This window comes from Trachurus japonicus, chromosome 16 (assembly GCF_045865225.1).
Source record: "Trachurus japonicus isolate A0001 chromosome 16, Traja_1.0".
NCBI lineage: Eukaryota > Metazoa > Chordata > Actinopteri > Carangiformes > Carangidae > Trachurus > Trachurus japonicus.
Window position 1 is genome coordinate 2,846,472 of NC_140922.1, and position 72,089 is coordinate 2,918,560.

General features: G+C 42.3%; 3 protein-coding genes across 4 annotated transcripts; 1 reads left to right on the forward strand and 2 right to left on the reverse strand.

Annotated features, from left to right (window-relative positions):
• Positions 1–6,623: 6,623 nt before the first annotated feature.
• LOC146971434 (lysM and putative peptidoglycan-binding domain-containing protein 1-like) lies at positions 6,624–13,069 on the forward strand. Its single transcript, XM_085803432.1, has 3 exons — positions 6,624–7,155; positions 10,891–11,210; positions 11,736–13,069. Exons 1-3 carry the CDS (start codon positions 6,988–6,990, stop codon positions 11,908–11,910), a joined length of 663 nt encoding a protein of 220 aa, XP_085659558.1. The 5' UTR covers positions 6,624–6,987; the 3' UTR covers positions 11,911–13,069.
• Positions 12,527–20,662, reverse strand: tnfaip8l2b (tumor necrosis factor, alpha-induced protein 8-like 2b). Of its 2 annotated transcripts, none has more exons than XM_085803433.1 (3): positions 20,450–20,662; positions 14,420–14,740; positions 12,527–13,805 (listed from the first exon to the last, which is right to left on the reverse strand). In XM_085803433.1, exons 2-3 carry the CDS (start codon positions 14,732–14,734, stop codon positions 13,563–13,565), a joined length of 558 nt encoding a protein of 185 aa, XP_085659559.1. In that variant the 5' UTR covers positions 14,735–14,740; positions 20,450–20,662; the 3' UTR covers positions 12,527–13,562. The 2 variants fall into 2 exon arrangements, with proteins under 2 accessions (XP_085659559.1, XP_085659560.1); XM_085803434.1 differs by having other exon boundaries at positions 14,420–14,745.
• A 3,753-nt stretch (positions 20,663–24,415) lies between these two features.
• Positions 24,416–53,407, reverse strand: LOC146971436 (soluble guanylate cyclase 88E-like). The gene is made up of 17 exons (XM_085803231.1): positions 53,323–53,407; positions 52,904–53,080; positions 52,289–52,421; positions 51,641–51,815; positions 48,463–48,554; positions 44,261–44,518; positions 44,016–44,160; positions 43,293–43,418; positions 42,399–42,519; positions 41,175–41,304; positions 40,640–40,786; positions 29,329–29,475; positions 28,155–28,311; positions 26,424–26,533; positions 25,837–25,926; positions 25,459–25,577; positions 24,416–24,833 (listed from the first exon to the last, which is right to left on the reverse strand). The coding sequence occupies exons 2-17, from the start codon at positions 53,029–53,031 to the stop codon at positions 24,464–24,466; spliced, it is 2,448 nt and encodes an 815-aa protein (XP_085659357.1). The 5' UTR covers positions 53,032–53,080; positions 53,323–53,407; the 3' UTR covers positions 24,416–24,463.
• Between the last annotated feature and the right edge of the window lie 18,682 nt (positions 53,408–72,089).

The window sequence follows — 72,089 nt, forward strand, 5'->3', positions numbered from 1 at the left end:
AGCATGCTGGCATTCAGCATGCTTCCTCCTGTTATGTGATTGAAGTCATTGATGTTTGAAATCAGTGTCACCTGTTGAGTGATTGACACTGAGTGACTCTTCATGTTCAGAGCAGGTTTGTGCAGTTGTTTTAAATTGTCACCTGTTCCAGATAATCTGTAAAAAAAAAAAAAAAAAAAAAAAGAAAAAAGCGTGAGATTGATGCTGAATGTAGAACTTCCAGTAGCTAAATCCTGGACCAGAGGTCGGAGGGGCTGTGTCTGTGGTAGCAGATGATCACCGGAACCGCCACTGTCAGGACAAAATGAGGAGAAATCCAGAGATTTATGTGAAGATTAGAAGGTGAGGAACACAGAGGTGCTGTTATAAGATACAAAAGCATGCAAAAAAACAAACAAACAGCTAGTAGCTACTGGCTCACAAAGTTTCCAAACCGAGGAGGCCATTTTTTGATGACCCGTTTACCTGTCCAGAAGGTAAAAGTGAATCTGTGTATCACACAATGAACTGTGTGTGGGGAAAATGGAAGATCAGGAGAAGTGGTGCTAGTTCAGGATTATTTGTAAAGTTACAGCTAAAAATTGATACGGGATGGGCTGTACCTAACATCTCTGAAGTTGAGCTGCTTCATGTACAGACTCCTGCATAGTTAAAGCAGAAGTAAGCGATATTTTTGTGTTAATATAAGTCTTAAATAGTTATATCTTCCCACAGCAATCACTTACATAGAGTGTTTGGACCGAAACACGGGTCTGTCAGTCACTCTGCTCTGCTCTGAGCCGAGGAGAAAACTTTTCTCGTATCCTACAAGTTTTATCCAATGAGGAGAGAGAACGGCATGAAGGGCTGTGTGTGCAGCCAAGGGATGCGCCTGAATGTGGTGACGTAGGGACGAGGACGGGGGCTGCTAACTCCATCGGCTGACAAGACATTATGGTGCGTTCAAGGCAACCCGTAACTGGTGTATTTCCGACCTGTGAAGTCGTACCAGTTCGATCTGGTACGAGTTCACGGGTCGGAAGTTACGAGTGGCCGTTATAGTGCACTTTCACAGGTAAAACAGGTCGAAGTGGGTTGCCTGGAACGCTAAGTCGTATGGAGGTTATTTTCTATCATAAATCAAGAGCATATTATGTTGATTTGAGAGCATTACTTTTTGATTTGACGTTCAGAAAACTCTGCTCTCATATTCAAATTTACTCTGCTCGCGCTCAAACTATGTGCTCGATGTTTAAACCTGTGCTCTCGGATTCAAAGTTGCCCTGCTCGTGCTCAAACTTTGCTTTCGCATTCAAGTTTGCCCTGCTCGTGCTCAAACTGTGTGCTCGCACTTGGTCACAGCTGCCTGCGCAGAGTGTTTCCTCTTGCGCGGAGGAAAGTCCTGCTCTCGGATCTCTGCTCTGCTCACGGATTTTCTGTCAACTGTCAACCAATAGAAGACCGGCTACTGTTGACCAATCAGATCATCCCTACTTCTATGCTTCTTTGTGGGTGCGTTCACTGTAATTCAAGGAGCGTCACATACGGGCGGGCACTCTTTCTACCGGGTTTATCTATTTCCGCCCCACAGGCTGTTAAATGTGGCGGCTCCCTTTATGTTTTGACAACTTTTGGAATAAAATATCAGTTAATTAATACACGAGCGCCCGTGCTTTTCATTACAATAGGTAGCTATATAAACATAAACTAGCAGTAGTAGCGGATGGGTGCCTTATGTAGCCTATGTTTTTTTTTTTTATCCACGTTCATCGGTATATATGTTTTATAGTCTAAATGCCAAGAGTCACTTGTAAGTGCTGTGATGGAACAGTGGTTAAGGCAGATGACAGTAGCTCTTTTTGTTGATCATGGGACCGCTGGTTCGAATCCCGGCCCTGCCGGCACCCTCATGTTATGCTATTTGATTTTTATGATTTTTTTTTTTCATTGAAACGCTTAACAAGAGATGGTGGGTATGCCAAATATGCCATGATGATAATAGTAATAATCAGTGCTTTCCCAAGAAGAAAGAGACTGAGTGAGCGGGGAGACAGTCACCATGGCCGACCGAAGTACTCAAGTAAGTTTATTGTTTCATGTTGCCAGATACCTACTATATTGTACCTCTTTCATCTTTTTACAGTCTATGCTTCCATATCGTTTCAATATAGGCTACAATTTGTAGTGTCAGGGAAGCTAATGCTAAGCCTAATGTGGCCATGCATAAATCAGCCTCGCTTTCAAAACACACACTTGCGTTGCACTGATCCAAAGTAGTGCGCCCCCTGGCTTTGACCCCCGGGTGTCACGCACCAAAATTATTATCATCATGGCATATTTTTTTAATTTTCATTTCACCATGTTTTTAATCACGCATGGTAACCCACCATCTCTTGTTAAGCGTTTCAATGAAAAAAAAAAAATCATAAAAATCAAATTGCATAACATGAGGGTGCCGGCAGGGCCGGGATTCGAACCAGCGGTCCCATGATCAACAAAAAGAGCTGCTGTCATCTGCCTTAACCACTGTACCATCACAGCACTTACAAGTAACTCTTGGCATTTAGACTATAAAACATATATACCGATGAACGTGGATAAAAAAAAAAAAACATACATAAGGCACCCATCCGCTACTACTGCTAGTTTATGTTTATATAGCTACCTATTGTAATGAAAAGCACGGGCGCTCGTGTATTAATTAACTGATATTTTATTCCAAAAGTTGTCAAAACATAAAGGGAGCCGCCACATTTAACAGCCTGTGGGGCGGAAATAGATAAACCCGGTAGAAAGAGTGCCCGCCCGTATGTGACGCTCCTTGAATTACAGTGAACGCACCCACAAAGAAGCATAGAAGTAGGGATGATCTGATTGGTCAACAGTAGCCGGTCTTCTATTGGTTGACAGTTGACAGAAACTCCGTGAGCAGAGCAGAGATCCGAGAGCAGGACTTTCCTCCGCGCAAGAGGAAACACTCTGCGCAGGCAGCTGTGACCAAGTGCGAGCACACAGTTTGAGCACGAGCAGGGCAAACTTGAATTCGAAAGCAAAGTTTGAGCACGAGCAGGGCAACTTTGAATCCGAGAGCACAGGTTTAAACATCGAGCACATAGTTTGAGCGCGAGCAGAGTAAATTTGAATATGAGAGCAGAGTTTTCTGAACGTCAAATCAAAAAAGTAATGCTCTCAAATCAACATAATATGCTCTTGATTTATGATAGAAAATAACCTCCATAAAGTCGTAAGTCGTGACTTGAAGCTGTAATTTACGGTTTCAAAAGCCTGCCTGGAACGCAGCATTAGCCAAAACGACCGGATCGCTTTCTTCTGCTTTAACTATTCCTAATAAAATGCTGTTTGGACTAATTTTTGAAATAATATAGTAAATGCTGAAGAAGAATGGGTGCACTGTCTGTTCTGTACTTTTAATCTTACTGGTAACTTTGACTTGACAAAAAATTATGTGGACCCCTGCAATGATTTACTGTACAAATAATTGCAAATACAATTAATTAATTAATCTTTGTGTCAGTTTATGTAACTGCTTTTATTTCATTTTACACACAAAGGTTAAAGTAGTCTAGTGCAAATTCCAATTCTTTGTTTGGCCACTAGATGGGGCCGGTGGTGCAGCGTATACTGTACATCCTGGTCCTCTTTACATAGCATGCCGTTCAGGAGGTGGTCTAACGAAAAGGAATTGCTCCACAAGCACTGCACCATTGGCTTTATTTTGTGTACAGATAGTTATGGCTCCCCTGGACCTATTTATTGCATATTTCAGTTTTTCTTTTTATTGCTATTACTGCTGTATTTGCAATAGTGCTACTTTAAAGTCAATCTAATGCAATCCATTGAATAAACAAGAGGGCATGACCAAAATGATATGACTCTTGTTACTGTGATCAGGGCTGTCAGCATCATCAGCTCCTTTGGTGCATAGAAAAACCATTTTCCTTTCAAGTGTCACATATACAAGTTCATCAGCTAGGCTTGACCAGCTCTCTCTCTCTCTCTCTCTCTCTCTCTCTCTCTCTCATAGACACAGGGTGACTGCAGGGTGGAGCTGGGTAAAGGTGAAGCACGGAGCTCCCCATCACTAACGGCCTGCTGCTTCAGCAACCTGAGAGGTGAACCAAAAGAACAGGAGGCCAGTCCACTTACACACACACATTGACAATAATGTCCAGTAAGTGCAAAATATTAATCAATTAGGAGGGCAATTAATAAAGTAATAAGAACAATTTTTAAAGTGGTACCAATAGAAATTGAAAGGTAAAATAAAATGACTCAGAGGGACCATCAAATTAATTTTCATCGTCAACACGGCGTATCAGCCAAGTGAACCAAACTTTCACAATAATGTATGTTGTTAATTATAAAGGCAGTTTTCCAATAAGGGCCTGGTCAACAAACAAACTCTCTCTAAATGTCTGGTGAAATGAGCCTCTAGAGAATAGAAACAGGATGATGGAATATCACAGACCGAAACACGGGTCTCTCAGTCACTCTGCTCTGCTCTGAGCCGAGGAGAAAACTTTTCTCGTATCCTAAGTTTTATCCAATGAGGAGAGAGAACGGCATGAAGGGCTGTGTGTGCAGCCAGAGCCAGTCTGGTGCAGCCAAGGGATGCGCGTGAATGTGGTGACATAGGGATGAGGACCAATAGATCCATGACGAGGGCGAGGGCTGCTAACTCCATCGGCTGACAAGACGTTATGGTGCGTTCAAGGCAACTCGTAACACGTGTTTTTCCGACCTGTGAAGTCGTACCAGTTTGATCTGGTACGAGTTCACGGGTCGGAAGTTATGAGTGGCCGTTATAGTGCACTTTCACAGGTAAAACAGGTCGGAAAAACACGAGTGGGTTGCCTGGAACGCTACTAAGTCGTGACTTGAAGCTGTAATTTACGGTTTCAAAAGCCTTCCTGGAACGCAGCATTAGCCAAAACGACCGGATCGCTTACTTCTGCTTTAAGTTGTAGTGGTTGGAGTGAACATATGAAGTTGTTAATGTTGAAAGCTTCATCGTTATCGCACATTTAACATACAACGAAATTGGGAGCGCTGTGGTGCATACAATAAATATAATACATGAAAAAGCTAAATTTAAACAAGAACAATAAAAGAGCAGTGTAAAATAAAGTGCAGGTGTCGACGTGCAAGAGGGCATGGGGTAGACTGAGTTTTTTATGTTTGTTGATTGAGATTATGACATTAGGGAAGAAGGCATGTGAATGCGGTGGTTCTGGATATGATGAACCAATATCGTTTACCGGAGAGTAACAGTTGAACCGATGACTTTTTCTGCTGTCTTGACTCTTTGTAGATGAGATAAGATAAGAGGCCTTTATTGTCACTGCATTAAAATACAATGAAATTGTAACTCCCCATCACAGTGGTATTCTGGCATACGTACAATCATCGCACAATCATCGCACATCATAAAAGCAGGAAACAGCCACTCTTGAAAAACCCAAATCCAGTCCATTACACTGTGACCAGGCTTGAAGCCACTTTAGACAGACAAGGGCAGAGTGCAAAGAATAAGCAAAAAAAGTTTTCCTCTTTTGCCATATGAAAGAGATGTTGAGAGTAAGTTTAAGCCCCAGCAATATCATCATTAAGACTGCAGAAGCTGCAAGATATGGACCACAGGACACTGCTAATGTTCCAATCATTTATGTGGAAAAGAGGAAGAAGGGGGGGGGGGGGGTGGAGAAGAGGGACAAGGAAGAAGAGGGAATAGGTGGAGAAGGAGGAAAAATTCTCAACCCACTCACGTAGGTTAGGCACAGGGAAACAATGGGTAGACTAGACTGTTAGTATGTCAACTGTATAAAACACAGGAGCAGGTGTATCTGTGGAAATCAAAAGTCACTATGTGTTTACCATCTTTTAAGTCTGAAGACCCCCATGTAGAAACATCACTATACCACCCATACAGTAGCCTAACTACTCTGAAATAAAATTGGACAAAATAGCCTATCTTCTTCTATCTTCTACCCTGTTGAATCAGGAAAAAAGAAAATAGCCTACTTATTCAATGAATATTTTGTAAAGTTTACATAGATCATACATTTTTACAGCTTATTTATTTTCACACGCACATATGGAGGAGATTTGTTTGCAGTCTATCAGACAGTTCCACTAGGAACTTCTCAACAACAGGAACCTAATCCTGAAAGTGATGTGGCGTTCATGTGAATCGAGGAAATTGGACAATGGCCATTTCTAAAACGCCAGTAGTTTAATGAAGTGTGTTGCCTCCACCTCAACGTTTGGTTATTATTACCATTGATGTTTTTTTGTTTCTTGGTTTTGGGTTAGTGCGCACAATAATTACAATATAAGCTCAATTGCGTACTGTTTTTGTCCATTTGATCTGAATACGAAGTTCAGAGTACCTTTAAACATTGGCTGTGATAAACATTACTGCTAACTTTGTTAATATACGCATATAACGTGCAGAAAACCATAGAATTAGCGGGAACCTCTGTGTGTCACTGAGTTTTAAACCACTGATTGTGAAGGCTTCGGTTGCGTGTTGCTTCTTCCAATAACATTGAACGCATCGCCAGCGACTCGGCACTCCCACACGGCAGCCATGGCAACACATGGTAGCAGGCAGGTGATCGCAGCAGCTATGAAAACAATGTTTACAACTTTCTGAGCAACTTTTTGCAAATTTGTTTGGGAAATGGCGCAGATTAAGTTTTAAGTTTGGGGAGTTACTGTGATGAGTAGTGACAGGAACCCGACACACATGTCGGAAACAGTCTAGCTCAGCTTGAAAGCCGAAAAGGAACGTATTTGCGTCAACGTTAATTAAGTTGATGACTAGCTAGCTAGTAGGCTAACTAAGCTGCTAGTGTGTCACTGTAACACATCGTTAGGTTCAGTAACGTGTGCTCTCAGGATGTGAACAACCATTGAAGATTTCTGGTAAACCTATATATGCTCGGCTGGTTGCGGAGTCGATGCTAGCCTGACTGCTGGGTGACCATGTCCGGGAAACGAGCGCCGACCGACGGCCTGCTCCGCGGGAGCCGCACCAGATCTTACGGCAGCTTGGTCCGGTCTCCGCTGTCTCCGGTTCACCAGAGACGCATTGAACACACAATTCAGCCAGGGGAGACACTACAAGGCCTGGCCCTGAAATATGGAGTGTCTGTAAGTATGCACTAGTTAGCTTTTAATAGTTGCTCCTACAGCTTTAGTTCCTTATCTTATCTTTTATCAGTGATTTTTTTTAAAACCCTTCATATTAATGCACAGTGTTGTAGAGCTAATCTGTTTTGCAATATAGGGGTGTTTAAAAATAATTATATGAACCTGATGACAATTAGTTGATAAATTGATCCGTCGACAATTGATTGTTGATCTGTTTTTTTGATTGTCAAATGCTTGATGCTTTCAGCTCCTTATTTGTACAGTTTTTTCCCATTAACCATGAGGCAGTTAGTCTGCATCATTGGTTTTAATAGATTCATTCATTCAAATACTACAACTATTCCCATTAATAATAATAATAATAACTAGAAAATTTTGAAAGGCCCACGGGGCTACTGCCGGTTTTGCCATCTCTGTCAACATGGGAATCAAACCCACAATCTTAAGGTCAAGACAGAGCTGATCAGACAGACACATGATCATCTTTCTATAAGCACTGATATGGAGGAGCTGTAACCACATTAGGTTAACTGTGTGTGTGTGTGTGTGTGTGTGTGTGTGTGTGTGTAATCACATGAAGTTACCTGTGTGTGTTACGCCTGATTTCCACCGAGGCCGTCAGCGCCGCGGAACGTCAGCGTCGCGGTCACCGCTGCCGATAGCTGCCACTCTAATCAATATTAATATGTCCACCGGAAGCGCCGCGACACGTCTCAGCAGCGTCCCAGCCGCGGCTCTCCGCCCGCGCCGCAGCGCTATCAATCCGTAGCACTTCTATTTTTGACGCTCCCGTTGCTAAATCGCGTCAAGCTCAACAGAGCCGATCGCACCAGACAGGAAGTCAGACACTGTATCAAAGTAAAACACTTCCGCTCCCTTTCAAAATAAAACACAACATGCACGTCATCTAACTTCACAACAACATTACGTCGGAGAATAAAAGTCAGCTGTGTTGGACTAGGTGCAGAAGCGGTCGTCATGGAAAACTGTACTGCGAAGGAGGCTCAACATGGCCAGGCTTTGTGTTCATCTTCCAGCTCAACAAAACCTCAAGTCGGTTTGTTAAGTCCGGCTCTCATCTTTATGGTCTGTGCGTGTTCATATCAAAGGGGGCATTTGGCGTCATATGATTCAACTTCTGCACGAAATTGATCCACAACGGGCTGATTTCAGCCAAGAGGAGTGCAATTGTTTTAATGGAGAGAGTATGAGCGATATATATATAAAAAAAAAAGCACGATCGCAGTCTGAAGCAACAGTGTTGCTGCAAATACGACGAGAGGAGGCTGCTTTTAATTTTTCTGACAGATCTTGCGCTATTATATGAAGCTTTATCCATTTAAACTAAATAAACTAGAGCAACATCAACTGTCATTTTAAATTGTGTTTTATATTGTTATATATTCCACTGATCGCAATTATAACGCGAGTGTGTGTTTTATTGGAAGCGAGGCTGAATAGGTTACAGTGAGGTTTTTTTAGGTGCTGCACTAGGCTACAAGCAAATCTCATATTGCCTCTGTACAAAGACAACAAAGACCTTTTTAAATGTGAAAACAGCGGAGACTTATTCAAGATTTGCGTTTGGGCAACACTGATATATAGCAGGCAAAACACTGGAATTAATTTATTCATGGCCACATTAAGTTAAGTTATTAACTTTACTGATTATCCATCTGATTGTCTGTCCTGCTGCGAGCGGACAACTTCTTTCAGTGGTGACCATATACTGTATAAAGGTGGTAACTGACTGTAGGCTTTATAAAATAATATATATATAGCCTAATATATAATGAGCTCCTGACGCTCAGCTCAACGGGGAGGAGGCGGAGACAACTCTCAGCGGAGACGCTCAGAGAGAAAGTCAACAGCAGCGATCAGCTGATCTCTCCCTCCGTACAAACGCTCCGTTCTGATCCAGCTCCACTGGACTTTCAAAGTAAAGGTGATGCAGCTGTAAATAAATTAAAATAGTGAAACATCAAAAGCTGTCGCCACTTTGTTAATATCAACCGCTCTACACTGTATCAAGAGCAACGATCTCGCGTACGTTCCGTATTCTCGCGTGAATACGGCTGGCTCGCAAGGCAGCGCTGCGCTGCCGTAACACGTCCGGTGGGGATTGACGCCGGGCAGAGGACGGAGCAAAACCGCGACGCTGACGTTCCGCGGCGCTGACGGCCCCAGTGGAAATCAGGCGTTAGAGTGTGGGAGAGGAGTGCACGCTTCCGCGCGCATTTGTATGTTACCTGTGTGTTTTGATGTGTTTGTGTGTCTGTAACTGTAATCACATGAAGCTGGTTCTAGAGTCTGTGTGTGTGTGTGACTGACTTGATACATGTTATGAGCTGCATCCTGTGTCAGTCTGATTTAGCTGTGTCTGTATAAACATTTAAACGAGCGCCAGGTGGATTGTTTATGAAGTTAACGAGCTCTGGCCTGAGGATCAGAGGTTACCACGGCGATAGAGGCCCCCCAGGCTGAGACAGACAGAAACGTGGAGAAAAAGAGCGATTTTATGCCTCTGTACCGGTCTCACATTTAGGCTTACTGTGACAAAACGGTAACTCCTATCAGAACAAAACACAGATCACATTGCTCTAAGGACTTCCTGAAAAATTTGGTACGATTTGGTGTTTCTACAGTAAATATTTTGGAGACGCTGGCAGTTTTAAAACATCAGTCCGTTTTGCTTCTCTCAGAAAATATTTGTATTGGAGTCAATGAGGAGTAGAGACAGACGTGGCCGCACTCAGAGGCTTATTCTGTAAATTCTTCGAGTTGCAGGACTAGTAGCGAATCGAAAATAGTCCGGAAGAGGACGAATAATAAGAAAAAATCCACACAGTAACAGTAGTGGTCCCTGCAGCTATTTCATAGCTGTAGGGATCAGTGCCCGATGCGATTTCCCGTGGCCCTAATAATACTAGTTTTTGGGTTGGGCACCCCAAATTTCGTTCCACATGTGTAATGACAATAAAATCTATCTATCTATCTATCTATCTATCTATCTATCTATCTATCTATCTATCTATCTATCTATCTATCTATCTATCTATCTATCTATCTATCTATCTTTTACTTTACTTTATTTTTAATTTTTTTTATATTTTTATACATATACCCTCATATTTTACCCTGCTAGCACAATGCACTTACACTTATCACTTTATCCATACGCGTACTCATATTGTTGATTGCTGTACAACTGGATGTCGTCACTGATGCGTTGCGGTACTGTTATTGTCTGTCTTGTTTCTATCTGTGATGCACTTTAAGGTTTAGCTTTTAATCTTGTTGTGCTGTTGTACAGTGACAAATAAACACTGATTCTGATCCGTCTATCTATCTATCTAAAAATGCCAATGCCAGTAATTTAATTTTTTATTGTTTTTCATAATTGTTAGCATTGTATTCTTTCTTCCATCAGTATGGTGGAGTCAAGGTGACAACACAGGGTCACCACTCACCACATTAAATATCAGTAGGCCATGTTAAAGATCGACAAATGCTCAGGGGTAAAGATCAAAGATCTAATGCAGGATAGCCCTTCAGTTTTAGTGGTTATTCAGTTGTTGCTGAGTTAAGGGCATCTGAGGAAAACATCAATGGTTAAAAAGATGGTTTGAATGCTGTGCGTGATTTTTGTAAAATCAAGCAAAACGTATCAAGTGTTTTAGAAAGAGGTCAGGTCAAAGAAGTTAACAAAAGGCTGATGATTTCTTTCTCTTACAGATGGAGCAAATCAAAAGGGCAAACAGACTGTACACCAATGATTCCATATTCCTGAAGAAATCTCTATCTATCCCTGTGCTGTCGGACTTGGATGACCGCAGTAACGGGCTGGATTTGGCAGGACAGGATGATGAAAAAGACAATGCTGGCTGCGCGCCGCCACAGAATGGGCACACAGGGAGCTCATCTGAGAATAAACAAGACAGCGGTGGAGAAAGGGCATCGGACCTGACTCCTGTGGATTTTTTGAAAAGGTTGGATGACTTGATAAACCAGTCCAAGCAGGCTGCTGTCAAAGGGTGCGAGGAAGCAGAGAAACGGTATGCTTGCATGGCCTCCACTGTTTGCTTGTTTACACTGTGTTGTTCAGACACAGTCATTCCCTGAGTTTATTGTCTGACAGAATCCCAAAGGCTTGTTATTTGGCTGCCATGTAAAAAAGTACTGGCTAACTGAATATATGCAAGTCTGGCTTACAAGATAACATTGTGCAGTTTCCACCAGGCATGAATCCACTCAACATTTGTGATGTATGTGATATCTCACTGTGTTTGTTGTGGCCAGAATAGACTTGGCAAATATTTTCAAGTGTACCTGCTAGAAATTACATCTGTAGCAGTTTGCATTACAAATGCACATATTGAGGGAAACGTATAGCCAGATTCTGACTGCTGTTCATACGAACCACATCCTGCATTGGTTTTTGAGTTGTAGGCAAATGAGGCTTCCTTGTTTTTGAGGAGACTCCCGCTCTAAAAGTCGAGGCTGCCAAAGGCGTGGCTAATTTTGTGTATCATATCAGTCTTTAGACTAACTGCATCCTCTCATCCGTTTCCTCTTCACAGGGTTGCCGCCCTAGAAACAGTGTGCACCAGCAGGGTATTGGACCGGCGGCCTCTCACACGGTCCCAGAGTGTCATTTCATCTTCCAGGATGCAGCAGCAGCAGGCAGTACCCCTCACTGTCACCAAACTCACCAAGAAACTGAGAGACAGAGAAGATGAGATCTTCGAGCTGTGACATGTAATTTCTCCTCTCTTACGTTGGAAAATTACGGTAAAAAAACTTTCCCAGAAAGCCATGTGACTGGGTTGGACCTCCTGGAAAAGGGCATTACAGATAATGGAAAGGAATAGGTTTGTTGTGATCCCCGTGCTGCTCTATGGTCTAGTACCATTTAATATAGATGTTGTAATGGGAAGTTATGTCTTTTAACAAGTCTTTTTAATTTAATGTTCCACTGTTTTTTAGCCTTGTTGTGTATTTATTGAGATATACTACAGTATAGGTTCCTCATGCAGCCCATAACTGTGTTTTTAAGAGCTTTATGTACGAAATAGCCTGAAATGCTAAAAATTAGAATTTGCAGTCACATGTTGTTAGTCATATGACTGTCCAGTCGGTCATATGGGCAACATGTGGTTTGTGTGATGCTACCTCACAGCCTGCTAACACAAAGATGGTCAAGTTTTCCAACTGAAACCCCTTATCCATGTTACCTAAAATACATAATTCATGTTCACTCTAATATTGAGAGCACAAAATGGCTCATAAATGGGTCCCTGTCTGTCTGCTGAGGAATTAAAATTTCCATGTAGCCAAAGTTTTTTAAAAAAGAGACGTATTTCATAGAATATATTTTGACAGCAATATTTTTTATTTGTTGAATTGGGAATGTTGATTCATTTAAGTTGTTTATAGTTCATTTGAAAATAAAAAAAAGTTTTGATCCCATGTTAAGGTTCAGGTCTAAATATTTTTGTCCACACTTCTTATTGGGCTGAGACCTCGTGGCCCTCAAACAGGTAACTCTCATCAGTACTTGAACTTTAAAAACAGCAACTGTAATATACTTTTGCACAACATAACATCACTTTGTAGATATTACAGTATTTGACTGTAATGAGTCGACTGGACTTTCTCTTGTTTGCTGAAATTCAATGGCTTTATCACAGAAAACCAAAGAATAACATAGTGACTGTGAGCCATTTCTCAGAAAAACATGAATTATAGGATTAACGTTGAAGTTTGCATAGTCAACACCATGTAAGCCTGGTGATGCTTTGAAACATGTTTTGAAACTGCAAAGTAATGGCACAAGTAATTGTCCTCTGAGGCTAGTTGCTTTATTATTGGCTGCATTGTCTTTCTGGATGTTTCAGTAAATACATTGCATCAAGTTGCTGATGCATGATTTTGACCACTAGATGGCAGTGCTGTACTAGAGTGGCATTGTTCCCCGGCCTGTTGTCTTTATGCAGTCTTCGTGGCTATTTCACTCCTCTCTATAATACATAACATCAGTAGTTATGAATAAAACATTTCAAATATTAAACATTGAATGACATTTGATGATGTAATAGAACAGCAGATATAAACCAGTTTATATTCAAGCTTGGTTTCTGTGAACTTTGTCTGAAAAGACAAGTATAGATCACCATTTACAGTATATATCACCTCTAAACATAAAAAAAAACTTGAGGAATGACTCAACCAACTTTAGTTTTTATCCCACATGTTCTTTGAGAACAATGGGGCAGCAGTTTTGTTCTCAAATCGTCTCGTCTTACGTTGCCAGTCCTCAGCAGCAGTAAGACCCATAACAGTCCAGTCTTAGGTGGCGTGCCTTTTAGTTCTCCCAGTGTCTGACTGACATTTTTGTCGCTTCTCCGTCATATTGTGCCATCTTCCACCAGTTTGTTGAGTCCTTTGCAGATCTTGGTGAGGTTTGGTCGGAAGGGGCCACTGGGGTCGTACAGTTTGGTCAAGAGCTCAGCGTCGGAGTAATGGTTGAAGACGTGGTTGATGCGACCGTGGGATTTAGGCGTGAGGTGGGTGTTGACCAGCTTCAGCAGCAGATCTCTGCAGCCCGTCAGGAGTTCTGACATCACTCCCTTGTCAAAGGTGAAGTCCACCTGCGTATCAGCCAGGAGACATGTTTTTTGTCAGAAAACCGATTGAGTGTGACACTTTACATTGCATATGGGACTGTCAATACAAGTAATGCAGAAGCAGAAAAATAAGGCCCTATATCTGGCCATCTGCATGTCCTTGAAAAGAAAACAAACAGAATATTTAAATACAGACAGCTATATACAGTTTTCAGAGGCTGGAACTTGTTGCAATCAAAAGCTTTTTTTGCAGTTTTCATTTTGATGTAGATACAAAACCAGAGTGTGATACAAACCTATTTTAGTTCTGTCACACGATATGAAAGTGGAGATGGAAACAGGCAAGTAAATTAGAGTCACTGAGATGTGTAGAATTTAACAAAATAAAACCACCAAGAACTTCAGTGGAGGTTTGAGCCTTATATAGAACATGTTGACACTTGAATACAGTGTTGAAATGCCATATATTGGCTGTGTACTACTGTTCATCAAATTTACTTTAATAACTGGGCATTCTGTCTGTAACAGTTTACTTGTGTCCTTATTCCTACATTATTTTCTGTCCCTAATTTAGTCAGTTTCAGAACTTAAGTCTACTCACACCTTGTACATTAAAGAGTTGATTGATGGAAACTTACCTCATAGAAGCTGATGGCTGTCATTGCCCCCATGTGCAACTTTTTCTTAAACTCTTGGGCAATTACCAACTCTTCTTTGCTGAAACGGTTGTTTCTGAACAGCACGCCGACCTTCACCGCGATCTTGATCAGGTCTTTGATGACTTTCTGAGCTTCAGATTTATTGCCAGAGTACTCTTTGGAGATGCGGTAGAGTTCATCCAGGATCTCACTGGTGGTGTCATCGATGAACATTTGCACAGAGCTCTTGGTGGCCATGGTACTGAGGATCTTCTTCTGTGCCTTCATGGCCATGTCCTTGGAACTGAAGTCCATGGTTGGCTGAAGGGTTAGAGAGAGGCAAAGGCATTTCAACGTTACAGCATTTTAACAACAATGTTGATATAGAAATACCAAATAATATTCAACACTTTTACACTGTAAAAAATAAAATATCTTAACAAGAATATTTGTCTTATTTTTAGTCAAAATATCATTTCTAGTCAAATCAAATCTCATTCTACTTAAAATAAGACTCATCACATTAAAAAGCAGCTTGTTTTTAGACACTTTTTCCTTCTTTCAAACATATTTTCACTTAAAATAATCTGATAGTGGGGCAAGTTTTTCTTCCTTATTACAAGCACAAAAAACCTGCTTTCACTGGCAGATTTTTCTACTTATTTCAAGTGAAAATGTGTTTGAAACAAGTGAAAATTATCTAAAAACAAGTTAATTTATTGTGATAGTCTTATTTTAAGTGGAAAGGGATGAGTTTTGACCAGAAATAACACAAATATTCTTGGAAAGATTTTGAGTTTTTGCAGTGCATTATCCAGATAAGATGGATATAATTCATCCAGCATTTTGTTGATCAATAAATGTGTAGTTTCCAGCAGTAGTGGAAGCTTAATCATTATAGACTTAAAGCGCTTCACTCATTGAACATGACACCTGTGAACTTCTCATAATACTATTCCATTTCCTGTTAGTGGAGTGACTGGTCAGTGAATCTGCTTAGTTTTAGACTCTTCTTTTCCTGTAGCCACGAATCATTTTCTGCCACTGTCCCTAAATTACACCAGATTACAGTAAATATGGGGCATCAATAGTCAAAGAATAGGAAAAGGGTGCATGAATGAAAATAAAAGTACTGAATACATGATGGGCGCCCACTTCACTTATAAACTACAGCGATAAACTCAAAATAAGAGGAGGAACAACAGATTCACACCATTCAGCACCACCTCAGCCTGTTTTTCCCGGCAGACAGTGAGTTTCTCTAGTGGAGTGGAGGTTAAGTGCCATGTTCAAGGACAGACAGTTTGTTGTGGCGGCTAGGGAGGACAACACATGTTCACCTCTCTTATCCAGTGTTCCAAGATCATCTGGGGTTTGAAGTGACGACCCTCCAGTCTCTCACATTTCTATCCATAATGACATCACTTAAATACATTCCATTATTACCTTAATTAATAATTAAAGTCTAAGTATTTGACGGTCGACAAAAAAATAAGGAAATCTGATTTGAATCCCTGTTTTTATGTAAGGAGAGCTGCAGTGTTTGTTTTTGTATCTGACATGCACATATGATGCCGAAAGGGAAAAGTACCATGGAAGAGGCTCCGCAGAGGCTTTTAATTTCTCCTCTGAGACTTTAACAACACCTAGCATCCATCACGGAGAACCCCCTGGGAGGTCATCAGCATTCATACAGCACGCTATGACAGAACTACAAAATCCACTGTTTATCTTTGGTTGTCAACACAGTCTGACTTAATTCCTTTTCAATTCAGTTTAATTTCCCCTAATCTCTAACAAGACAGTGGGCAGATTCCAAGTGGATCACAGACACGGGAAAACTAAATTTAGGATTTATTTAGCTGATGTTCTTATTAGAGATAAAAGCTGGGCAAGCAAAGTGGTCTTAAAGTCCCACATCATCAAAATAACAAAGATATGCTTAAAGGATCAGAGTAATGACTCTTATGAGAGATTAAAATTGATAGGTGTAGTCATATCTCCAATACTACAAACACACCTTAATCAAGTGTATCTTCGATAACAACAACAAACAACAGTATCAAGCAAAACATACATTATCTAGTTTCCATCAGTGCGACTGAAACTGCTGAGTATCCTCCCCTTCTTCCTGTGTTATTTTCTCATATTTTCATATATGTGCGAACAGGCCCGGAATTCAAAAAAAGCTGTTACTGAACATCTTTCAATGTAATTTTTTTGAACTGCATCCCACTTCTATGACTTGCGTGGACAAGCATTTGAAAGAAGCAGGTAGGCTGCATAGCTGAGGCAGGTCCATGCCTGCTGTTTCAAGATTCCATCAGCATTGGGACAGTAACAGAAAGCCAGCTACCTGGGGTCTGTCTTTGGGTAAAACAACAGTTAGTTTGTTACTTAAACATCCTTTGAATAAGCGATAACATATTTTTTGACGTCAGCTTCAGTGCGTTTCTTTCATGGCTGCTTGTCCTTGATAGATGGTGTTATTAAAATGATGGGATACTCATTGTCCAACTTCAGTGATGCAAAGTCAGCACTGTGAGCTAATGACTCCATGGCTCACTAATAATAATAATAATAGGGAAAAGTGGTCCAGTTGCATTAACGATTATATCATGCAAATAGGCAGCACTTGATGTGACTCTCCACCATCGCTGGCTTGCACCCCCAGTCCCAGCTGCAACATCCATAATAAGCAAACAGTCACTTTTATAGGATATCTCAATAGGTCTGCGTTTTACATGCACACCCATTCATTTTGAACAAGTGTCACATTCCTAATAGCTTGCTTTGATACAAAAGCTTTTTGTTCCCTGTGGGGAATTAAAGAACATTCATTAGATTAATTTCCCTTAACAGTGATAATGGAAGTGGAGCAGCGTGATAGCTATTCCAAATTCACGCTTCAATCTCATTTATTTGCTAAAAAGACTACAGGGATTTGAGGGACGTGCGCAGTGTGTAGTCATCAGCCTGGGTTCCACACAGTGAAATGTAACTCCCACAGCTGGAGACTGCTCATCACTTGCCTTTTTGTTGTCTCTACATTGTTTATATATTATGCAGATACACCGAGGACGGAGAGCATTGATGTATTTTTGTGTAAAATCAGCACATTGCCATGAAACCACTTTTCCTTTAATGGCCGTCGTTCGGTCGGTCACATCAAGGACGCTTTCAGTGTTGAGCATCAATTTTCTGCTACAGATGGACTGAAGAGGGCCTTTAAGCGTCAGTTTGTTGTTGACATACACCGGGGAGTGACTGCATTACACGTTCAAGTGTTTGTTTCCTTCCCAAATGCCCATTGGATTTGACAAGCACCCGCACACTGTGTTGCGATCTAACAAAATGAAAAATAACCATGGATGGGATCACATCAGCTGTGGTGCCTGTCAAGGTGTTATTATTATTGGATTAAATATTAGCATTTTTCTTTAAGCATGTGTTTATTAGTTTTTGTTTGCAATTTACAGCAAATCAAGCAAGAGATTCTTACAAGCAAGAAACAGAGCAAACTTTTTCTCCCTATTCTCCCTCCCTCCCCCTCGCTAAATAAGTAAAACATTAAAACAATAAAAAAAGGAAAGGAAGGAATAATAATAATAATAATAATAATAATAATAATAATAATAATAATAATAATAATAATAATAATAATAATAATAACAAATAAATAAAAGACAAATACTGATAACAGTTATATGATGAATTTCAAGGGTGTTTCTCAGGACATTATATCACACATTCTACTCCCTCAGAGCCTCCTCCTGCTGAAGAAAACATCAAAAACATGATGTTTCCGTTTAATAATGTACGTTATCTTTTCCAATGTCATGTTTGATGCCATCTCTTTAATCCATCTTCCAATTCTTGGTACATCAATGTTTTTGCAATGAAGGGAAATTATACGTTTGGCTTGTAAAATACACATATCTACTAATCTAGATTCCTTACTTTGTAAATAGGGGATAGTTGGATATATGCCCAGAAGGAAAAGCTTAGGATCCAGTGGTAACTTCTTAGTTAATATTTTATCGATCATGCTAATAATATTTTACCAGAAGGATTTCAGATATTATCAATTATTACGATATTATGACCTGACTACTCATCGCTAACGTGTTAGACCGCACCCATCTTTGAATTGGACCTTTATTTTGATGACAGCTACACAACTTTAAAATGTGAGTGTGTCTTGCACAGTTGTGGCGCTGCTGTGGTGACAATGTTTGTCTGCAGACACAGACACACCTGCCAAAGCGCTCAAAACAACCGCTGTGGTAGTTCCCACTGCAGCTGGCTGTCTGAGGGCACATGCACACACACACACACGCGCGCGCTCACACACACACACACACACACACACACACACACACACACACACACACACACACACACACAGGGTGAAAACAAAACCAGCCACATGGTCATGGCTGGTAACGAGAGCAGAGGAAAGTGTAGAGACGGTTGTATTCTGTTTTCAGAGGTGCCACACTCGGCCCTGAGGAATCTTTACATGTTAGGTTAATGGACATCCAGAGGGAGAGTGCTGATTGGTGGAGCCATCCAGGCAGGCAGGCAGGAGAGGTAAATATTTAGCATTCTTCAGATGACTCCAGCATTGAGCCTGCAGTGTTTGTGTGCTTGTATGAACTTGTGCACAGGATGTGCATTTCAGAGTAAAAGTGGTCCCTGTGTTTGTGTTAATAAAAACCTTTCTGTGTGTCAGTGTCTCTGGCCTTTCTAGCATGTTTTGGGTTGTGTGGGCTCAGCCGAGGCCTCATGAAGCCCCCTTTGACTCAGCGTATGAAAATATGCCTTGTGCTGTTATTAGAGTGCAGCAGGGCCTTGTTACTATAAGCTCGACAGATGGACAACCTCACTGACTTCCAGCCTGAGGTTCTGTAGCTGGTGAGACTGAGAGGAGGGAGGGATACGTCTCTTTTCTCTACCTGCAGCCTTTGATCAGATCCAACAATGAGAGTATTCCAGAGGAGAAAAAAAAAGCCACGCCAGTCAATCAGATGAAAACAAGGAGTCCATTGTTGAAAGGTCATCTCCGAGCTGCAAAGGCAGTGGTATCGACCTGACAGAAACTTTTATTTTCTCCTGGCAACGAGCGGAGGAGAATGGAGAGCCAGTGAAACTGCAGGGTTCCTGAACCCTTAAACGGCAGCTTTCTGCGTGAGATAAGTAATGTGCCAACACGTATTGTCACTTCCGTTGGGTGTTTTTGAACTGGCGCTGTACGTTGCGACTTGTGGAACTGTTTTTTCGCACTTTAGATTCTTGTGTAACTCAGTGGCGTCAGCGGCATGTTTGATTTTCTTCTGCAAGTCTATAAAGATAAAGTTTACTGTGCTAATTTGACCAACATTGGGTTTTAAAACAATAACGCCTCCATTAAATAATTGAAAAGGGAGCATTTTGAAATCGTCAAAAGTACATATTGCAGTTTCTCTTTCAACATTGCACAACTGAATTGCCATTGCTCAAGCCTGCCACCCATCTGCAACGGCCCTAAAGGGAAGCGAAACAGACCGCAGTTTGGCTGAGCGGTGGGGAGTCATCAGCAAAAAGGCCCACAGCTTGTATTTGTGAGTGACATCTCAACCTTTCACAGACTTTGGCTCTGACTTAACATGCTTCAAATCAAAGTAGGCCATGCAGTCAATGAGGGAAAGTCCACTTCACTGTCTTGAAATTAGAGTTGAGCAACTCCCAGCCAGCCTGTGCAAACAGAAGTGCTGGGCTCCACATCTGTGTGTGTCACTGTACTTGTTCCAGCACGACCCGTTGCGAGTTGCGCTCGCATATCTCTCAACTCGTGTTCAAGATGGGGAAGTGGAGACTCGCACAATTTGTTTCAAACATCCCCTCGAGTCTGTGTGTGAACTGAACACTCTTAATTTTTCCAAGAACAAAACACACACAAAAAAAAGAAAAGAAAACCCAAGCTATAATAAGAAGCAGGGCCCAGAGGAGTCGTTTAACTGGCACTTGAACAAGGCAGAAGTGTCTTACCTGTGTGTGTGCTGAGTCCCCCTCCCTCCGTGTCCGTGTCAGATCTCTCTTTCTTTATCTCTCTCTCTCCCTCTGCTCAGTGTGTCAGGTTGACAGCGCAGGGCCGGCTGATTTAACACGATCCTTTCATCCTCACCACCAGTCGAACCAAAACCCAAAAAGAAACAGCAGCTCTCCTGCAGCGCTTCAGTCACCAGCACACTGTCTTAAGATAATGTTGAGTTGTACTTCCTTGAGGAACTAAATTGCTATGACACACCCCTCAGCTGTGTGTGTGTGTCTCTCTCTCTCTAGCCTATGTTGCGTTTCCCTCTAAAATTCAAATTCAAACTCTACAGAGCTACTGTACTGTATTCCTCTCTGGCCCTCACTCATCACACTTTACCACTCTCTCTGAATCTGTCTGTCCCCGCTCTCTCTGTACTGCTGACGTTGTGCCTCTGCTTGTCCTGACAAGTGAAAACCCCAGAAAGAATTTAGCAATAATCCAGTGATGCAGCCGGTTGAAAGGGGAGCGGCTTAACCCCCGGTTTTGTGTTCACCTTCGCTGGAATGCGGCTCCTGTCAGTGTGTCACACAGCGCAGCAGCGTCCCTTCCATGTGCGTCTCTTATTCCAAGTCAAAACAGTGAATGAGCAGGAGTGTGTCACACGTGTTCACAGCTGAACTGAAACTGAACGCCTTTACCAGCCCACGGAGGCTTTTTACAGTAGATAACATTTATGGAAGAAGAGTAAAGTCAAAGTGATATGTGCGAATACTTCCTGTCTTAACTGTAAAGTTACAGTAATATCAGGTGTGTTATCTTGATGTAAAGCAGTGATAAAGCAGTGTTTTTCATAGTTGAATGGACAAACATGAATCTGGCTAGATCTTACACCCTGATGCTGCAGTGATGGAAGTTACTGCACTTTATCCCTGATGATAAATAATTGATCATGGTAGAAAACACACTCCATAAAGTCATTACCTTTAGAGCGGTGAGCCTGATTGTAGTCAGAGCACAGGCTAATAAAAACCAAAGGCCGATATCAATCTTATGAATGAAGCTTTGTTTAAGCCGCTTGACATAAAACTTGGAGCTCCCTGAAGTCTAATGTGACTGAGTGAAATATAAACACAGATGAGGGCAGAACAGGATCTAACCCAGTGAACAACAGAGCCATCAGTGTTGGCAGCTTGTAGCAGCCATGTCTGCCAGTCTGAGTCATGAATTTGTGATTCATTTAGAATCAGGAAGTGTTCCCTGATGCAAAAAAAAAGCTGCTTGTTTTATCTGCAGGTTAATCTGAACGGCGACCAGCTGCACCGAAAGAGGCTGGTCGGCTGCAGCCCGGGCCCATTCACAAAGACCCGTCCAATGAAATGTTAATAGTTGTCAGATGTGGGGTTAAAGGTCAGCTGGACTAAGGGGAGCGGCCTGGACAGGATACCGGCCCACCAGAGTGCAGCGCTGGCCCAGACACACCTGCTTCTTTGTTTAGTCCCTTTAACCCCCCCCCCCGCCTCCCTTTAGCCCTTCTGCAAGAAATTAACTGGAGTAAAGTCACGATAAACTTTGTAACTGCAGAATGAGGTCTGTCACCGTGGCAACAGACAGGAAGTAGTGCTTAAGCGGTTTCCTGATGGCTTCCTCTTTATCATGTAATGACATCTCACAAGGAAACATCGGCAGAGAGCACTCGGCTGAATATCCGCGTGTGAGTGTGTGTGTGCAGGCTTGCATGTGTTTGTGCACACGGTGGAGTGTGAGGCGACACACGCTCGTCCCCGGAACGAGCTCTCACCCTCTTCACCTGGGCAACCGTACACAGCTTACGCATTCGCCACTTTTGGTTATGAGATAATAAGAGGAACTTCAATTATGTCACTTATCTTTCATTAAAAGATCACACAGACCTTTCAGTCTCTAACCTTCCACACACACACACACACACACACACACACACACACACACACACACACACACACACACACACACACACACACACACACACACATACAGTCACTCACATAATGGCAGTGTGTTATCACCAGATGACTAAGACAGGAATAACCAACCTCATAACCACTGAGGTCAGGGAATTTGCGCCTGAAGCTCTGGAGCCTGAAGTGGATGCAGGATTTGATGAAGCTCGGTTGCTTTCTGCTCTTGTGGCGTCTTTCCGCTCGCAGCGTTAACACGATAGATGGTGAGCACAGATCGAGATGAACAGATGCTGGTTCAGGTTGAGGCCAGAGATTTAATTTGATCAGATTGCAGCTAACAGGGTTTCATTTTCTCCCCATGGCAGGATCGGATATAAAACCTTCCATCTTAGTTGCTCTTTTTTTTTTTTTCTTTTTAGAAATGAACGACCTCAGGGATGCAGAAATTAACTCGCTTATTGCTCTCAGTCTCTGATTTATTAACTAATTAATGTATTCATTAACTAGTGGTTATCCTGTCACCTCCTAGTGGCTGTAGAAAGACATGGCAGCATCAGCAGATGGCACCGAGCCAGGCTCACTCTCTCACATCCTCCCTGCACTTCTGTGGAACACATGTGTGAAACTGTGATAGTATTTCTTTTTTTTTTTTATGTGGTCACATGGTCAGAAGCCCAAAAAACAAGTGTGCTTAGAGATGTAAGGTGTAATCAAAATACAGTGTTTTTTGAAACCGCCAACCACCTTTAGATTAGTGTCACGGCCTAATTACGGGGAAATGAAAACATGTCACTTTGAGTGGCTGTACATACAGTTTTATATAAATGAACACTATCATACAGTGAAACAAATGCAGTCGGTTACAGAAAGTAGAACCAGAACTCATTACGACAATGATGTAAAGGTCTAGCCAAATGCCTACCATATGCCTAGTTTAAATAAAATAAAAAACAACCTGTGATGACATCTACTCTCAGTGACTTCAATGAAGCATCCATTTTTCTGTTCATGTGGATTCCATGCAAGTCCAGTCACATAAAGTCTTGCTTTAATTTTCCAAAACATCATGTAGTTTATTGTAATTACACATTTGATAATGATCCCTTTGACAGTAAAAGCAGAGACTCTGTGGATTGCTCATAGAGCTGTAAAATAACAGTGAATATTGTAAAGGAAATCAGAAATACGCTCATTGTCCTGGCCGTCATTACCTGTAGTAAAGTTTTGAAGTTCTCTGTTTCTTTATGCATGTGGTGTTTGTGTGTACAGGACGTTGTACTTCCTTCTTTTTTTTTTTTTCGCCATAAGGAAGGCCTGTTTTGAAACCTGTAGCTTTGCAGTTGTCATGTTGGTGATATACCAAAATTAACGATAGTTCTGTCAGTTTCTTCACTAGGCAAATTATTGTCCCAGAAAAATCAATAAAACAAAGAGACACAACGCAGGTTTTCTGCATTTGGTGTTTTTCTCTGTAGGACAAATGGTGTTTAATGGAGATGTTTAAAGGAATAGTTCACTCAATATTTAAATTTCATCTACTCACCCTCATGTCGACTAAGGGCTGGAAGAAGCTTCAGAGTTATCTGTGCATGCAGTGCATGTCAATATAACGGTTGCAAATGGATACCAACTGTCTTCGTAACAAAAAGACACACCAAAAAACATCCAAATACCTCCATGCTGCTCGTATGTAATGTCCGTCTTGCAAACAAGCTTGATATAGACTTATTTAATTTTTTTGGGAACAATTTCGTATTTCGGGGCTTCAATACAAGACGGACATTACATACGAGCACTATGGAGGTATTTGGATGTTTTTTGGTAATGAGTGAAATTTGAATTTTGGGTGAACTATTCTTTTAAGTGTTGATCTTTTCTCAGCCAGAAAACTCTTATTTTACTCAAAAGGTCACAAAAAGCTTATATCTGTCACAACCTGTTGACATGCAGTGGCTTTTGAAATCGTCAGTGACCGGAAGTGATGAAAACGCTGACATTCCTGCTCTGTCTTGCCCCCCCCCGATCAAACCTCACACCCTCCTCACATGTGGCGGTGTGTTGTGTTCCTACACTCTGAGCCTCCTCTCACAGAATGGAGCAGGAGGCACTGCGCATGGGCAGGTTGGCGGGCAGCTTAACATACTGCTGCCTGAAGCTGTTTCTCTTGTTGTTGAGTAAAGGGCCGGGGTTCTCCAGCCCGTCGGCCGGCGGCAAATACTCCGGCATGGCGTTTCCCTGGGGCACATCCAGCTTGGCCCCCTTGTTGTTCTTAGTCTTTTTGGCTTTCTCCTTCTCCTGGGGCTCGGCCGACACGGAGGGAGGCTCGTTGGCGGCCTCCGGTGGGGGCAGGGCGTCCAGCGGGAGGTCGCTCGGGCTCGGCTTCCCTTCTGCTTGGTCATCGCTGCTGGCGATGTTGAGGTTGGAGGCCATCCGCTTCGCATTGGTGCTTGTGGAGCTACAATTACACATCGGTTACAGAGATAGTTCAACATTTTGGCAAATTCCCCCTTTTGCCATAATCCCTATAGTTTTAGTAGTACTGTAGGTTCATTTTCTTTAATTGTCGGCGCGAGCTGTTTTTAGAACGGCGGACTGCACGGTACTTTTGCATTTGCCTCATCAGACTCATCATGATACACCTGTTGTCATGCTGTTAGCTGCTTTTTTTACATGTAGCTCCAGTGACGGCAGATCTAAAGATGATATCCTCTGGAATAAACTGCACTGGAAAGTGGAGTGGAAGTGGAATTATCTTATCAAACAGCTTATGTCTTGTTTTATGAAAAACAAGTCTCTTGATGTTTGACTAAATTATTAAACAGGATATTTTCTGCGCTGCTGCTGTGTTGCCTGTTTTGTCTCATGAATTTTTGTGCTGACATCCAAGTGAAAATGTAGCTTTTTTCGGTAGTCAGCAAGACTAACATACAAAAGTGCCTTTCACTTTGCTTCCTGTCTGGTGCTGCAGGGGAGCAGAGAGCACAGCTCTGACTGAATCAACAGGGGGCATCATGAGTCCACACTGTGCACTGAAGGAAAGTGGTTCTTTGGTGCAGCCTGCTCTGCTTTTGTCTACTCACCCATTAGAGCTCTTGTCCTCGGAGTCTTTCTGCTCACTGCTGTAACGCAGCTCCGCCGGGGTCTTGAACGATAGATCTTTCTTTCCTTTCAGCCAGTAGGTTTTCATGTAGCCTTTACCCTGGATGGCATAGGGGGATGAAGTGGTGTTTACATGTTGGGATGAAAATTTCATCTACAATCAGGAATAAAATGGCTCAAATGATCCACTTCATCTTGAGATAATAAAGTGCTTCAAGATAAGACTGACACAACCCGACATGTACAGTATTCATCATTACGTCCATTCCAATTAGAGGATGGTGCGTAAGCCAGGCCATAATTTGCAGAACAAGGACATAGAAAAATGAAGCTGTCATTTGTCGTTATTAACATCTCACCTTTACAAAGATTTTGCCCCTCTCCTCAATGATGTAGGGTTCATGTTCCAGGTGGTCTTTGGTGGTCTGACTGATGTGTATCTGCATGCCCTGCTCAGACAGACGCACACAGAAAAACTACTGCTAAAGCTGGGTATAAAAAAACTAACAAAACAAAAAAAAAAAAACAGGCTTTGCTGGTACTGAAGCCATTTTAGATCATCAAAGGGAAGTTAAAGCCTTTTCGCTGACTGGACTCTAAAGTGAGAGATCATTCAGTCATCTTCCTTCATGGGATTCTATAGTAAGAGAATTAAGCCTCCACAGACCGCGTCTTTCATCGCAGAATGAATTTCCCACACAACATGACACGACTTTCTATTGTACTGTAAGTAATGGAAAGCAAATGAAGTGATTAGCCTATTGCACTAAGTTAAAGGCAGCATGCACAGTGGCATCATTAAACAGAAAACAGTTTTCCATAGTAATCAACATGAATTTGGCTGAGGGAAATCATGAATGTTATTTGGAGTTATTTATACTATCGCCGTGGGGTATTTAGCACATTTGCCTGGGCGCTGGCTTGTTAAATATGTTAGTGTAGTCACCACTCCATTGCTCTCCATCCGCGAGGCCGTGTTCACAGTGTCGCCAAACAGACAGTAGCGAGGCATCTTCAGTCCTACAACACCAGCCACCACCATACCTGAGTGAATACCTGAGGGAGGAGGAACCACACCGGAGGTTATTTATTCCCAAACTGCCTGAATACATCCTTTTCTCTTGCCACTTGGTTCACTTTTAGAGGTTTGGACTCGTTACTTTTATTTTTTCACCAACATTCTAAATTTCAAGTTGTCATTAACAACAAATAGTGACCAGAGAAAGGCTCAAACACTATTTCCAGCCTGCAGAAAATACATCTTTTGTCTTTTAATTAGAGTAGAAAATTCGGTTGAATGATGATTTAATCCACAAGTTGATTTTTTATATTAATGGTTTACCTAAAAATGTAATCAAAATAACCATAATATATTCATGACATTATAGGATTGTCAATTGATTGTTTGACTTTCAGTCTGCAGGACAGGAAAGCAACTTTCCTCTCTAGTCAAGATCTGTCAAGGGTCCGCCATGCTGTCCTCTATCCCACTGCATGCTAGGATATGCAGATTCTGATCACAGTAAGTGATTTACAGAGTAGATGGATCCGTAAATACTTCTTTTTTTTAGGACTTTATGCAAAATGATTTTTACAAAGATAAGGATTACAGAAAAACAAATACAACGCAATGATTTTCCATTCTGGGAAAATTCTCTTTTGCTTATGGGCCGGTGCCAACTTCACAGCAGTGACCCACGGCAGAGACTCAGTATCTGTATGATCTGTACACGACCTGGGCCCTGTTCTGTGTTCCCACAGGAATCTTTCTATTGAACCCCAAAGTCTAAAGATGATATTTTTGAGGCTGTTACTTAAAGGGATAGTTCACCCTAGAATGATATTTCGCTCATTATCTACTCACCCTCATGTGGACTAAGGGCTGGAAGAAGTTTCAGAGTCCTCCGTCCCTTCTCTGAGTTACAGGGGGTCTCAGCGTAGCAGTGCATGTCCATATAACGGTTGTAAAGGGACACCAGAGCTCTTCGTAAAAAAACACACACAAAAAAACATCCAAATACCTCCATGCTGCTCGTATGTAATGTCCGTCTTGTGCTGAAGCCCCAAATTGCGTAATTGTCCCGAAAAAAATTAAATAAGTCTATATTTTAAGCTTGTTTGTAGCGGAAGCTTCTCAAAGCTCCTCTTCCTGGTCCGTCCAAATCTCGCGTGATTCGCAGTAACCGCACTGACGCCGGCGCAAATCACGCGAGATTTGGACGTACCAGGAAGAGGAGCTTTGAGAAGCTTCCGCTACAAACAAGCTTAAAATATAGACTTATTTAATTTTTTTCGGGACAATTACGCAATTTGGGGCTTCAGCACAAGACGGACATTACATACGAGCAGCATGGAGGTATTTGGATGTTTTTTTGTGTGTGTTTTTTTACGAAGAGCTCTGGTGTCCCTTTACAACCGTTATATGGACATGCACTGCTACACCAAGACCCCCTGTAACTCAGAGAAGGGACGGAGGACTCTGAAACTTCTTCCAGCCCTTAGTCCACATGAGGGTGAGTAGATAATGAGCGAAATATCATTCTAGGGTGAACTATCCCTTTAAAAGTGGCTTAAAAGTAGTTGACTGGACGAAACCCTCAACCTGGAAGTTACTTCAGTTCAAGGCTGATCTTATCTTTGCTGAGCCACTAAAGCACCAGACAGTTGCAGCGCTCACCGACTCTGATCTGAATGTTGTCCCCAGTGGAGGGGTCTTTCAGGTGGTCGATGGAGCTCAGCATGTCCAGAGCCATGTCACAGATGTGATGAGCGTGAAAGGTGGTCTTGTTGGGCACACCTGCCACCACCATGTAGGCGTCACGGATGGTCTCTACCTGGACAGTGGTGGATTTCAGATGTGATTAGGTGTGAATGGAAAGTTCTGACATGTTTCCATTGGTAGCTCTACACACTCCCCTGCTGCATCTTGCTGCTGTTACTCGCTAAAGCACAAGTGTGTTTTCTTTTTTTGGGTAACACTTTATAATAAGTACACATGATTAAGCATTAATAAATACTAAATTCTTCATTTATAACACATGAATACTCATTAGTACATGTATGTAGTTTATAACAGGGTTCCTACACATTTGAACTTTCCAAATTCTCCATACTTCTTCCAGACCCTTAATTTCCAGACTTCTCTGTAAAAAAATTCAAATAATTTGTGATATTTGAGTAAACAGATGTGTATCATGTAAATAAATCATGCAATTAATATTTGTTTTGATTATTCTGAATGTGTATGCCATTATGTCATCAAATCATTTCCAGGAGATTGTAGCTAGGTACAATAGTGCATACAAAATAATTAACCCAAATAACTTCAGATAAGACCAAACCCAGATAAGTATTAAGATAAATACATACAATAGTTTCCATTTTCCATAAAATCTAATTCCATACTTTTCCATACTTGCGTAGGAACCCTGTTATAAATACAGTTAGTGCTTATCAATGATGAGTAAAACATTTTTAACTGTTTATAAACTACATACTAATGAGTATTTATGTGTTACAAATGATGAATTCAGTAATGCTTAATATTGTATACTTATTATAAAGTGTTGCCCTTTTTTGTGTAATAATTCATTTCAATAGATTCAAAGGTAAATAAATTACATGTTCCATGCTGTAATGACTTAGAGGTTTTGCATCTTGATAAGAACAAAGCAATTTCTTCTCAAATTGGACTCAGTAGGAAAAGGACCAAATGTTGACATAATGATCAGTTATTGTTATTTTACAAACATCACTGTACTATATCAAGGAGGCCTTAATATAAAATACACACAATGGTTGAAACTAAGCGACTCAATCATAGAGCAGGTGTGTTGTCTTCTTGGTCCTACCTTGTAGACGTTGTGCTTCTCACTCAGCGTGTCGAAGACGATGTAGATCTCATTAAGCATGTCCACCACCTGCATGGGTGTGATGTGTATGCAGATCTCATTGAACTTCACCACATCGCTGAACAGGATGGTGACATCTGGGAAGACCTGGGCCACAAACGCACACATGGGGAGATAATAACCACACAGGTTTACTCATTGTGTTAATTAAATGGCTGAGGGCGATGATAGCCAGGGCAGTCACTCACTGGTTCCTTGATTCATCTGATAAAGGGATAGTTCAACATTTTGGTAAATTGGCCCATTGCCATAAGCCCTATAGTCTTAGGAGTAGGTTTGTTACCTTTAATTGTCAGTGCAAACTATTCTTAGAACGGTGGAGCAGAGCTGTGAGCTGCTCAGTTTAGTTTCTAGTTTTTTTTTAGTTTCACTGTTTATTTCACACCAGACCACAGCAACCAAACAGAACAAACTACAGACACCAACATACCAATACAACAACAGCACAGTTAGAAAACAACAACACCTGGTGTGAAAAGGGGATGGACGAAGCATAGCTTTTAAATTTCCATCCCCCACATAAAGACACCATCGAGACATACATAACAAAAAAAAAGAAAAAGCGAGCAAACAAACAAACAAAAAGCATTGAAGTAGGAGCATTGCGAGCTCCCTCAACAGTCCTACATTTGTCCTATATTATTTATGTATTTATTTAATCAATTTAATTTAATTTAATTTAACCACCACCGTCTTCCCTACTGTACACATCAAACATCTGCTGTTTAAACTTTCTTTTAAACTCGCTCAGGCTTTTACTATTTCTAATGTTTTCAGCCAAACTATTCCACATAATTACTCCACAAACTGAGACACACATAGATTTAAGGGTTGTTCTTGTGAGCTGCTGTGCCAGTTTATGTTTACCCCGGAGGTCATATCTCTTGGCACTTTCCCTTTCACAGAAGAGGCAAGGCAAGGCAATTTTATTTGTATAGCCCGTTTTTACAGTTTGTCTCAAAGGGCTTTACATGGCATCGTAGCAACATCCTCTGTCCTTAGACCCTCACATCGACTGAGGAAAAACTCCGTGGAAAACCCTTTTAACAGGGAAAAATCGGAGAAACCTCAGGGTGAGCAAACAGCAGGGAGAGCTGGCCAGCTCGATGGGAGGACTGGGTGGTAGACTGGTCCATGGGAAGGGAGGGGAGGCCGGTCTAGCAGCAGGGGAAAGGGTGGGAGGGGGGCGATGCAGGCAGCGGCTGGTGCAGAGAGATGGAGCTTCGGTGGATCTGTGGAAACACAGAGAGAGTGCGAGACACCAAGGCCAAACTACAAAGTGCAGCAGAAAATGACGGTTCAAAAATATACTGAGGAGTGGAGAGGAGAGGAGAGGAGAAGAGGAGAGAGGAGAGAGGGAAGGAGAGGAGAGGAGAGGAGAGGAGAGGAGAAGAGGAGAGAGGAGAGAGAGAAGAGGAGAGGAGAGAGGAGAGGAGAGGAGGAGGAAGGAGAGGGCTCTGCGTAACCAGATGTGTCCCCAGCAGTCTAAGCCTATAGCAGCGTAGCTATAAGATGGTTCAGAGCTACCTGAACCAGCCCTAACTAAAAGCCCTGTCATAAAGGAAGGTCTTAAGTCTAGACTTAAATGTAGCTAGAGTGTCTGCCTCTTTGACCCATGGAGAGAGCTGGTTCCACAGTAAAGGAGCCCGGTAACTGAAGGCTCTACCTCCCAGTCTGTTTTTAGAGATACTGGGAGTCACTAACAGACCTGCGTTCTGGGAGCGGAGTGCTCTGGTCGGACAGTAAGGAATGATTAGTTCTTTCAGATAGGTTGGAGCTTTATCATTAAGAGCCTTATAAGTCAGCAGAAGGATTTTGAAGTCTATTCTAAATCCTACAGGAAGCCAGTGGAGAGAAGCTAAGGTGGGAGAGATGTGCTCTCTCTTCCTGACTCCTGTCAAAACCCTTGCTGCGGCATTCTGGACCAGCTGGAGACTCTTTATAGAGTTTTTCGGACATCCTGACAGGAGAGAGTTGCAGTAGTCTAGCCTAGAAGTGATAAATGCATGCACTAGTTTCTCAGCATCACTCTGGGAGAGGATATTCCTAATCTTAGTGATACTGCGCAGATGGAAGACGGCGGTCCTAGTCACGTGTTTTATGTGGGAGCTAAAGGAAAGGTCCTGGTCAAAAATGACTCCAAGATTCCTCGCAGTTGTACTCGGGGTCAGAGTGATGCCATCTAGTGTAGCGATCTGATTAGAGAAAGTGTCCCTGAGATGTTTAGGTCCAAACACAATGACCTCAGTTTTATCTGAATTCAGTAGCAAGAAGTTAGAGGACATCCAGGATTTAATGTCTTTCAGACAGTCTTGCAGATTGATGAGGCGGCTTCTGTCATCTGGCTCCATGGAAAAGTAGAGTTGCGTATCATCCGCATAACAGTGAAAATTGATTGAATGCTTCCGGATGATGCCACCTAATGGGAGCATGTAAAGAATGAAGAGGATTGGCCCTAAGACTGAACCCTGCGGTACACCATACGTAACTCTGCCGTACTCTGAATGGTCGTTATCAACATTAACAAATTGAAACCTGTCAGATAAGTATGATTTAAACCATTTCAGGGCGGGTCCTTTAATCCCAATTTCATGATCTAGTCTCTGCAGCAGGATGCTGTGGTCGATGGTGTCGAATGCAGCACTGAGGTCCAAAAGTACAAGTACAGAGACAAGACCTCTGTCTGAAGCTATAAGAAGATCATTAGAGACTTTGACAAGTGCTGTTTCAGTGCTATGGTGTTCTCTGAATCCAGATTGGAAAGCTTCAAAGAGCTCGTTGCTGTGCAGATGTTCATGTAGCTGCTCCAGGACAACCTTCTCAAGGATCTTAGAGATGTAAGGAAGGTTGGATATAGGCCGATAGTTGGCTAGGACATCTGGGTCAAGAGAAGGTTTTTTAAGTAAAGGGTTAATGACAGCCACCTTGAAGGCCTGTGGCACGTAGCCTGTGGCTAAGGAAAGATTGATTTGGTTCAGAAAAGAAATGTTAATTAAGGGGAAGACATCCTTAAGTAGTCTTGTCGGAACTGGATCCAGCAGACATGTGGCTGACTTGGAAGAAGTAATTGCAGAAGTTAAGTCTGACAGGTCGATGGGAGAGAAGCTGTCCAAGTGTGTACCAGGTCTGGGAGGTGCTTCTATGGGTACCGTAATCTGTGGTCCATTACTAGCAATTTTTGTTCTAATATTAACTATCTTTTCGGTAAAGAAAGTTAGGAAGTCATTACTGCTGAGAGTTGGAGGGATGGATGGCTCAACGACACTATGGTTCTTGGTTAGCCTGGCCACAGTGTTGAAAAGGAACCTGGGGTTGTTCTTATTCTTTTCTATTAGAGATGAATAGTAATTGCTTCTAGCATTACGGAGTTCTTTTTTATATATTAATAAACTATCCTTCCAGGCTTGACTGTCTTCCTCATGTTGGCTGGAATGTGTTTTCCTTTCTAGCTGTCTGGTCTTCTGTTTCAAAGCGCGCAGGTTTGGGCTGTACCAGGGAGCTATTCTTTTCTGGTTGATAACTTTCTTTTTCAGGGGAGCTACAGCATCAAGTGTCCCAAGGAGTGCTGCTGCAGTGCTATCCACAAGATAGTCCACCTGTGTGGGGGTGAAACCAGCATAACTGCCCATAATATGGTTACAGAATGTGGTGAAATCAGTATCACTGCCCATAATATGGTTACAGGATGTGGTGAAATCAGTATCACTGCCCATAATATGGTTACAGGATGTGGCAGCAGGCTCTGCTGGAATAAGCTCTTTAAATCTAGAAACAGCAGTGTCAGATAGACAAATACTGTAGCGGGATTTTTTCCCAGGTATGATATAATTTGTTAAAGTAAATTCAAATGTTATTAAAGAATGGTCAGACAAGACGGGGTTCTGAGGAAGTACTGTGACATGGTCAGCTTCTATTCCATAAGTAAGTACTAAGTCAAGGATATGATTAAAAGTGTGAGTGGGTTTGTTTACCCTCTGAGAGAAGCCGACTGAATCCAAGAGTGACTTGAATGCAGTAGCCAGACAATCATCATCGACGTCCTCATGAATGTTAAAGTCACCTACTATAATGACTTTGTCAGAGCTCATTGCTAAGTTTGACAGAAAGTCAGGGAATTCTTCTAGAAACTCAGAATACGGTGCAGGAGGACGATACACTACAGCAAGTAGGAGTGGTTTTTCTGCTTTCCAGTCTGGGTGAGAGAGGCTGACAGTAAGGCTTTCAAATGTATTATATGAACTATTATGTCTAGGGTTGATAATCAGATTTGACTGATAAATAGCAGCCACTCCTCCTCCTCGGCCTGTGTTACGAGGCACATGGCAGTTAATGTAACTAGGAGGGGTAGATTCATTCAAACTAACATATTCATCTTGCTGCAACCAGGTCTCAGTGAGTGTTAATATGTCAATATGGTGACTTGTAATTAAGTCATTCACTAGGAGAGACTTGGATGGGAGAGAACGAATATTGAGCAAACCACATTTAATAGTTCTATTAGGTTGGTTTGCTGGAGCAGTGGTTTTGATTTTAACTAAGTTGCTATAAACAACTCCTCTAGATTCGGGTTTAGGCTTATACAGCCTCGAGGCAGACACAGTTTCTATAGGCTGGGTGGGTGGCAACACGAAGGACCCAGCAGAGGGGCGTGTTAAACTGCGGCTTTGCCTGCTGGTCTGAACTGGTCCTGTTGCAGTAGCAACAGGACCCGCATTGTCAGGGACAAGGCTGTGAGGTGAGCAAATTGTAGACGGGGCAGGGTCTTGCTGAAGACAGCGTCATTGTGAACCAAAAGCAATGAAATTTATAAAGTTGCGAGTCAACTTTTCGGCCCCCTTCTTGTTCACATGTAGACCATCCGGTTTGAACAAGCCACGCTTAGTCCAAAAATAATCAAAGTTGCTTATGAAGCCGAGTCCAGTGGCAGTCGCAAAATTACGCATCCAGTGATGTAGACTGTAAAGACGACTGAAACGCTCTGAGCTTTTTGACAGTGTGGGTATTGGGCCAGATAAAACACAAATTTTACCAAGACTTTCAACTGTGTTGACTAGTGATTCCAGATCGTGATGGAGTCTAACAGACTGTCTGGACATAACATCATTTGTACCCATGTGTAACAGGACATGATGAACAGAGGGATGGAGATCAATAATGGTAGGAATTAGCTCTAAAGTCAGTTGTTTTCCCACCGGAGAGACAGTAAAGGGCCTTTCACACCGAACGCGGCAGGCGGCGGAAGGCGGCAGCAAACCCATTCATTGTGTAGGCTATGTGCTACCGCGGCGCACCGGCGAACGGCTCTGCGCCGAGCTGAGCGGCACGCGAGGTGGGCGCATGCCGCGGTGGCGCGCTGCGCCCGAATTAAAAAATGTTTAATCTGGGCGCAGCGCGCTGTGACGACATCTCGGCGCGTCCAATAGGAGAGGATGTAGTGGAGTCTGAAAAAAAAATCAGCCGCTTGCAGAGAGAAAACAAACGACCAGACGTTCAGTTAAAGTGACGGGATGCATGAAATGAGTTGTCATCCTCCTGAGGATCAGACCAACTCTCTCTAACAGGCTGTTAAACTGCTCCCTGCTCAGCCTGACGCTAAAGTTCACCTGGAAGTGATCGTTTTGTAGCTCCTGGCGAACATATCTTTGCATATACCCCCCCAAATCCTGTCTTGTTTGTTCGGTTGCTCAGCAACTCGCGCCATATGTGTACGCGCTGCCGCCCTGCTCTGCGCCTGTCTGCGCTGTACCTCGCGGTGGGCGCAGCGCATACCGCGTTCGGTGTGAAAGGCCCTTAAGTGATGGAGCCTGGGAGATGCACATTTCTGATAATGGAATCACCAATTACAAGAATTTCAGGGGGCTGATTTTTACAGCCTTTATCATACACCGATAATCTAGGCGAAAGAGATACATCAGCGATGACACCGTCATCAGTGATGACAACGTCATCCAGAGTAGTAGAAGAAGAGTTAGGGTCACCTGAACAGATGACGTCATCACTCACCGCCACGGTGCTCGTCTCCACAGATGCCGGAGGGAGCGAGGACTGTGGGGCAGGGAGAGGGGGCCAGGAGTCAGCGTCGGTTACTGGTGGAGGTGGTGGACATCTAGCCCGTTTACCGCGGGACATCACTGGAGTTGGAGGGGTACGACGCTTTCTGCTCCGGGGGTGAAGCGCGGCTGGAAGCTCCGGCGTGGTGTTTGAGCATGTAGCCGATAGCGCTAGCTCAGCTAGCGGGGCGAAGAAGTTTGACAGCGGAAAGAGACCATCATCATCTTCTGTATCAGACGTATACAGGGGAAGAGAGACCCGCATCCGCGGCCTATCCACAGCCGTCCACGAAGAAGAGTGAGGGTCCGATGTGATGGGGACATCAGGGTTGGCGGATACGGCGGGGACATACACGGGAGCCGCCGCCGCCGCTGCGGCCGAGGGTCGCTGAGCGTCCGGGGCTTCGAGTATTGCCAAGCGGGAGCACAGCTCGGACTGCCGCTGGAGGAGCTCCTCGATGAGGCGTTCTATGGACTGAAGTTCCCCTTTCAGGACTGTGAACTCTGTGGTAGGAGCCATCGGTGAAGAAGAGACCTTGTATAGTATCAGGTAATTGATCATGTTTGGCCATATAGGCAATTTGTACAGTTTTTAGTTTAATCAGGTCCAGGAATTTCAATACTGCTGCCCTCAAGAACAAGTCATTTGTATGATCATTGTACTTTACATTACAAACATTACGAATAGCTCTTTTCTGTAGAATAATCAATGGGTGCAAATTAGTGTTGTATGTATTGCCCCAGACCTCCACACAGTAGTTCAGATAAGGAAAAACAAAAGCATAATATAGTGAAAGTAAAGACTTATGATTTAGTATATACTTAACTCTTCGGATGACACCCACACTCCTTGCAACTTTAGAACAAACATGTTTTATCTGAGGTTTCCAGCACATTTTTTCATGAATGATCACTCCAAGAAATGTAGTTTCTTCTACTTTTTCAATTATTACATTATCAATTTTAATTTGAACTGGGACATCAGTGTTGTGTTTACCAAATAACATAATCTTTGTTTTTTTCAAATTTAGAAATAGTTTGTTCAAAGTGAACCAATTTTTCAGCTTGTTAATTTCATGTGTAGTCGTTTCCAGGAGTTGCTGTAAGTTTTCACCGGAGCAAATAATGTTGGTGTCATCAGCAAAGAGTATCCATTTCATCACATTTGATATCAAATGATATCAAATGATATAATGATACATTAATGTACAGTATAAATAAGATGGGGCCTAATACCGACCCTTGAGGAACACCACAAATGATATCTCTACAGGTTGAAACATGATTATCTATTTGGACAAATTGCTGTCTCTCATTCAGATAGCTTCTCAGCCATCCTAGAGCAATACCCCTTATACCATAACGCTCTAGCTTATTTAACAAAATTGTATGATCTATCGTATCGAATGCCTTTTTAAGATCGATAAAGATACCGACTACAAATTTCCTTTTATCAATACAGTTTGTTATTTCTTCAACCAAGTCTATCAACGCCAGAGCAGTTGATCTCTTTTTCCTAAATCCATATTGGCAGTCTGAAAATAAATTATATTTCTCAATAAATACATTCAACCTATTAGCAAAAAGCTTTTCTATAATTTTTGAAAACTGTGAAAGGAGTGAAATGGGCCTGTAGTTTGTAAAAAGATGTTTGTCACCTGTTTTGAATAATGGAATTACCTTAGCAGTTTTCATTTTACTTGGGAAAACTCCTGTTTGGAAGGACAAATTACAAATATATGTGAATAGTTTAATCATTCCAGCCATGACCTTTTTGATTATTGTCATATCAAAATCATTAAAATCTGTGGATGTCTTATTATGACAATTATTTAGTATGCCAATTATTTCATTTTCATCTGTTGGTTTGAGAAACATTGTATGTGGATTTCGCTCCACTAATTCCCCTGGTGACCCGGAATTTTCCATTCCACTCTCGATGATTTTTTCAGAGAGCTGGGGCCCAACATCCACAAAAAAATTGTTAAAACCTTCCACCACTTCCTCCATATTTGTAGTTGATTTATTATTTTCCATAAAGTAATCTGGGTAAAAGTTCTAATTTTTCCTACTGATAATGTTGTTAAGTACTTTCCATATGTCCTTCAAATTATTTTTCTTACTTTCAATTAAAGCAGATATCAGTGGAATGTTTTTGTTAATATAAGTCCTAAATAGTCCTATTTTCCGTCAGCAATCACTTACATGAAGTATTTCAGCCTAAACACGAGTCTCTCCGTCACTCTGCTCTGCTGTAACCCGAGGAGAAAATTTTCCTTGTGGGATACAAGTGTTATCCAATGAGGGGAGAGAACGGCATGAAGGGCTGTGTGTGCAGCCAAGGGATGCGCGTGAATGTGGTGACGTAGCACGAGGACCAATTGATGCCTGACAAGGGCGGGGGCTGCTAACTCATGGTGCGTTCAAGGAAACTCGTACTTTGTGTTTTTCCTTCCTGTGAAGTCATACCAGTTCGATCTGGTACGAGTTCACGGGTCGGAAGTTACGAGTGGCCGTTATAGGGAACTTTCACAGAAAACAGGACGGTAAAAACACGAGCTACGGGTTACCTGGAACGCTACCAAGTCGTAGTTGTGACTTGAAGCTGTAACTTACGGTTTCAAAAGCCTGCCTTGAACACAGCATTAGCCGAAACGGCCGTGCCGCTGTTATCTGCTTTAAATTAGCATAATAGTCCTTCCTGCAGAACCTCATAATAGTAGTCAACTTATTTTTATATTTTTTATATTTCAGTTCTGCCTCCTTGGTTCTACATTTAATAAATTGCCTATATAAATGATTTTTCTTTTTACAGGCATTTTTCAGTCCTTTTGTTAACCATGGGCTGTTCGTACTATTATTTTTCAGATTGACCTTTTTAAGTGGACTATCATACATTCGTGTAACTATTTCTAAAAATTTATCATAAGCTATATCTACGTCGTTTTCTTTCAAAACTGGATCCCAGTTTTGAGCTAATAGGTCAGCTTTGAATGCATCAACTGATTCTTCTGTTCTTATTCGTTTGTATTTGATATTTAATTTATCTTTCCATAATCTATAGTTACAATCATACACCATAAAAACTGGTAGATGGTCACTTGTATCATTATACAAAAGCCCACTGACTATATTATTATATGTAATGATGGTGAAAATATTATCAATCAAGGTGGCACTTTGCAGGGTTATCCCACTAGGTCTTGTAATTGCTGGAAACAAACTCATAGAGAACATTGTATCAATGAAATTCTCTGTTGGTTTGTGTTTCCTGGCATTTAAAAGATCTATATTATAATCCCCACATATAAGTAAATCTTTCTGGGTGCTTGAAGAAAACAGCTTTTCTATCTCTTCCTTAAATACCTCTATATTTGCTCCAGGAGCCCTGTAAATACAGCTAACTATTATGTTTTTCTGTTTTCCCATATATATTTCCACTGTTATGGATTCATACACATCTTCTACAGAGACAGACATATTTTCTATCACTTTGTAATCAAAGTTTTTGTCTATATATAGCGCAACACCACCACCATTTTTACATTCTCTGTTTGTGTAAAACATTTCATACCCCTTAATTGCAAAATCTGTACCTTTGTTTGATTTTAGCCAGGTTTCAGACATAGCTATTATGGTAAATGGTGAATTAAATTGGTCCAGACAATGTATTATGGAATCATAGTTTGCATAAAGACTTCTGCAATTGAAGTGTATAAGAGATATTTTATTTTGAAGATCAATACATTCATTAAATTTTGTTTCTGAATAATATTTACAGCTATGATTAAATTTTGCATAGAAATTATTATCTGGATCAATCTCATCCATCATGCTATAAGGTTTGTAGTCTGTGAACACAGAAGTTTCTATTTCTAGATTGTCGTGTTCCATCCACAAGGAGTTTTCATTCACAACATCATTCCCCAGGGAAGTATGAACATCAACAGACATACAGCAAACTTGTCCAAATTAACGGGCATGATGGGGAGTGGTTGGACAATACACTAAGCGGGGAGCAGCCGCAACACATAAAACAAACAGGCACACAGACAAGAAAACAGTTGTGAAGAAAATACACACACCTCCACACACATCCACTTGCAAAATAAGACAGGCCAAAACTTGCTGCTGGAGAGGTCATGTAAGTTGTGTTGAAAATAGTAGGTAAGCGTGCACACTGACATAACACAAAGACAGACAGACAGACAACGGACAACATACAGACAGACGGATAGACAGACAGACAACAGACAACATAGAAGGCACAGAGCAACATCCTCCTTAAATACAGGCAGGAGCAAAAGGACAGGATGGACAAAAACAAAACCAATAGTCCCATGCCAATAAATTAATATGTCCACATATGTAGATGACCCATAGAATGATCTGCAATGAGATCCTAAGGTTGACAGGAGTCAAGTCAGAGCATGAGAGCTACGCTATGGAGGCTAATGGAATTTCTTGGTTTCCCTCATCAAACTCATCAAATACACAATCTGACAACTCCAAAACGCTCTGGTGGACAAGTTGTGACCTGCACATTCACCACGCTATGAGATAATAACACAACGATACCAGACAGAATTGTTTTAGAGGTAAATTCATCCAAAACCACTGATGCGCGTTGCCTTCAAGGGCAGTTTTTCAGCAAGCAGTCTCCGCATTTACCTCGAAAACAACTCTGTCTGGTAATGTTCTGTTATTATCTCATAGTGTGGTGAATGTGCAGGTCACAACTTGTCCACCAGAGTGTTTTGGAGTTGTTGGATTGTGTATTTGATGAGTTTGATGAGGGAAACCAAGAAATCCCATTAGCCTCCGTAGCGTAGCTCTGAGCAGCTCACAGCTCAGCTCGGCCATTCTAAAATTAGCTTGCACTGACAATTAAAGGTAACGAACCTCCTGCTATGACTATAGGGATTATGGCAATGGGCCAGTTTGCAAAAAAGTTGAACAATCCCTTTAAATGTGTCTTAGTTTTGTATGTAATTTTGGCTTTCTGACTGTCTTTTTTTTTTCACTATGAACTCCTTGGGTGATTCAAGTCCTCTGGTCACAGAGTGATACTGACTTGGACAGGACAACTCCGAACACATTAGATAAAGCACTTAGGCACTTCTCAGAAGCTGATGGTGTGATATTTTGTGGTTTTGGATGGAGTACTGCCATCCTTGTTAACAAAAACCACCGGCTTGTACCTGGCACGTCTCCAGTGCAGTGATCCCCTTCCTGAGGCGGTCGGCCACAGCTTTAGGGATCATGGCGTACAGCAAAGAATCTCCTCTCTTCTTCTCTTCATCCAGCTTCTTGATGATTTCCTGCAGCTGGGCATATTTTTGTTGCTCCTGGAGGATTAGAAATGGGACACGAGAGTCTACAGTTACAGTCTCACCTCTTTTAAAGCTGAAAAAAAAATCCCTCTTTGGCTTCTCTAATCCTTTTAATCCACATCCCTCCTGCATGACTGAAGTGGATTTAATGGGGGAAATCAATATGGGAGCAGAGCTTTCACCTGGACTCACCTGGTCTGACTGAGCACTGACAGTTCTTTCTGTGTGTGTCATATTATAATATATATATGACCTCTGACTGGAATCAACTTTAGGATTATAACAATACATTTTCGAGGGCAGAATAAACCACCAAGATAGAGTTCTTCCAGTTCAACGCAAGTCTGCTTTGTTAGCATGACGCTCTATGTCTGGAGATTTAGGATTCAGGGTTCTCCTTCACCTGATCCAGGGCCAGCTGGAGCTCAGCCGACTGCTGCGTCCCGGCCAAAATCAGCTCTCTGCTGGAGTCGTGCAGGTTCAGATCATTCACATACACACCCATCTTTATCATGTCCTCCACTGTCTCTATGCTGCAAGAATAAGGAGAACAAATGAACTATAAAAGGAAAGGAAAGCAAGAGAGTGTAAATTAATTAACATAACGGGTGCACAAAGGTTCAATCTGTAACTGCACGTTTCAATGATTAAACCATTTAGTACACTGAGTACTGGATCAGGTGCCAGGACAGCGTATGGACATTGTTAGTTTTAGGAATAAAGATCTGCTACCTTGTTTTTAAACTAAATATTGAAATAAAGGCTGATACTACCTCATCCAAAACATATAACAGGCCTGTTCTAAATATAGGCGGGGTGAATGAGAGAATTGTTCGTACTGTAATGACCCCCCTTAGCATAATGCAGCCATATTTTCACAGAATGAAACAACGTAGGCTACATTAATAATCCTATCATACTTTCCACTCTGAGTCTTGAGTTTCTATTTTTAACAGAAATACTGTTCTCTCACTGTTTAATTCTGATTATTACACGTTACAATCTGGTAAATGATATTTACACAACAAAAGGCTGCATAGAAATCTGAACCGTTCCAAATGTTTAGGTGAGAAACGTATGGAGGAAGTGTCGGGGGTTTATTAGTATTCAGAAAAAAAGATAGTAAATGTACTTACACACAGGCCAAATGAGAAATGAGCTGTAAATCTCTAATAATAACTCGTTCAAACTCACAAGTCGAACGAATCAGTATTAGATCATTATGTCTCTGAAACTTTTTAAAACTGCTCAGAAATGTTGGACCCATCTGAAGTGAGACGCTTATCTGAACCCGACATAACATATTTTATTTTCAAAAAGAGCCGAACCCAAGGTGACCCGAGACAGTCGGACCTGTTTCAAAATAGATAACCTAATTCAAATTCAGTTGATTTAAATGACACTAATGGAGGAAGGACACAGTGACACTGAAAACATCATCTATTACCAAGGAGCTGCAGTTATTTTCCCTCTATTTTGCTGTTACAATTTAAACCACAAGGATTATAGCCTACCACATGAGTGAATAATGATAAAGAACCAAATATAATTTGGACCCAGCACGACGCCAATGCCCAGTTGGGTCTCTAGTCTAGTCTCCAACAATGAAACAAGTCTGTGGTCTCACATCGGTGTCCCCAGGAAGATGAGGGAGTCCCACTGGGGGACGTACTTCATCTGGCCCTTCAGATGGAGAGGCTTCTTAGGAGGCTCCCGCATGTCCTCGAAGATAGTCTCACTGCACTTTCCTGAGAACAGTCATGGAGGAACGTTAAGTGGGAGCGAGGCCAACAAAAAGCATGTGACCAGGAATGTGAAGTTTGAAGATTTTCAGTATTTAAAGGACAATTCCGGGCAAATTCAACTTGGGGCTGTATTTTCCTAACATTTTAGGTCTAAAAGAAGGAATCTGAAGATTTTCAGTTTAATTGCTCCTGCTTTGCGGTAGTTGTGTCTGTCCCTGCATCGTCACGGCACCGAATGAAAGTTCCGCTGCTTAGGCTGTTTACATCCCTCAAAGCTGCGATATTTTTCCACAGACAGCATCAGATGGCTACTCAAACATGCACCGAGAAGTTTATTTACTTCAAGCCAGCCGATATGTTTGTAAAGCTAGATCTAATTCAAAGTCTCACGGAGTCTCGCTTGGTGTGTTCACGTGCTGTCGGAAGCTCCTGTTCGTGTCATAAACACAGGAATATCAACTCTTGACTTTGAGGGACGTAAACGGCCTAAGCAGGGGAACTTCAATCCACTCCATTCATCGCTGCCGTGGCGATGCGGGGACAGACACAACTACCGCAAAACAGGAGCAATTAAACTGAAAATCTTCAGATTCCTTCTTTTAGACCTAAAATGTTAGGAAAATACAGCCCTGAGTTGAATTTGCCCGGAATTGTCCTTTAAATGTGCAAAAACAATCAGTAGAGCACAGATTGAACACAGCTGCACTCCTACAGAAGTACAACTCTCAAACAAATCGGACTGTGTTTACAAAGGTGAAAGAGTAAAGCGTTCTGACCGGTGACAGTCTGAAACGCCAGCAGTTCGATATCCTCCCCTCCAGAGTTGGCAGAGCTGTTGTACTGGGTGAGAGCGCTGCTGTACTCCTGGTCCGTGCCCTTCATCTCCTCCACTGCCTTTGGCTCTGGATGGAGGGAGAGCAGCAGGAACGGCGAGAGGATGGAAGAGCAGATGAACCAGAATGTTTGTGTGTTAACCGTGTGAGTTAACAAGGGCATAAATGTGTGAAGACGGCGCAGCGAATTACACATCGCACACTTGGGCAATAACAGAGTGGTGGTGTTCAATACTGTATGTAAAATTCATCACTGCATCCTGGCTCATGTCCAAATCCAAATTAGCTTCATTCTTACACATAACATTAACATAGAAATTGACTGTCACATCCTCTTGAAATAATTACATCTTTAGCAAAATGCTTTCAATTAAATTCCCAACATGCAAAACATATCCCTCCTCCCAGCAAGCATCTGTGGTTAAACATGCTTTAAGCCTAAGTGTTCACTGTTGTTAAATGGGTTATACTGGCCCGGCTCCTCAGTCGCTTTGATATTCCTCTCTGCCTGGTTATATTATTAATATTTCATTTAGCTCCGTGCGGGTACAGTAACTTTGAACAAAGATGTGGGAGTTAATTGATGGACATTTTGTGATCCCATCTATTTGAAATGAACCCTATATTATACACAATGCATTTGGATTGGAATGGATAGACCGGTACCTCTTTCTTCTTCCCTCTTCGTTTTCTCACTCTCTTCCTTCTCCTCTGGTTCCTCTTTGCTCAGTTTGGGGATGTTGACCTTCTGCTTGCTCTCCACCACCGCTTTAGACAACAGCTCAAACACGTTGTTTAGATGAGTGTAGATCTGAGCAGGGAAAAGTAGAAAGATTTGCGTGGTATCAGGCGTATGTAGTTCTTTCAGCATGGCAGCGATGTAGACGCTTTTATAAAAGTTCCGAACTCACATTATCCCAGCTGAACTCCAGCATGGGTCTGACCAGAGTGAACTCTTCGTTGACCTTCTTGCCCTGGAGGTCAGAGAAGACCTCTTTGAGGCCGTCGCCGATGCGGTACATGGTCATGTCGCGGCGGAAGATGACGCTGAAGGGGAACATGTCGAAGAAGATCCCTCGCTTCATTGGCAGCTTCTCGTAGCTGGGCGCCGTCTTCTGCTGCGGCATGCGGTGCTTGAAGGCCGCGTTGTCAAAGTTCATCTTATAAACCTGGACGAGTTAAAGGAAAAGGTTTTATGGTAATTTGGGTCATTAAAATACTGTTCACAACATGTTTTTTTTTTCATTTTGGGAAGAATTGATTTGGTGACACTTTTTAATAGTACACACTATTAAGCATTATTTAAGCATTAAATACTAAATTAATCATTTATAACACATGGATACTCATTAGTATGTAGTTTATTAATACAGTTTACAGTTTACTCATCATTGAAAAGCACTAACTGTATTCATAAACTACATACTAATGAGTATCCATGTGTTATAAATGAAGAATTCAGTATTTAATAATGCTTAACTAATGCTTAATAGTGTGTACTTACTATAAAGTGTTACCATTGATTTAACCCCCTGTCATAGTAACTAACCTTATATCAAACAATGAAAACTCTACATATGCATTTGAATGTCTTTAAAGACTGAATGTTTGCCACATTATAATTACTTTATTCACATTATAGCACATGTTTTGCACATCTGCTTTAACCCCTTTTCGCTCCTATAAATTCTGTAATATTGAATCCAAGGCTCCTATCCAAGGCGTACCCAAAGTAAATTGAATGCTGTTCTTGAACTGTTTGGAGAATATGGATGGGCTTGGTCACTCTGAAGCTTTTCCCTAAACTGAAATAATCACTATAAGTGCTATTATCATTGAGTAATCTAAGCTGGAACACACTGAATTAGAATGTTTTTATTCTCGCCTGAATTTTTTTGTTGCAATCAGATGCCTGAAGATGAGTGTAGCTGAGAATTTTAGCTGGAAAACACAATGGGACTACAGCATGAAGCCTTACCTGGCCCCAGTTCAAATTTGATAACAATTCTGCTAAAAATGAGTATTTTACACATGTTTTTCTAAGTGTATGTCTAGGCGTTTTCCTAAAGTTGCCATTGAGAAACAATACATGCGCCAAAGTGCAGCATTTGCACAGTTACGCATGAAGATGGCAGTGCTGCCTTTTCCCAGGGACCGTGAATGCAGCATATCGTTCGTTTCGTAATGTCATTGGCTATTCAATCCATCAGTTGTCATCGGGATCGGTCCCTATTGGCTGAAGCCATTCAGCGCTGTCGAAGGGGATGTTCCTCATGAGACACAGCCACTCATTCGCTATTGCAGGCGGCAGCCGGGGACAGGGAGCTTGTGATTGGTCGAGTGAGCTGTCAATCGAAAGGTCAGAGTGCGCGGCCATTTTGAGAAGTGAAATAAACATTGTTTTCATGTAAACGCCGGACTTATGAGGAGAAATACACGGATTTACTGGATATACAATGCGTAATTTCATAAGATGCAGCAGCGGGATGAGGCTATCTACCGGTACAACCGTGTGTTTTGGACTAAATACTTTTCTGGATTGGATTTACTGGACTTTTCTGAATGTAACGACACCAAGTTTGTGGGGAAACCCTGTGATCCTGAGCCTGCCCTGACACAAATCGTGAGTTATATCGGCTTTTTACGAACTTTGTTAGCATGTTTATAGTCTGATTCGAGTGTTGCTGTGATGATTATATTTAGGAATGGTCGGCATATCTTTAATCACAAGAATTTTAGCTTTCCAACGATATGTGGCATGACTATTTCAAGTGACTGGTGACATCCTCTATGACACCTCCCTGTTTAAACCCCCCCCGGGGGCCCGTGGGCGGGCCGTTGGAGCGAAAAGGGTACAGGAAAGCTTTGGAGATGATGTTGATGATGATCTTGCACAGCTGATGTTGCGCTGGAACTTTGATGTTATTAATGACATTATGTAACAAACGGCCGAAGACGCCGATCTGTTGTTTGTCAAAGACAGTTTGGTACTAGAATCAAAGAATGATTGTTGGTTCATGTAAGAAATTGAAAATGGACATAGTGTGTGAACTGTAGTTTATTTTGATTTATATTTTATTGTGATTACTGTGTGATTGTGTAAGTCATGAGAATGCAGGTTGTGATTTAACATACTTAGTAGTAGGGATGTCCGATATTGGAAATTTGCCGATATCCGATAACCGATTTTTTCCTAAATTAGAATTTCCGATTCCGATAATAACCGATATCGATACGCAGGCTTTTTCCCCAAAAAAACAAATTAATCCTGTCAGAAATTAACACATTACTGTATGACTACATCTATTGTGATGCCCCACTGGATGCATTCCACAAATTAACATTGTTCATTTGTTTGACACTTATTTATTCAAGCAGGCTTTTAGTTCATGTGTTAAATTGTTTTATTCATTATATTTTTATGTTTTTACTGTTGTATTTTATTTTATTGTGAAGCACTTTGTGATTTTTTTTCCATGAAAAGTGCTATATATACATAAACCTTACTTATTTACACAGACCACAGACACACACACACAGACGGACGGAGGGACAGGCAGGCAGGCACGGACGGACGCGCACACACACACACTCATCACACTCATTATTAATAATAGCCAACTGCACAACTGAAAATATTGTAGCGACCCCGCAGTAATATTCTTGTTATGATGTTTAAGTTCTGTGATTTCTGACTGACTGTGAATGTGTACGGACAGGTAGGGTGGTTGGATGAGAAACTGAGGGGCCTGGGTGAGTGTGAGGAAGACAGCTGTGTGTATGTGTGTGTGTAGGTGAGTGAGTGAGGAGGAGCAGAGGAAGAAGTGAGAGCTGTCGGGTCGGACGCTACAATATCAATAGAAACGTGTGCTTAACATAGACGTCGGACGCGAAATAGCCGTGGAGCGGAGCCAGTTTCCTTTCGGTCCCGTTAACAGATTGTGCCAGATGCGCCAGAGCGCGCACCTCTGTGCCAGGCTCGCGCTCAGCGATTTGTGTTTATTCATCTTAACAGAGCATGCGAGAGATTAACACACACATTCACACAGGCTACACACACATACGGGCTACACATGATACACATACCCACAGACACACAGCTGAGGGGCCGAGGCCCGGCACGTAGAAATGCGCATCTGGTGGCGTGACCCCCAGGGTGCTCAACCTGGTCAGTGGGTGCTCGTGCACCGGAGCACCCACGGAATAGGCGCCGCACGGAAGACGGACAGACACACACACACAGACACAAAGCCTCTGACTGCTGGATCAAACCACCACTGCATACCTTGTGCGTTATACTGCAGCGCGCTGATTGACTTGAATGGGACTGCTGCATTGCTGCAACGTGCGAGATGGCGACGATCGGAGCAGAGAGGGATTATGAGGAAATCTGCGAGTGACCGAACAGACACGTGTGCTCTGAGTGGCAATTGTTAAGTAGCGGATTAAGTAGCAACGGTCCACCGCTACTTAATTCACTATGAAGGCACGTTATCGGGGTTTCATTATCGGCCGAAAACCGATAACGATATGGACAGATATTACATTTTTATGCTAATATCGGCCGATATTATCGGTCGGCCGATATTATCGGACATCCCTACTTAGTAGTAATAGTAATCTTGTGTATGTTTTTCTGTGTGATCTTTGTTGAAGGATATCAACCTGAACCTAAACCAAAGGACTGAATTTAAATACAGAAGCAAAGAAAGAAAAGGAACTGTGTTGTCCGCTGTGTCCTCTATAGCAATTCATGTCTTTTTCAAGTTTGCGCATAAACCAGTGATTTGTTTAAATCTAGTGAAGTGAGGCAGATTTTCTGCTGATGCCACAGAGTAAAACTAAAGCTGATTGCAGACAGTATGGATGGTATGCAGGGCTGAACATTTTCTGTTTTTCTCTGCTGTAAATTCAAAGTTTACCCAGACTCCCAGGCCAATAAACACTTATCTCCATCCAATAAACACTTGCTGTTTGAGTGTAAACAAGAGCTGTGCCCGGCGTCTCGTTGAAGGTGATGGAATCATTTCCATGCCGACAGAACCGACATGGGTTCGGGGGGGTCGGACACTCAGCAGCTCAACTAACACTTGACCCGAGCCTGAGCACGTACCACGTATGTCATTTTCTCCGTTTCCTCTTTGGACAGGATTTCCACTTCGATATCTGTGTTGTAGAATTGTCGTCCCACTTGAGAGAGCTGCCCTGCAGGAGGCAATAACACAGAGAGGTCACAGATGTCTAGGTCAACTCTGCTTAGAAGTAATTGAGTCAAAACGGGTTTGTGTGAGGTTCAGCTCGGAGCAAACTGTGGCGCTAAGTAGAATAACTGTTTTATTTTGAATCAGTGACTTTGCCTGGAGAGATTAGCCTTGTCCCATGGTGTGATGACTGCTTTGTCCTCATCAACTAAGTCATTTGTTATACTTATCAACAAAGGACAGTGTGCATCTACTCCACATTGTGTAGATACACACACACACAGAGACTGTATCTGCCAATCTTCAATAGAAGATAGTAACATTTATTTTAACAAGGGAACAAAATGGAAAACAAAACAAAAAGGTCATCCTAATGTCTGATAGTCATCTAATTTAATACTCTAAATTAAGCCATTTGAGCCAAAGCAATTAGCTTGAAATATTAAGCCGTTTTCCTTTTTTTCACTTTAACTGTTATGTGTAAACCACAATCTAGTGCTGCAGTGTATGCTTTAACTTGGATTTCAGTTGATTTCATTAGTTTGTATATTCATTTGCACAGATTAGATATCTGTTGATGTGATACTCAATGCGATTGACATTGTTCCTGTTCTAATGCGCCTCACCTCCTAATAATAATAATAATAATAATAATAATAATAATAATAAAAACATATAAAAAAGATTAGAATTTTGTTACTGTCCATCACAGTGGCCATAGTGCCACTTTTGTAATATCACTGTTTTTCATTTTGTGGTAAAGCAGCCACAATAACAAAAACAGACATTTCCACTGTGCAGAGTATGGCAACTTTTCATTCTGTACTGACTGAGGACCTGCAGCCTCCTGGAAAAGAAAGAAAAATGAACTAAATCAGGGGTCTTCAACGTTTTCCAGGCCAAGGACCCCCAAACTGATGGAGAGATGGAGCGGGGACCCCCTACTTATATATATATTGTATAATTGTGTTTTATATTTAACTGGTCCTGTAGTGCCATACAGGGCTGTTGTATAGGGGAAAAAGGTGATGATAATTCTAGGGGCCCAGCACCCAGTAGGGCCCACAAAAACCCCAGTAGTCTAATCTTTGTATGACTGAATTATTCTGCATAAGACCCTGACTGATACTCATAGTAATGCTGCATTAGCATCAAAACAAAGTAGGCTAAATAAAAAATGATAATACAAACGTAGTCTATGAAAAAAAGTGGAAAAGTCAGGGGGCAGGGGCCCACTTTAATATTCTTTCAGGGGGCCCAGAATTCCTAGCAACGGCCCTGTTGCCATATGCTAAAAGTACCATATTCTGGACTATAAATCACGATTTTTTTTAGGAGTTTGGCTGGTCATGGGACTCCTATATTTCAAAGGGACTACATAAAAAATATATGCCATGTCATCTATGATCACAACAGGTCACAACTACGCTCGGTAACTGAACGCTGCTATTGCACCAATGAAAGAATTTCACGACTAAACCATAAAAAGACAGAGAAAACAAAGCAGTGTTTCCCCTACTTTGTTTTTTTCTCTGGCTTTTTATGCATTTATTTTGAAAGGGCAGCTGGAGAGAGACGGGGGCGCGGAGAGAAAGTGAGAGGGGGGATTGACACGCAGCAATGGGACTGTCTGAGGGTCGCTGCAGCGCCCGTGCTCTACCAAGACTCGCGACTCACCCCCAATCGTCAGCGCCGCGGTCACCGAAGCTGATTCTGGGAACATTTACACCGGGCCCGCCGTGTCATGTCTCGGTTCCACGGAGCGTTTCAGTGACGGCCTGATGCTGCTTCATTACTGCTGCGCTATGAGCAGACGTGGCGGCGCGCGTTAATGTCCCCGTCGTATGAGTGTGTGCTGTTAATTAACGAGTGTGTATGGAGAATGAAAACTAAAGTCCCATCGTTGTGTTGTGTAGCCGACGGTTCAGGGACCGAGTGTCACAGCACCATTGACAGTGGTGTGTGTGTGCGCGCGCGCGCCCGCGATGGGGCTGATTTTAGACAGGGGTCGGAGGGGGGGAGTGAGTGAGAGAGAGATACAATACAAAGGCTCCCTGACACCTATATTATAGGAAAACAAAGGATTTCTATGTAAAAATCAGATGTTCAGCAGCAGGGAACATCCCTATATTCACAATGGATCTTTTTTTCATAACTTTCATATCTTTTTTCATATTTTTTTTTCCCTCAACCAAAACTTTCGCGGCCCCCCTGCAGTACCTCCGCGGACCCCCTAGGGGTCGCGGACCCCCTGTTGAAGACCTCTGAACTAAATCATCTGAAACAATCATGTTGAGTCTTGTGATGGAAAGTCTTCCCCCAGAATCTTAAAGCAGAAGTAAGTGGTCCGGTCGTTTTCGCTAATGCTGCGTTCCAGGCAGGCTTTTGAAATTGTAAATTACAGCTTCAAGTCACAACTTACGACTTTGTAGCGTTTCAGGCAACCCACTCGTGTTTTTCCGACCTGTTTTACCGGTGAAAGTCACTATAACAGCCACTCGTAACTTCCGACCGGTGAACTCGTACCAGATCGAACTGGTACCACTTCACGGTCGGAAAAATACGAGTTTCCTTGAACGCACCATAACAGTCCTCGTCCCTACGTCGCCACATTCACGGCGTTCCTTGGCTGCACACACAGCCCTGCATGCCGTTCTCTCTCCTCATTGGATAAAAACTGTAGGATACGATAAATGTTTTCTCTTCGGCTCAGAGCAGAGCAGAGGGACTGAGAGACCCGTGTTTCAGTCCAAACACTCTATGTAAGTGATTGCTGTCGGAAGATATAACTATTTAAGACTTATATTAACACAAATATATCACTTACTTCTGCTTTAAGTACGTATAATTTGTGGTAAATGAGGTAAAACAAGCAAAAACATGATGTAATTGTTCAGTCATTTCTCACATGGGGTTCAGATGAGGCTACCGCCTATCCCAGCATGCAACTGTGCAGGAACCCACAAGAAGACAGAGGGGTTAGATGCAAAACTCTACTGGGAAGGTTTGAGGTTTAGGGGACAAATCCACTTCCTGTCACTGTGGTAACCTAGGTAACACCCAGTTCCCCCCCCCCCCCACACTCATTACCTTTGACAAACTGGGTGAAGCCTTTGCGGGTGCTGCGGTAGTGCAGCGTGAGGCTCGTCTCACACTCCTCCTCCACGCAGAAACTGGGCGGCTGCACCTTGGGGAAGGAGAAGCGAAAGTACTCGTGCAGGTTGTCCAGCTCGTTGATGAAGTCGCGCACATTTCGCCCTAACACCTGGAAAAGACAAAAGACAGGGGCATTTAAATGTTGACTGTTTATATCATATAATGTTTCATTTTTATGTTCAAAACTTCTCTAAACAATTCCTAAGTGACCTCTAAAGCCATAATGTCTAATGTCCATGCATAGCGGGCGAATGTATAAGTATTTCCCCTTAGCATTCTATTTATGTTTCATTTTGAGTGAATATATGAAACCTTTATTTCCCTTCAGGAAATTCCATTTTCATAAATATTTTGAACATGGAGACTTGGTCAGCTATATTTCAAAGCACGGAACCATTTCTTATTGCATCGATTCTTAAATGTGAAACACACTACTTCCCTTGTGCCGGAGGGGCCTTTTCCTGGGAAATATGCAAAAACCAGATGAGGTGCGCATGCACTGAATCACTAATATGTTACCAATCATATTCGATCAGTCTGAGGACAAGTGTTTTTTGCCGGGAGGGAAGATCAATAGATCACCTTCAGGATCCGCTCATATCCATAGTTTCCAATCCTCTTCACCATATAGACCCCGAAGGCGTACATCAGCTCATCATGGGTCTTTCCCAGAACCTCACCTGCTGCCTTTGCCAAGCGAAGGATTAGGTTGTCACTGGGGGGAAAAAGGGGGAAGAAAGTTATTAATTCATTTTATTCTTGAGTTATTCTTGCTCAGTTCAGTCAGATTTTATAAATGGCTTTTCTGCAGAGAACAAAAAAAGGGGGCAAACGTAGAATCAACTAATATCAAATGCAGAGCTGAACACAACATCATAAAGTCTCTATTATAAAAACAATAACATTACAATGTTAAAATGGATTCAATTGTACAGTTAATAGCCTGCGCCTCATCTGCACATTGATGCATTTAAATAGTTGTATAGAATAGAATGGCAGCACATCTCATGCCATACTTTCAAGTTTCATTGTGGTACTGGATATTAAAATTTTTCCAAAGGTTAAACATTGCAAAGTTTCTCTGCTGCAGTCTGTCCAAAAAAATACAATCTTTTGCTATTGAAGCACTGAAGAACCAAGAAGTAGTAGAGGTTTGTCCTCGCTGTGAACCCAACATGACAGAGGAAGACGACCTACTTGTACATCTGATGTCTGACAAACTTGAGGTGGGGTATCTCTGCTCGGTTCTCAATCAGCCTCCACACATCCTCTCCGTAGGATTCGTTAATGTAATCGTTCACTGCTTCCAAATAGAGGCCGTACATCTTCAGGGGGTTGGAAACCTCCAGTGTGCTGCCCAAGTTAACTGCTTGACTGAGGGTGAGACCAAGGGGAGAAATGACATTTGAAATTCACACAGCGCAGTTATCTTTGTTAGAGACAGCAGTTTTAAAATACCACTGTCGAGAAAAACCTCTGAAAATCCATTCTTCCTCGAGACGACAGGACTTTGGCGCTGTCCTCTGAAGAGATTAAAAGAGGGGCATTTTGGCTGTTTGAAAACAGCACATTAAAAGGAATACTACTCTGTCTAACTGAAGGAAACGGTCTATTACCTGCGTCACGCACAACCTCATGAAACCTCAGGTAACCTCCTCAGACACCAGCTACATCTGAGAAAAGAGAAGAGTTCTGAGTAAAAGGCCATTGGAGCTGTGACTGTGCATGTCTGCTGCAGCTTTCTGTTGAAATGACAGTAAAAACATTTCACCACTGTGGCAAACACAAGCTTCTGAAAAGAGATAACAGAGGAAATCAAGCGTCACGTAATCCTCTCACCTTATCTGCACTAAAAGACATGAAATTAAATCAAACAGATTTTTTTTTTTTTTTAAAAAAGGACAGAAAGGTGAAATGAGAAGTCTCCTTACCTGCACTCCCCTGTCTGCTGTGTTATCCTGGGCTCCGACTGTGCTGACCAGCGCCACAGCATCGCTCCCTGCTGAGAGCTTCCACCTGCAGCTGACATGTACACCCCCCCCTCCCCCCTCTCCCCTCCCCTCCACTCCCCCCTGACACTTGCCTGTCAGGTCAACAGGTGACCTGCTCCAAAATAGCAGCACCAAGGCGTGTTTGTGGCAGGTATAGCAAAAGAAAGGGCTAAAACCAAACTGGCTCTCAGACCCTCAGCTGGCCGGGCTGAGGCAAGGTGTTTGTATGGAGATGCAAGTCTGTGGGTGGCTGTTACTGTATATAGGATTCCCACACACAAAGCATTTAGTCTGTTATGTAAAAACCCAACACACTGTCTGAGGCTCATTATCTGAAATTAGCCAGCACTCTTTTCCAACAACTCATTAGAGGCTACCAGGTTTCTTGGCTAATTACATCAAATTTGCATAATTACGGTCAGGTGCACATTCAACTGACGCACATTGTGTCGAGATCAACGTTTGAAAGGTTTGGTTTTGCTCGTCGCTTTTTCGTCAAGTGAATCTCAATATAATAAAGCCTTTTCAAAACGTTCCGGGGGCCTCCCGTTATTCTGCCGCCAATCAGTGGAGGTGGACAAACATTTGTGTTTTGACTTGTATCGTCGTTGTGTTTTGACCCACACAAACAATTGTGCATTTTGAAAAAGAATAGTTTTTAATTAAAAGAGCTGGCAGCTTTATGACGAGAGGAGCTTTTTAATCAGCTGCCATCCACTGTGGCTGGATGAGAATAAAGAGAACCAAGGTAATACATGAAGGCAGACACTCACCGCCTTTTCTCATCACCTCCACTAGGGGGCACTGTTACAACATCCTTGATTTATTAACTGCTGGATTGAAAATGAACAGAATTGTGTGACTCTGGCCTTCTGGTGGCCAGACAGAGAAGATCAGGCATTCTGTCATTTTATGACATTTGTGGCTTTTGTGGCACATGATTCATTTCCTTAATAAAAAGATCAGATTTGGTCGTCTGCTCTGAGAAATTGCACGACTTTTACTCTTTTTATATATTTAAATTCTGACCCGGGAGGTTAGGACCCTCACACATATCATGTAAAGGTTTAATTAAGAGAATGCTTTCAGGCGGAATTATTTCATCCACTCGCCACTTTCTTCCTCACACCTACATTCCACCTGGGAACCAAAGGTGTGCCGACAGCTCGCCCTGTAATACCCGCTCTGAGTGATAATGAGCTGCTCTCTGTTCCATCTCCTGCATGGCTCTTTCTGCTTCTTTTTCTCCCTCCATTTCCTCTCCACCCCCCCCCCCTTACATTTTCCACTATTTTCCGGATGCTGCTGTCTGTCTGTCTCTCTGTCTTTAATGGCCTCTAGTGCGGCTGTGCCACATGTGGCCTGGGAGGTCCGCCGCTGCCTCTTAGCCGGTGGGAACAGAGGGAGATAACAATGTGCTGATGGTGCCAACCACAACTCCACACTGGTGCCGCAGGCATGACTCATATTCTTTGGTCCTGCCAATAGTACACCCTGCCTTCCATCCTTTCCCACAAAGAGAGAGGTGCTGCTGCTTCAAAAGGTGTTCATTCATGTCATTTTTCAAATGCTAACAGGGAAGCCAAGGAACACCTCCCTCCCATTGTTTGATGTGAACAGCACCAACACACACAGAGCCACACTCTTGCACAAATGAGCACACACTCAGCCCCTGTTTTCCTGTCCCTCCACCACACGTACAGGTGCTATCTTTTTCACTCCACTCATATATGTTTCCTTTCTGTCCCCTTGCTTGTTATCTCTTAAAGGAGTTATCAGGCTCAGCCAGCCTAACAGAGGGGACGATACAATCTCTGGGGAGTATCAGGGTCACCGGAGGAAACCATGCATAGTCAGACAGTGCTCAGCTCCAGCGAGGAGCGGGGCGGCTGATATCATTTTCATATTGTCAAAGCAGGGAAAGGAGCTCAGCATTCAGACGTGGCACATTGATTTAGCATCAGCACCGAGCACAAACAGGTTATTGGAGCATTTCCACTGAGTCAGACCCCCGCACGGTTATTGGGTGACAAATTTGCACCATAAACTGCTTCTTATTGTTTACAGGCAGCAGCCCACCCCCCCTCCTAGCCCCCACTTCCCTCCTCCAGATAGAATAGTAAATCCCCTCAGTGTAGCAGGACTGTGACTGCACAAAAGCTACAGGGATCAATCCTGGATACGGCAAAATGGAAATCTGTGGAGGAGATGTAACCGCTCTGACCCCGTGGTTGAATACTTAATGGGACTCTATCTGTATCCCAGACACCCTATCTCTCAATCCCCTCTCTTAGACCCCCCCCCCTCCCACCCCCCCAGTGCAGAAGAATGTGCCATATTTCTCCAGCACGGTCCCATGATACCTCCCTCTATTGGTTTTACTGTAGACACTGTAGGACTCAGGCTAGAATGCTACACTAGCTGAATGCTGGGGCATCTTATTGTGGCTTTATGCAGCAACCAAGGGCCCCTCTCTCCTTCTCTCCCTCTCTCTATCGCTGTATTTATAGCACCTTTGTGAATCCCCCTCCCTCTCTCTCCCTGCTTCCTCCTCCTCTATTTCTTTTCAGTTTCACCTGTCAGCATCTCTATCTTCCGCCAGTATCCTCTACTCCACTTGCTAGTTGAAAAAAAAAACTTCTTTCCCACTTTCTTTTTGCAGTCTTGCTCAGTCTCCAGTAATGCTGACTTTCTTCAGTCTTTACATCATTATTTAATGCAGCATTTTTTTTTTTTTTTGCAATATCATATTGTTGTTATGGTTCATCCTGAGCCTGTACGACCGTGTCCTTCCTCTCCGTCTCCCCCACCCCTCTCTGCATTAGCTTAATTGAATCTTCCACCGCTGTTTAAGAAAGTATATGTGACGCGGGGGTCGTCTGTTGTCGCTCCTTTCGCATCGATTTCTACGGGCACAGTGCGGCGAAGCTAATAGCACCTGACCAAAAAAAGCTGCACACATTCACTCTGTCTCTCTGCAGGCCCTTTCAACTGTAGCTGATGGAAATACAGTGCTCTTGGAGGTGTAAAAATAGTGTCAAATCCTAACAAAGGCAATTCTACAACAAGAGATAGGATAAAGGTACAGTGGAGAGAGGGGAAGGAGTGGGGGGAAGCTGTTCGGAAAAGAAAGGAAATTCAGGGTTCCACTGTCTGCATATAAATATTCCATTAACTTCAGCCAGCTCCATAACGGCATGGCAGCGCGGTTATGCATTCACTGTCTGGAATTTGAAATGAAATTATTGTGGAGGTGGAGAAGAAGGTAGTGGTGGTGAAATAGCCGTTTCCTTTCTTCCAATTTTCTCCTCTTCCCTCTTTCGCCCCCTTCGCCTTATCACGGTTGACACTAATCTAATTTCAGCTCTGCTTGTGACAGCTCTAACGTGGTTTTGTGTACCGATTCCACCGCCCCTGCACATACAGACACACAAGTGGCTTGCGCACACTCTGCGAAAGGTCACATACAGTATCTAAACATATACACACCGACCCAAGACGCATATGTTTATGTGTCATGCACATGATATAGTACGTGCACGCCCACAAATGCATCTCACACATTAAACCAAGACTGCACACAATACACGGACAATCTGTTATTTTCAAATACCAGTTTAGGAATTCGACATCATCTCCATGAGCTGCAGTTTTACACAGGGTCAAACAGATCTGAGGGGATTCAGATGCTGATCTAGACTGAGGTGAAATACAGAGTTTATAAGGTCATAATCCCAGAACGGAACCACACAGGATAGAAGTACAACACATTTTGAAAAGTCTATATAATTCACATTTTATCCTCAGTTCAAAACCTTCATAAATATAACCACAATCTGAATGTACTGTTAGGGTTAAATGGAGAGATGGTGAACTAATCCTTTATTTTGTGGGCAAACTAACCAATTATAGTGCTGTTATCATTTGAAACTCACTTTACGTAATTGAGCTGAGTTTAGAAATTAACATGTTGCCAAGAATGAACATCTGTTTCCATTACTGTATAATCAAGTAATTACATCATACTTGTGTTTGTGTACCTACAGAATCCATCAGTCTTCATGACCACCAACAATTAATTAAATGAAGACTGGTGAGGTCAGATATTGTTTAAACGCTTCTGGAGTGAATCGGTAGGTTTCTTGAATTTAGCAGCGGTGCACATTTGGTACAGAGTTTTATTAGTGGTGGTAAAACTAGGTGTGAGTCTTTCCAACACAAAACATGGCTGCCTTGCATCAGTCTCTCGGGGCCACTGTTGGAGAAATTAGTCTCTGCACGCCTCCTATGATGGATTTCTCCCTGTTTGATTATTGAATGTCGGTGCAGAATTGTGAGATTAGAAATAAGCCCTTGGCTCTTTGATTCTGATTGACTGACACCAAAGCCTGACTTTTGCCATTGATGTTTTTTTTGAAATTCCATTGTAGTGGCTGGAAATGAGCTGGGGAAAAAAAAGCTCTGCCAAACAACAAACTTGGACAGACGTGGAAGGTATTTCCAAAGACTTTCTCTGTGAAAATCCCTCATTTTGACATGTTGAGATACTTTTGAATGCTTGTTTTTAATGTAAAGGTGTCACTCTCTTTGTTCCAGATGTAGATATGAGACCTTATTTAAATCTCAACCTAAAATAGCTTTATTCCTAAATCTCAACAATCCTTAAAGGGATATTTCAACATTTTGGCCAATTGGCCCATTGCCATAATCCCTATAGTCATAGCAGTATGTTCGTTACCTTTATTTGTCGTTGTGAGCTATGTTTAGAACTGCTCATACAGTAGCTACGCTATGGAGGCTCATGGGATTTCTTGGTTTCCCTCATCAAACTCATCAAATACACAATCCAAAAACTCCAAAACGCTCTTGTAGACAAGTTGTGACCTGCACTTTCACAACGTTATGAGATAATAACAGAACGTTACGAGATGGAGTTGTTTTAGAGGTAAATTCATGCAAAACTGCTGATGCCTTTAGGGACAGTTTTTCAGCAAGCAGTCTCTGTATTTACCTCTAAAACAACTCTGTCTCATAACGTTCTGTTATTCGGCTCGGCCGTTGTAAAAAATAGCTTACACCGACAAAAAAGGTAACAAACCTACTGACAATGGGACAATTTGCCAAAATGTTGAACTATCCCTTTAACCAAAGGAGTGGCAGATTGGAAAATGCATTATTTTAGTGGCAGATAGACCCTATGCTACAAATGACCAACACACAATGATAAATTATGTATTTTGTCAAGTTTTCAGCAATCACACAAGGTATTGATTGCTCCCTGATGAGTAATGTATTCAGGCATTGTATCAACAAAAGTTGCAAGGAAAGCAATTTTCTTTGCAGCCATTAAGGCGTTTGTTGGATGTATAACCTGTATAACTGGAGGCTGCTAACAGATGCTGCAGCTTTGTGTTATCACACCTTGATGGTGTTATTAGCAGGCAGGAAACATTGTGATGCTGCAAAGGGTGAAGTGAGGACACGGGGGGGCCGACGCATAAGTGATAAATGAATTGTGATAATCACTATCAGTGCTCTATTCTTTTGCTCCATTTATCTGTTTTCTGTCTGTGGGTTTTAGCATTAACTGGCTTTTTATGTGTAATTTACTGATCTGCCATCTGCCCACACTGATTTTTATGGGCCAAACAGCCCACACCGGACTCAATGAAACCAAAAAAGCAGATAATTGAGTCCATTGTCGGCGACACTGGCAACAATTCCCTGTTGATTTCAAAGCTCACATCAGGACGTAACATGAGCATCACACATGTAATTTCATAAATGACAGCCATTCAGCGCCTTGCGTACGAGGTGATTCATATAAATCACTGCACAGCCTTGATTTGTAAATTACCATCTTTCAGTTTCCAAAAGTAAAAACACACAGTTCTGGTCGCACTTCTGCTTCTGTGAGGTGGAAAGTACAGAGACACTTTCTATGAAGTGAAGCAAAGTTTTTTTTTTTTTTTTTTTTACGTTTTTAGTCTGGTAACTTGAACAAAGTGCTGAAGGAAGCAGTTGTTCAACAGCTTCCTCTACCCACATGTGACCCTGCAGTGGCCATGCAACAGAGGAAGCAGGAAAGACGACAGCAAAAAGATGTTGAGCAATCAGTTCCCATTTTTGCTGCTTTTTTTTTTACTTTGTTACTGCCACACACATGCACGCACTTACACAGAGCCACACGAATTACCCACCCACACATACAACCCTACATGCATGCACACGGACCCCTCAGCACATCAGTGAACATCCCATTTCCCGTTCTTATTCTCCCTGAGTTTCCGCCGGGAATTGTTCTTCAATTGTGATTTTTTATTTTATTTCCCCCCTCAGAGTAGCGCCTTTTTGCTTTTCGCGCGGTTGGATAGCGATGTCTAAATGGGAGGCAAGGTCATGGAGTCTTTGTCGGGATGCTCCGGAGAGAACACGCGGCGAAAACAAATAGTGGTGAAACAAAAAGCCAACATCACCCTTCGCAGCAAGGGAGGTAATTGCATCAGAGAGTGGTAATTTAAAACAGTGTTGCAGCCAGGCTGCGGTAGGCTCGTCTGTACGTGCCTCTCCTCTGTGTGTGTACGTGTGTGATTGTGTGGTATATTGTTTCATAAAAAAAAACGCAAGCCTCCAATGGCGAAGTGGGCCGGTCAGCGCCGCGTGTCGTAAATCATTCACAGAACAATGTGGCAGAGGCTTGGCGATCGTGGCTGAAGTATTGTTTACATTGAAATAATGGATGAACTTCACTCTCAGTTTTTACCACATTCGTCACAAAGTATCATCCAGCACAGCCTGAAACCTAAGAATTCTTACTCGTGGGTCGATGAGGCTGGTAATGAAATGCCTCGTGGGCAATAAGTGGCTCCTCTCAGTCTTCAGCCGCTGTTATTATTTCAGAGATTCCATCAGCGAAGTGTAGGGATATCTAAATTTAGCTAAATTTACTTATGTGGTGCAATAAGTTTGTTTTCTTGATAGAAAACAGCAGCAGTGAAACTTTTCTAAATCTATCAAAAGTGATTTTTCGTGGTTTGTTTTGCTGGTTTGTTGCTGTAGAGAGACCAAAGGGACCAAAGCGAGCTGGATGCAGCATATCCAAAATATTCCCTGTGAAGATACAAGAGAGTTTGAGCGTGAATATTTTTCAGTGATCAAAACATCAACAATAAATGTCAGATTTTGATGCGAGTCCCTCTCAATAGAAGACCGAAAGCTTCTTTCACAATTTTCCTTCAGTTCTCAACTCGGGTACAGACAGATAAATGGCAAAAAAAGACCCATTTCTACACAGCAATACGGTAGTTTGTGTTTTAAAGGGATAGTTCACCCAAAATTGAAATTTCACTCATTATCTACTCACCCTCATGTCGACTAAGGGCTGGGAGAAGTTTCAGAGTTATCCGTGGCTTCTCTGAGTTACAGGGGGTCTCGGCGTAGCAGTGCATGTCCATATAACGGTTGCAAATGGATACCAACTGTCTTCGTAACAAAAAGACACACCAAAAAACATCCAAATACCTCCATGCTGCTCGTATGTAATGCCCGTTAAATTAGTCTATATTTCAAGCTTGTTTGTAGCGGAAGCTCCTCTTCCCGGTTCGTCAAATTTGGACAAACCAGGGTCTGTCCTCTTCCCAGTTCGTCCAAATTTGACGAACCGGGAAGAGGAGCTTCGAGAAGCTTCCGCTACACAACAAACTTGAAATATAGACTTATTAATTTTTTTCCGGACAGTTTCGCATTTCAGGGCTTCAATACAAGACGGACATTACATACGAGCAGCCTGGAGGTATTTGGATGTTTTTTGTCTTTTTGTTACGAAGACAGTTGGTATCCATTTGCCACCATTATATGGACATGCACTGCTATGCTGAGACCCCCTGTAACTCAGAGAAGCCACGGATAACTCTGAAACTTCCCCCAGCCCTTAGTCCACATGAGGGTGAGTAAATAATGAGTGAAATTTCAATGTTGGGTGAACTATCCCTTTAAGCAGTAGGCAGCCCGAGGAAATGTGTTTTCTAACTGCAGTCATTTGTATTATTATGTCCTCCAAGACCAACCACTGCAAATAAGTCCAAGTGCCTTGTCTGCATGTCGACAGTCAGAGGAAATTGTGTAAAACGGAAGAGACAGACGTAGGAGTGGAGGTGGAGAGCAAGAGTAAAGAAGTCAATCACAGCGCTTGATGCAGAACAACCAGGACACAATAAATGACACAGAGGTAAAGACATGGCTCCCAGTAGCTCTGTTTAACATGATCAGCTGGTCAACCCCCCCCTGCTGGATAAACCAGCACAGTGCCTGCGCCTGGAAGCTGCTGAGACGGTCTGAGTCTGTGAGTCTGCTGCACAGTAGCTGGTTCCGGAGCCCAGCAGCCTGAGCTGGGACTGGATCCATAATCCTCCATCTCTCAGAAGACGCTTCTGGAGAGCAGATGATACAAAAAAAAAAGAACTCGACTCACACCGTCCCTCTGCAATGTGAGGTCTTTTTTTAACATTTTTTTGTATTTTTTTATCACTGACAGCGTGTATCGGCATCTGCTGGCAACTGACAGTGTTGGCAACACATCTCTGCAACAATGTCAGCCCATAAAAAGTCTCATGTGGATATGAAGATGGAGTGAGAGAGAGAGGGGGAGAGGGGAAACAATATCTTGCCTCTAAACCAGTGCCACTATAGGACAGTTATTGAATCAGAATCAGAATCAGATTATTGGCCAAGTATGCACACATACAAGGAGTTTGACTTCAGTTTTGCGCTGCTGTCTGAGTACTTACATGTAAAAAGACACACTACAACTGAACAACAAGTTAAAGAATAATAAGAATGGGCCTCATTCACCAATATCTTCTTAAGAACCTTCTTAGATTCTTTCTTAAGTTGTTCTTAAGAAGTTCCTTAAGAAAACCCTACGTCAGATTCATCAACGCGTTCGTAAGCCTCAGATTCATCAACGCGTTCGTAAGCCTCAGAATTGTTCGCAGCTGTGTTCCTACTTGATGAATGCCATCTCCTCGTAAGTTGAGGGCGTGTGCCAGGTGAGTCTAATTAACATAGGATTAGCATAAGTAACCGCCCCATCAATGCCCGTAAAAGGGCATGAGACTGCAGGGCCGTGTGCACGCAGCACCCACAGGCACTGAGCAGAGGAGGTGAAGTAAGAAAGAAAGTTGAAATGCTCAAATGAAAATCTGGGAGGGAGCACCAAACTCCAAACGTAAAAAGAACTTAAGTAGTGAAGTGGCGCTACTGCGGCAAGAATGAAACAAAGAAACAAACAAAAGGCTTATATTTAGTTTATATTTTTATATTTATATTTAGGCTATATTTAGTAGCGTCAGCAGTGGATGCAGCTCTTCGGGTTGTTATCAGAGAGACCACACTCTCACGTGTGTCATCATAAATATTATCATATTATCACATATGAAAAAAAAAACAGTTGTGTGTAGTGTGAACACTTACAGTAAGTGCACTGTTGCAGCCCGCAATTAGGAAAAAAAAAATCATATCGGCAGCTGTATGCCCCCCCCTCCCCCAAAAAAAGATATGATATGAATTTAGTGTCTATAATGTTTTTTAAGAGACTGCAATGATTTGTCAATTATTATTAATATATATGATTATTAAAAACATCATAAAAGATAAGAAAATAATTCTTATTCAAATCATATAATGTCATACAACTGCAGAACAAAAGAAAACGCTATAATCGGTTATTTTTGCAGAAGTCTCAGCACCTAAAAGTGCGTAAGTATACTCCTGACTGTTCTTAGATTTTGTTCTTAGTTAAGAACAAATTCTGGATAAGAAAACATTCATGAATGCCACAATCTTCGTAAAAACTTCGTAAGTAGGACTTAAGAACAAATTTGTTCTTAAGAACGGCTCGTGAATGAGGCCCAATGAGAATAAAACAATAATAGTTGAATAAAAGTGGTCAATAGCCAGAGTGTACTGTACAGTAGCATGTAGTGCAAACAATGAGGTAGCATAATGAAATAAATAATGATACTGGATAAACATGTGTTATATGGTTTGAATAATATGTACATATTGCAACCTGATGTTCATTTATATGTCCTGATGAATTTCCATGAATTTCTCCATAAACTGAGATAATATCTTAGACTACAGTGTTTCTTATTGTTTTGGAGGATAATGTGATGTTTAGAGTCAGACAGATGGATATATAGATCTAGTGTAGCATTTTATTGCAAACATCAAAAGACCTGAGGCTTCTGTCATCTATTTTCAGGGGCCAGTCCAGTTCATTGGCTATCTGATCCAACTCCATGACCATCTCCTGGTTCTTGGAGATGTTCAGGCTCCCCTTCCTGCCTGTTCCTTGCTACATGCCACAGTAGCAGGGTGAACAGGAACAGAGCAGTCCCCCCCCCCCGTGGAGCCTCAGTGCTGCTCACCACTGGGCCCTTTGAAGCACTTTGTGCAAATTTCACAGTCTGTGAACAACAGTTATCTGCAATCAAACAAATGAATTGCTTCAAAGCAATCCGTGCCATCTGTCCACCAATAGGTCTGTTGTTTCAGTGTAATCTTAACTTTTTGCACATTTGCTTAAGAGAATTATTTCAGAGACGGTGATTGACTTCAGTGCTTGAGTCATATAAAAGAAGCAGGTCTGGTGTACTAAATCAGAACCATGTGGCATCACTGTTGGGCGCGTCAGCTTGGAGGTTCTGCCCCTGTAATGTGTGTGGACCTGTTAGTGTGCCAGTGGAGATAAGATGCTGCTGTGTGTTTTTGGTTTTGGATGCTGCGAAGCCACATCTCTGCCAAGTGATTGGGTCCTAGCAGGAATCTCCACATAGGAGGTAAATGGATACCAGATTGTTGGTCTTGTACATTAAACTCATTAATGAGATGCCTGCCAGAGTGCTGACATGCCTTTCTGTGCACAGGCTCTGTGCAGAATATGACGGAAATCATTCAGTGGATACAGGGCCGGCTCTAGCCATTTTGGTGCCCTAGGCGAGATTACTCTCAGGCGCCCCCCCAACAATGATCATAATGATCATAACGATAACATAGCAGTTAGGGGTGTAACGGTACACAAAAGTCACGGTTCGGTACGTACCTCGGTTTGGGGGTCACGGTTCGGTACGGTTTCGGTACAACAGACACTAATTGAATGTAAAACTAAAATCTGTCTTGTGTTATAAAAGTAAAAAAAAAAAAAAAGAATATAAAATAAAACAAGTGCATTAGGAGTGTTATAATGCCATTCATTAATTCTAGAGGGAAAAAAACTTGCACTTGACAACTAGGCAACTATTATTCGAATTATTAAATTATTATTATTAAAAAATGCCAGTTACTTTGGTGATGTTTCTGGTCCTGTCTGTGTTCATAAAACAGAGGAAGCTACACGCACATCCCAAAAAAACTGAAGACAGGTGCTGGATCACCAAGGAAGACACAGGTAAGGAAAAAAGGAGACCGCACACTAGTTAAAAGCTCCAGTGACAGTTTAATGTCACTCACACGTTTCAGGCGTCAGCCCTTCATCAGACAATGTGTACATAGTGTGCGGTCTCCCTTTTTCCTTGCACCAGTGATTGACATATCGGGGTGAACATGCGCTAACGTGTTTGATGCGTTCCTAGCGACGCAGCGCGCATCCGTGAAATAGCGCCGACGGACTTTGTCCGGTGGACCAGTCGCGAGCTGCTTTACACAGTCTATGGTCGCGAGCCGCCGCCGTTGTGTTTCATTGCCACACGGAGACATAAATGAAGCAGCAGCTTCTCTAACTTCACACTCTCATCACTTCTCTTCTTCGTCTGTTATGACGGTTGCTGGCAGCTTCGAGGCTCATTACCGCCACCTGGGTTGGAGTGAGGACTCGACTTTTTTTTTTTTTTTTAATATTCATTCAGACGTATTCGTCGTGTGACTGTGTGCACCGAACCGTGACCCCCGTACCGTGACGGCACGGGACGAATACATATACCGTTACACCCCTAATAGCAGTGTATCTCTACGTCCTCTCTGACCCTGAGATACACAACTTGCACATACAATCAGTAAAATTGCATTGAGTAAATCCTGGGTGAAGACATGAAAAAATTTGTCTCTTCACAATCATGAGAACAAACTGTTGTGGTGCTTGAAATGGGTATACGAAAGTCTGGGCTTCACAAAAGCAGTGGAATATACTGTATGATATAAGGCGATAAGTGTAGAAAAAGATTTGTGAAATTGCTTTTTCAGCATAGATGTTAGTCCTAACTGTCATTCTCACCAAATGTCTCAAATGCGGGATAACAGAAGCTAAATATTGACTTCACGTTACATTTCAAACTTCATGAGATGTGTGTAGCCCTAAATGAGAAAATTTCTCCAAATATCAACTAAATAGACAAAAAACACAAAATTTACAATATTTAGCATATACCCTATATGTGTTGTCACTGTGGTACTGTTTGAGAGGTAAAAAAAACAAAAAAAAACTAGTTTGAGAGCTCAGCAGGCTGATCTGAAGCTGTGGCCCACTGGCCCTGCTGTGTGAGCAGGCTGAAGTCTCAACTCTCTCTTCTTTTTTCATAATCTTCCTCATCAAATTAGTCAGAACTTTCAGCCTCTGAAGCACCGTCGTCATCCTCACTGCTTCTCTCTCTCTCTCTTTCTTTCTCTCTCCCTCTGAACGACTGCTGTTTTTTTTTGAAGCGCTTCACAGTTGGTGTTTTGATTGACAGGCAGGGTTTCCGCTACATGTAATTGATCGTGGCGCACCGCCACGGCAAAATAATAGCCGCCACACCTTCAGAATGATGATTTTTTTATTTTATTTTTTAATGTTAAAACAATGTAAAGCAGGGTTTCCACTAGGGGTTGCACAGACTAGTCCCCTGCTCCACAATGACGTTTTGAGCTTGACGTCGACTAGTCGCTGATCATGTAACAGTAGGCTACAAGAGTAGCGGCTTGAAACAACAGCTGAGTGCGCTGAATGAAAAAACTACGAGCGCCGTCAAGCTGGATAGAACGAGCGCGTACCAGACAGGAAGTCAGGCACAGAAAAGGCGAGAGAATCCGGTCAATTTTCAAAATAAAATAAATGATGATTAAGTTTGCTTGTCCGTCTATAAATATTTGTCAGTTGCGTCTGCACAGAAGACACACATCCATAGGCTACATACAGCGCTAGAGACAGACCTGTGTGTGTGGAAAACCGAGTAGCCTACAGATGGGTCGATGTTTGACCAGCGTGGAGAGAGAGAGCAGGAGAAACTGCCGCTTCCGCGGGCAGTGTGTCAGGGCTGCCGGCAATTAAAAAAAAAAAAAAAACTCCGCTCTTATCGACAGCTTTACGTTGCGCCAGTGGCGGCGCCAGGGAGGGGCTTACCGGTGCTTCAGCTCCCCCTAGTGGTGGCATAGCACCCCCGTAGCACCCCCATGAAATCCAATAAAAAATAAACATTACCGGTAAATAAAATTTAAAAAATCAAAATATTCTTATGGCATCTTATCTCATGTGCTTTGTATTTAATTTCTGTCTGAAAGTGACCTAAATTAAATTAATTATGTTATGAAATGTATTTCTTGATAATCACACGAGGTCAAAGGTGAGGTGTCAGGTGTCACGTATTTTACGTAAGTGACTCCAGTGTTCGAGACGCTATGTTGACAGTAAATGGCCAGCGCCGAGGATTTCAAGTTCACATCTTAGTTTATTCCAACGACATTGGACTTCATATCAAAAAACTAAATAGAGTAAATATTACCGACACTAATAATGCCGCCAGGGTGCTTTTCAAAAGTATCTCCGCCGAACAGCAGGACGTCCAGACCTGCAGTATCCGGACACAGCTAACTTACCTGATCAACTTTGCATCGCCCTGCTCTAAAAGCATACACAAGCCTGGAGGGTTACACATGGACGCAGTCTGGCTTTGTGATGAACGTCCAGCTGTGGAATCTACCAGCAAAAAAGCTGCTGTATCCTCACTAGAAGGGTAAGTGTAATGTTAACAGGCAGTGTAGCATGGCTAACGTTAGCTCGTAGCTGTCCGGGGTGTTTTGGGGAGCTCTCCCTGGTGCTGATCAGCCCGCGGCGGGTGCATTTCCTCCGTGGCGACGACGTTGCACTGCAACTGGCTCTGGGTCAGCTTGGAAAGGCTCGACGCGAAGGTGACTCGTGGTTTATATGTTTGCCACTTTCTTTTACTTTTTGACACAGGCTTTCCCGTTTGTATCATTTTGTGGAGCAGTATAGGTAGCTCGTTAGTAGTAGCAGCTCTGCTGCTCTGCTCTGCTCATGCTGCTCTCACAAACTCTCTCCCTCTGCCACTGAGCAAAACTTCACTTCCCTGCCTGCCACTTCTTTCTGTAATTTTGATACATGTTTTTTTCCCATCTTATTTGTATAACAATCAGTCATAAGAAAATGTTTATTAGGCTATAGCAGCAAAAGGAAATATGCAATAGTAACCACAGTAATGCATCAAGTCAGCTGCCAATCTGCAGGGGACGGCGCGTGTCATAAACGGGAAGACAGAAATGTACACAAGCAGGAAAGTGGCAAAAAGAAAACAAAGTGGCAAACACATAAGCTGTGAGTCTTCTTTGCCTCAAACCTTTCCAAACTGACCCAGAGCCAGTCGCAGTGGATTGTCATTGCCACGTCACGGTCGCCACCAAGACAATCACTGATAACTCACTGATAACTCAACACAACCAGCATAAGGAAGCCACGTCAACTTCGACAACGATGCACCTCCTATGCATTTCTTTTTTTTTTGAAAAATCTGTTTATTGGCATTTGTAATTAAACACACACAAATCACAGATTCAGTAAATGTACACATTAAAACCCCACGCCCCCCCCTCCCGCCACCCCATTGTCCCAAATCCTCTAAGAGAAAAGAAAATACAGAGAAAATAATGTGATAAGGGGGAAAAAAAAACAAAAAAAACTGCTGAATAGACTGCTAAAAAAATAAATAAAATAAATAAAAATAAAATAATAATAATAATAAAATAAAATAAAAAATAAAAAGACAGCAATGGTTTAGGTTACCAGTTTTCACCTACATATGCAAAGATATCCTCTACTAGTCCCAGTTTGTCACATCAGTCATGTTATCAAAATAAATCAGAAAAGGCATCCAGACCTTGTTAAACTTGTCCTTATTACCTCTCAGGGTGAATTTAATCTTTTCCAACTTAAGGTGAAACATAATGTCCCTGATCCATCTGGCATGGGATGGGGGTTTGGAGCTCTTCCAATTTAACAGTATTTGGCGACGGGCAAGTAAAGTAGTGAAAGCCACCACATTGTACATATTTAATGGCCAGACACAGTCCCCAGGTCTTATACCAATTAGAGCTATTAAAGGATGCGGATCAATAACCATACTAAAAGCTTCACTCAAGGAATTAAATATTGCAAGCCAAAATGTGTGAAGAGTGGAACATGTCCAAAACATATGTATTAAGGTCGCCAGTGCATGTTTGCACCGGTCACACGTAGGGTCAGTGCTGGGATAAATCCTAGCCAGTTTGGCCTTGGTTAAGTGAACACGGTGAACAATTTTAAATTGTATAAGGCCATATCTACTACAAGAGGAAGATGAGTGTACTTGCTTTAGGACTGACTCCCACGCATCATTGGAGAGAGGTGTGCCAAGATCCTCCTCCCAGAGAATCCTAATATTTGTAGTGGGCTGAGGATTTATGTTAGTTAGTGTATTATATATACTTGTGATGGCGCCCTTAAGACTTGTCTTTGTGGCTAGAAGAGTATCCAGGGCTGTCTCTGGAGGCAGCTCAGGGAAAGGGTGGTAACCCTTTCGGGCAAAGTCCCTAATCTGAAAAAAGCGGAAGTGATGTGACTGGGGTAAGCCAAATTTTTCTACCAGCTGAGCGAATGATGCAAATACCCCATCAATATATAAATCTTTAATAACTTGTATTCCGTTCCTGTGCCATGCACGAAAAGACAGATCCAACTGGGCTGGTGTAAAGAGATGGTTTGACGCAATGGGTGCCATTAAGGAGGCTTTTTGCAGGCCGAATTGCTTCCGAAACTGTGACCAAATTTTAAGTGTATGAGCTACGACTGGATTAATGTATGATGTAGGAATTGCTAGAGGTAAAGGGGAAGTAACTAAAGAGTAGAGAGGGAGACCATGTGCTTCCATCTTTACCCAATCCGGCGCATGCTCAGAAGGATTGCTTTGGACATGTGTGATAACTTTCTGAATATTGCTAGCCCAGTAATAGTAAAGGAGGTTGGGCATGGACATCCCTCCCGATGTTTTGGGTCTTTGTAAAAAGGCCCTACCAATCCGAGGCTGCTTGCCATCCCAGATGAAATTAGAAAATATCCTATCAAGAGAATTAAACTTCTTTTTGGAAATGAATACAGGGATATTCTGGAAAAGATATATAAATTTAGGAATTATATTCATTTTAAGCAAATTAATACGCCCAGCCAATGATAATGTTAACATGCGCCAACGCTCCAAATCTTTTTTGCATTTGTCAATTAAAGGAGAAAAATTAAGTTTATATAATAGCTGAAAAGAGCGAGGGACAGTAATCCCCAGGTATTTAAAATGGGATGTTACTCTCTTGAAAGGGAACATGGAAGCAGGAATATTAAGGACAGTGGGGTTGAGAGGGAAAACTTCACTTTTTTGCATATTGACCTTGTAACCGGAGAGTTTCCCGAACTGTTCCATCTTAGATAGAATGGACGGGAGGGACTTTGCAGGATTGGTAATATATAGGAGGAGGTCGTCTGCGTACAGTGACACCTTATGTACCTTATCACCTCGGATTATCCCCTCGAAGGTGCAACACTGTCTTAAGGAAATTGCAAGCGGCTCAATCACTAAGTCAAAAAGCAGCGGCGATAGGGGGCATCCCTGTCTCGTTCCGCGGTACAAAGGGATATAGCTTGATTGCGCTTCATTTGTTCGAACTGAGGCTAAGGGACCGCTGTAAAGTAATTTGACCCAGGAAATAAAAGTGGGTCCAAAACCGAATCTTGAAAGGGTATCGAAAAGGAAGCCCCATTCCACCCGATCAAAAGCCTTTTCTGCATCTAAGGCAACAATAATTTCAGGAGAATAAGACTCTGACTGGGTGTACAATATATCAAGGAGCCTACGGGTGTTCGAGAAGGAGTGTCGTCCTTGAACAAATCCTGTTTGATCAGGTGAAATGAGGGCTGGGAGAACCTTTTCAAGGCGCTTGGCAAGACACTTTGCGAGAATCTTACAGTCCACGTTGAGTAAACTAATTGGGCGGTAGGACTCACAGCGAAGGGGGTCTTTGTCTTTTTTAGGAATTAGACATATAGAGGCTTGCCTCAATGTTTGTGGCAGCTGGCCGCGCAGGAGGGCTTCATTGTACATATTCACAAGTAATGGGGAAAGTTCACTAGAGAACTTTTTGAAAAATTCCACTGGGAACCCATCGGGCCCAGGTGTTTTCCCAGACTGCATGCAGTTAATGGCTTCCCGAACTTCCTCAACTGTCAATGGATTCTCAAGAGTAGATCTCCAAGTATCGTTCAGCCTAGGTAGATTCAATTCCTGATAAAAAGAGTCTGCTTCACCGGGGCCAATAGTGCACTCGGAAGTATATAATTTACCATAGTACTCAGCAAACGTGTCATTAATTTGTTTGTGGTCAGTGACCGTGGAGCCTGAGGTGGTCTGTATTTGAGTTATTTGACGCGACATGTATGACTGTCGAGCTTGGTGAGCCAAAAGTCTGCCTGCTTTGTCCCCAAATTCATACACAGTATGCCTGGCCCTTAGAAGCAGGTGCTCAGCCTTGGCAGTTGAGGCTAGATCAAACTCGGTTTGAAGAAGAATCCTCTTCTGATAGAGTTCAGGAGTAGGTGAGGTTGCATACTGTGCATCTAACTGGGCTATATTATCACTGAGTTCCTTTAATTTAGAAATGTTTTCTTTTTTACTGTGGGAAGTGAAACTAAAAATCTGGCCACGCAGGAAGGCTTTTAAGGTCTCCCAAAGAATACCATGAGAGATATCTGGCGTAGCATTTGTTTCAATAAAGAACTTTATCTGAGTGCTCACAAATTTTGTAAATTTAGAGTCTGAGAGTAAAAGAGAGTTCAAGCGCCATGCTCTGCATGCAGGGGGTTGCTCAGGGAAAGACAATTCGAAAGAGAGTGGGGCATGATCGGAGATGACTATACTATGATATGTGATGCGGTCTATAAGGGGAATAAGCCGAGTGTCTAGCAAAAAATAATCAATTCGAGAGTAAGTACTATGAACTGGCGAGAAAAAAGAAAACGCTCGACCAGTTGGAAAATTAAACCTCCAGGGTTCGAATAGCCCGTATTGTTCTATATAGTTATGAATGACTTTGGCTGACTTGGA

Coding starts and splice junctions, on each gene's coding strand:
- LOC146971436 (XM_085803231.1), bottom strand. CDS start 53,031: ATGTACGGCCTCTATTTGGAAGCAGTGAACGATTACATTAACGAATCC. Junction 48,555..51,640: donor CTTCACCCAGTTTGTCAAAG/GTAATGAGTGTG, acceptor TGCCTCCTGCAG/GGCAGCTCTCTCAAGTGGGA. Junction 40,787..41,174: donor TCCAGCTGGCCCTGGATCAG/GTGAAGGAGAAC, acceptor CTAATCCTCCAG/GAGCAACAAAAATATGCCCA.
- LOC146971434 (XM_085803432.1), top strand. CDS start 6,988: ATGTCCGGGAAACGAGCGCCGACCGACGGCCTGCTCCGCGGGAGCCGC. Junction 7,156..10,890: donor CCCTGAAATATGGAGTGTCT/GTAAGTATGCAC, acceptor TTTCTCTTACAG/ATGGAGCAAATCAAAAGGGC. Junction 11,211..11,735: donor TGCGAGGAAGCAGAGAAACG/GTATGCTTGCAT, acceptor TCCTCTTCACAG/GGTTGCCGCCCTAGAAACAG.
- tnfaip8l2b (XM_085803433.1), bottom strand. CDS start 14,734: ATGGACTTCAGTTCCAAGGACATGGCCATGAAGGCACAGAAGAAGATC. Junction 13,806..14,419: donor CAGCCATCAGCTTCTATGAG/GTAAGTTTCCAT, acceptor GCTGATACGCAG/GTGGACTTCACCTTTGACAA.